Below are 65,748 nucleotides of genomic sequence, written 5' to 3' on the forward strand. Positions count from 1 at the left end.
ATTTTCCAATTCTTGTCATGTTTCCCCATTTTGTTAATTAAGTGTATATCCCCTAAACTCCGTGGAACATCCGGGATATGTTGGAAGCACCCGAACTGTCGCAGTATTCAATCCACATTAAACTACTTGATTGTCGAGAAATTTAGCAGGGTGCATTAATGTGCCACAAGTATAAGTAGATGTAAGCAGATCGGGGGATAATATTCGCAATGTCCGCGAATAAATATGTCAATTAGATGAACTGCACAATTAATAACATCATTATAGTAGCACAAGTCAAATAACATAAATAAAATAATTAAATATAATGAATATTAGTAAAAATTATCCCTCCCCAGCGTTTGTCTCAATCATCTGGCGGTAAATCAGAAGTGTATATTACCTCCTGATACCCAAAGAAAACTCCATCTACGAAAAAAGAAAACTTGTTAGAACAAATTTTCATTAAAAAAAACAAAATTCTTCTTGTAATGGTTAAATTTTATCACCTATCCATGAGTGGAAAAACATATGTTTAGTGAGTCACTGATGTCAAGAATGATATCCTATAAAGTGCCCAGGACTGCAGCAATATCAGGTATCTGTCTATTTCCCCAGCACTACGCTTTTTCGTCCGAAAAATTTCGCGATACAATGTAGCTAGTACTGTTAAGCCCCAACTGTACGAACTAGCTGCGTATAAATCAAACAATAGGGGCAAGCACATCAAGTGAACCTTGTTATTTGCATCTAGCATAAGTACACCTCCTATCATATGCATTATATACGCTTGAGTGACGCACATCACCTCTCGTTCAGTGACAGTACTCGGTAAATACTCGAAATTCGCCTTCAACCATGAAAATCTCAAAGCCGTTAATTTGTCACCACCATCATCGAGCAAGCATCCTAGTAAGTCATAGCAAAGGGTTGTTAGATTAGACAATGTATTGACACTCGTGACCACAATACTGTCGATTGAGAGCCCGGGTTGCAGTGCAACATCTTCAAGAGTGATGGTGTACTTCCCACGCGACAAATGAAATGTGTGGGTCTTCGGAACCGCTCAACTAAAGCCAAAATCAAGTCGTACTTCAAATCAAACATATGGATCATTTCAGTTTATCCGGATCCAAGTGCCTCCAAGTATGCATAAGATGGGGGCCCGACAGATAACCCACACCATTGATGCGACCCCTTAGTACGCGGTGTGGACCTTGAACATATTAAATTACCGCAATATTTAATATGTCCAAACTAAATAAAAAATGATGTCGAACTTTATAATATGACCCGTGGATAACAAATAACAATTTTATTACCACCACATTAATCGTATCTGATGTGTGATTCATTTTTGTAATTAAATAAGTCATTTCAATATCTGCAATGTCAAATAAAAAATTTAATCATGGCCTGAACAAATAACGAAAATGAATTTTGTACCGTTTTGTTATTTTTTGAAGAATTACTAATATTTTTACTCGTAGAAACAAATCAATAACAGCATAAATTGAGATATATTAATGTAAGTCAATGGTTTATTTTTCAAAACCATCTTATTATTTAACATTTGTGAACAACAAATTTTTTATATGTAACAGATATTCAACATTTGTGAATTGTAAAATTTTTAAAACCAATTCAATTCAATTAATTTAATGAAAGATGTAAAAGTCTTTTATAATTTCTCTATTTGAGGTGAAGACAATTAATTTATGACATATTTGATTTTTTTACCACAATAATCCAAAAATATTAAATACCAAAATGGGTCACCGTAAAATTTGAAACAAATAACCCATTTTGATATTTATTTTGTAGCAAATGACCCATTTAGTAATTCACTTATACCAAATGCACTATTTTGATAAATAATCTTACGCAAGATACTATTTGAGTTATTATTTTTATTTTATTTTTAAGATAACAAAGACACCAAACAAATAAATAATAATTACAAATAAAAATTAAAAACATCACATTCTTAGATATAATAATCGTCTTTATACTAGTTAAGTAAAAACAAAATAAAACTCTCCAAAATTTCAACACAATGCGACTATCTACTAACTAAATAAAAGACAAAAAAAAATAATGTTAAAAAAACCACAAATGTACCTGCTCCCTTTCTTCAAAGCACATTCTCTACAAAACAAACTATCAAAAAAAAAAATAAGCTCACACACTTTCTATTATTTTCATCTAAAGTAAAAAACAAATATTAAAAAAAAAACAGAAACATACTTGTCTTGCTTTCAAACACACCATTTCTACAAAACCAAAAACTCAATAAAATCAATATAACCATTTGTAAAATAAATAAATAAAAAAAAAATCATCAATAACTTATAAAACAAGCTTCTTGCTTCCTTCCTTTCTTCCCCGTTCTATCAAAACGCTAATTTTTTTAAACCAAAAACCCCATCATACATATATATATATAAAACAGCTGAAACTCTTGTGACTGAGTGGTCTCGTTGGAGGCAAGACTGATGCCTCTTATCGCCAGTCCTCCATAGCTAGTGCCACCTATTGCCTGCTCTCCACTAGTAGTGCCACCCATCCCCTATCCTTGACCCCATCTGGCATTACAAGTCTCCATAAATTCAATCATATATACATATATTCAACTGAGTTTTTTAAAACTCGGATATTAGTGTCGCCTCTCTCACACTCTCCACTCTTTAAAAATATTGGTTTTTTTTTAAAATATATTATTTTATAATAATATCTTAATGATTAAGTCAGATAAAATTAAGTGTCACCTCCTCTATACCTTCCATTCCCTCAAATATACTATTTTAGTAAATAATGGTATTAGCACACCATTTAGTTACTGAATTTTTATTTTTGAATTATGTAAGTAAAAATACTTTTTCCTAACTTTTACTCTACTTGGAATTGACTTAGAAAAAGTCTATTTCAACAAGGGGTTGGGTGGATGAAGGAAATGCACAAGGAGGTGAAGGAATAGGTAACACAATGTTGGATAAAGTTTAGAAATAAGAATAAGATGCTACCCTAACCTAACCCCTACTTCCCCTCTTTCCATTCCCTTTTTTTTTTTTTTTTACTACTATTATTATTACGTCCTTTTTCCTGTTTTCTTTTCTATTTCTTCAATTTCTTGCTTTGCCTACTGCTTTCTGTTAATATCGAAATTGCCATTACTTAAAACTTTCATTATAGCTTAATATAATATTTGATACCAATTAACACTTTTTTTTAATTTGGTATTTCTACCTTTTTTTGGCCCAATTTTGTACTTGAATTTGGCTTCTTTTTTTTCCTATTTTAGCACTTAAGCTTTTTTACGTAAAATTTGGTGTTTAAATTTATTAAATGTAATACAAATTACGTAAAATATTAACAGTGTTAATTTTTTATTATGCTGCAAAAATATTGTCAATGTTAGAGGAAATTCATGTTAAAGAAAAAGGTATTGAGTCATGCTTAACTAATTAATATTAAATAAGATTTTTTAGAACTCTAAATTAAAAGAAATTTATTGTTTTTAATTGATAAAATAATTAAGTAAATAAATAAAACTAAAAGTAATTGAACATATAAAATAAAAAAATATCATATCATCTGTCACATTAGGAAAAAATGTCAATTTTGGAGATCAAATTAAATCAAAATAAAATTTAAGTATCAAATTAAGAAAAATATCAAATACCAAATGTTATATTAAGCCTTTCATAATCAACGTGATTTATACTGAAACTAGGTTTAGGTAATTGATTTTTGTTATGTATTGATTTTAGAATAAAAATGTAATTGTTGTAAAGTATTTTAAATTTAAAAACCAATCAAAACTGTATTTAATATAAAAATAATTTAATTTAATTTAATCTATTGGGATTCTAGATCAATTCATGAGTCGGGATATTTGTCCAAAATTTAAGAGGGTTTGGATAAAAATATTAAATCCGAAAAATGGGCTTGGGCAAAAAATTAAACCGGTTTAAAATATGAGTTGGGCATGCGTTTGAGCCTTCAAGGCCAAAGCTCGGCTCAACTCGTTTTTAAGTTAGTAATATTTTATATGATGTTATTTGTATATATTATATAATTTATAATACAAAAATTAAATATACTGTATAGTACTTTAATGTTGTTATATATTTGTAACTGCCAACCCAAATGTCCTAAAAGGATTTAGGTCTCCGACCCTTGACCCGGACGGACTCGACACGGAAGAGGCGTATTCACTAAGACAGCTCGCAAGAAGAGTTCGCGGGCACACCTGTAATATCCTGATTTTGGGCCTAGTCGGAATAGTGGTTTCGTGACCACAAAATCCGAGATATAAATAATTATTTTATGATTATTTTAAGGTCTATGATATGATTGCATGATTGTGTGAAAATTTCGTGAAGAAATTTTATGCATAAAATGCTTAATTTGAAATTTGGGACTAAATTGAATAAATTGCAAAACTTGTGTTCTAGAAGTATTTTGCATAAAATTGAATTAGATTATTAATTAGAGGTCCTTAAAGAGTAATTTTACCAATTTCTAAGTCTATGGACAAAATTGGACATGGATGGAATTTTGGAAAGTTTAGTAGTAAGGGCATTTTGGTCATTTAGGGTAAAATGAATTAAAATACACAATTAAAAGCCAATTTTGCTCATCTTCAACCCCATGGCCGAATATAGCAAGGAGAAACCATGGATAGGGTTTTTCAAGCTTCCAAGCTCGATTGTAAGTCCGTTCTAGCCTCTTTTTAATGATTTTTACGTTTTTGGAGTCCCTAGCTCGATTTAGCTTATGCTAGCAATAATTTAACCTAGGGTTTATATTTGGAAAAATACCCATAGGTGAAATTTGTGTATTTTGGTGTTTTATGATAGAATATGAGGTTTTAAATTATGTTAGACAACTTGTGCTACTCGGTTTTAAGTGAAAACGAGCAAAAGGCTTAATCGGTAAAAATACCTAATAGTCATAAGTACATGTTAGAGTGAGAATTTGATGTTGCCATAGAAGGAAAAATGATCAGCATGTCATAAAACATAAGAAAATAGGCTGAATTTTAATTTACGAGCTTTGGGGCAAAAGTGTAAATATGCAAAAGTTTAGGGGCAAAATTGTAATTTTTCCAAAATATGATTTTGGGTCAATTTAAATAATTTGAGTCCTAATTAGACTATATTTTAAATGATAGAGCAAGGAAAACTGAAATTGGGCTAAAATGGGGAAAATACCAAGTTGTGGACGAAATGGTAAAAATAGCCATTTTCAGCATACGAGGTAAGTTCATATGTAAATGTTGGTAACATAGTTATTATTTTAAATGTTTTAATGATTTTTTAAATGATATGATAATTATTATGAAATATTATACTTGTGATAATTGTTTGATAATATGTCAAATTATGTGATATACTTGGAAAATGTGAAATACTACCGAGTATCGGTATCGGCATTCCGTAGAAGATGGTTGAGACACATGATTGGGAAAAAGGTCCCGTTGAACCTCAGGAATGGATTAGGATACAAGTGACATGTCACTGGGATATTTGGGCATCCGAACTCGTTGAGTTGAGTCCGAGTTCACTTATGGATGCGAGCGTCCGAACTCGTTGAGTTGAGTCCGAGTTCGTGAGATGTAACTAGGCATCCGAACTCGTTGAGTTGAGTCCGAGTTCAATTATGGATGCGAACGCCTGAGCTCGTTGAGTTGAGTCCGAGTTCATTTATGGGCGGGTTACATGGTAGCTTGGCTACATATGTGGCACTTATGTGCAAGTTATCCATGTATCCAATTATATTCGATGTGTTCAACGGGTAAAGTTCTACTCAAATAGAGGAATACTCAAGATGAAAGGGACGTATTGGTAAGTGTTGTGAAATGGATACTTTGAACAGGTATGTACTTAACCCTCGGGTTGAAAACTCGATATAACAACAATATGGTAAGATGATAAATGAAAAGGTGATATGAATGTCTTGGTGATGATTATGCAAATGATGTTTTATGTTTGCTTATATGGTTATGTTACTTGCTATTTGCATGTGAGCTTACTAAGCATTTATGCTTACTCCTCCTTTTCATTCCTTGTAGTGTTGACAAGCCAGCTCGAAATCGGAAACGGTCGGAGGCACGCTCACACTATCCATATACCATCTTGGCATAATGGCTTGTATATTTTGAGTATGGCATGTATAGCATTATAATCATTTTGTATATATGGTCTTATGATATGGTTATTGAGTGGTATGGAAATAGAAATGCTTGGTAATGATTAGCCATTGGAATGGCTAATCATGATCATATTTGGTATTATGTATGTCAAATTGCTAGCTAATCCATGGAAACCATGAAATAGGTAAAATTTACCATAAAATAGATTCAGTCAGCAGCAGTGACGTGAGTTTAAAAAATCACTAAAAATAGTAGAAATAGAATTAAATAATGAATACGTTATGGAATCGAATTTTGATGAGTCTATTTTCATATGGAATAAGCAAAATAGGTATATGAGCTATATTTTATGAGATGTTTAAATTTTTGTGAAACAGGGCCAGAGCGATTTCTGGATCCCCTGTTCTGAATTTGGAAATTCACCATAAATTTTACAAAGATAATTAGAAGTCATGCTTTATATGTACAGATTCCTTATTGAGTCTAGTTTTATTAGAGATAAACGGAATAGTCATTGAAGCTCTGTACAGGGAGATATCTGATTCGTAATACACTAAGGTCAGAGTAGTTGAACCCTGAAACAGGGGAGACTTTAACTAATAAACTGTACTAATTGGCCCAACCAAAAATTCTAGAAAAAAATTAGTAGATATATATATGAGTCTAGTTTCAGGAAAAATTTACGGAATTGGATTTCGAGTTTCGTAACTCGAGATATGATTTTTAAAGCGACTGTGATGCAGTTAGCCAGCTTGTCTGGAAATTTTAAAATGAATTGTATGAGCTGTTTAATTAATGAATTAAGTCAGTTAACACCTCGTGTTCGACTCCGGCAACGGTCTCGGGTACGGGGTGTTACAACACCTCACAGGATGGGGTCGTGAACTGTGTTCGTAAGAAGGATTGCGAGCTCTACAAGTAATCCAGACTCATGACCAACGTGTACAGAGCTCACTAAGGATGTCATCCCTATGATCAGAAATGATTGCGTACTACGTAGACACACATCCAACAAGCAAGGGGGTGCGCAGGGAATGTCAGCACCAAAGGCAGGGAACGTTAGTACCGGAGGCCCCAAGGTTGAGACAAAATGGTCGGTCCAGTTATGAGTTGTAAAAATAATGATAGGAGCATGTATAAATACCCTCAACATTCTTCTCAAGGGATACGAGAAAAACATGGCTCAAGAAATGTAAACATTAAAAAAAATATTAAAGATGATTATATTTAAAAGTTTAATAAATAAACAATTTATTAAATGCTAAATTAAAAATAATATATATTTTTAAAAAATAAAATGGACGAGCCTAAAACATGTTTGAATTAACTATTTACAAATATAGACGAGCTTGATCAAAATGTTAGACTCATATTTCGGGTTGAGTTAAGTTAGGCTTGGACAAACATATCATCCATAAGTCTAACTCGAATGAGCTTGATCCAACTATAAACACTTTTAATTAAGATTAGTTGAATTCATCAATTTTTATTTTTATAAATATAATTAGTATATAATATAAAATTAATTTAAATAGTTGCAAATTTTTAACTTTAATTAATAATAAAATTGAATACATTTAAAATAAATCCAAATCGAGTTGAATAAACTGAATATAAATTATAATTTAAATTGATTTTTATTTTTATTTTTTATTTCTATATTAAGTATAGTTGACTAGAAAACTTGGAATACATAATTGAAAATAAAATAAACTGTTTAAACAAATAAAAATGGATTAATTTAATTTAATAATTTTACTATTTCTAACTTATTTATAATTAAACTGAAAAAAATTAATTTAATAAATTCAATCACCTATAAGTATAACATTGATTCTAGCAGGAATATTTGTAAAATGGTATAACCGGAATAAGTAATCAATTGTTTTTTTTTTTTTATAGGAAAGGATTATTATATAAACTAATGAAATAAATTTTTCTAATAATTTAATATTATATCAGTAATTTTATTTTAAATTTTAAATTTTTATTTAAAATTATTTTTTCAAAATAAAATACTGAAATTTAATATAATATTACTGATGTTATATTAAATTATTAAAAATAATAACGTCATTATTTCGTAGAATTGTTTCATGTTATTTTACAGTGGTGGAGATGTCAGTTATAAGTGCCAACTTAGCACTTTTGTCTTTTTTCCTATTCTATTTTAAAATAAAAAAATTAGGGAATTTAAAATAAAAGCCACCAAACTGAAGCAGCAAAGAAGAAAGAAAAAAGAAAAAAAAACAGCAGAAAAAGAAAAGAAAATCAAAAGCCAAAACAACGAAAACCCAGAAATAAAGATTTTGAAATTGCAATGGCGGTACTCAATTATAAGCTTGTTGTGATCTGCACGACGCTCATGGCAGCAGCTGCGGCAGCGGTAATGACTGTTGATGCGAGTGGGGACCACCACCTGCAATACCCGATCCTGGGGTGGATACCGACCAGATCGCCATGCAAGGGCTCCATAGCCGAATGCTTAGCCGGGGAAGAGTTCGAGCTGGATTCGGAGATCAGCCGGCGCATTTTAGCCACCACCAGGTACATCAGCTACGGCGCGCTTCAGAGGAACACCGTTCCTTGTTCCCGCCGTGGCGCTTCCTATTATAATTGCAAGCCTGGTGCTCAGGCTAACCCTTACAACCGTGGGTGCAGCCGTATTACCAGGTGCAGGGGCTGAACTCTTTTCTTTTTAAACATGGTTTGTTATACATGAAAAAAAAAGGATATTGGTTGGTAGTGAATCTGGTAATTTTACTTTGATTTTGCATATCTCTGCAAACGATTATTGTTACTATTTATTTATACTCTTTTTTTCTTGTTCACAAAATCTCTAGTTTTTCTTCTTCTTCTGTTTTCCATTTACTTTTGGTGTTATGGGTAATTGTAAAATTTTATTCAATGGTTAATTAAGACTTGAGATTGTAGTTGAGCATGTATTTTATTCTGATTTATGGGGTTTAGGATTCTGTAATGTGTAACAGTATAAATTATATAAAAACAAAAACAGAGTATATTTTGTTGCTCTGTTCTTGGATGATTAAGGTTTAAGGTTTATCATTAGTGGGTTTTTTTTTTTTTAAATTTGGGGAGAGAATCTATTTATTATAGTTTTGGCTTGTTAGTGAGGGAGGGTGGATGCTTTTGAGTTGTCGATCAATAGGTAAAAGAAAGGGAAAAATAATTTATTGTACCATGAAAGTTTTTAGAGGACATGGGCAAGAAAAATAAAGGTGAAAATGGTTGTTTTTTGGGGGAATCTCTTTTGAAATGAAGATAAATATTCAAGGAAAAATCCATAAATTTGGGTTTTGGAGTATAATCCTGTTGAGTGTGGAAGTCAATTTCTTATTTATACGGCCGATTTAATGATTTGATATACTAGGATTAGGTAAGTTCCTATCCAGATCAAGATGTATCCTACAATAGGATCAACAAGTGTTTCTTGGATAGTGATTCACTTGCATAATGATGCGAACTAATGCAGATGAATTACATACCAACGAACTATACTTCGTTGACCGATTTATAAATAGGAACCGTGTCAGTCGGGTCGAAGTGAATACCATAACTAGTCTCATTTATGTTTCAATGGTTTTATTTTACGATCATCTTTTGATTATTTCAATTGGTTATTCTCATTCATAAACTCAATTGCATGGGATTTGGTACATTGAACTTAAATTCCTTCACATGAAGTAGATGATTGAATGAATAAATGAATTCAATTTTCCAAATATAAAATTTATATATATATATATATATATATATATATATTTTAAATACAATTGTGAATGCCGTTGTTTGCATGGCATTTGTATGTTTATATGGGTTTGTTAATGAAGGATGGCTCCATCGTAGAAGTAGCCTAACATTTAGGCAATGAATCAAATCAAATGCCATTTCAGTGGTCCCTTTGGACTAACACACAAAAGTTATGCTCAAAGGGTCCCCCTCTCATTTCTTGCTTTTATATTGTTTTCTTTTGATTCTCGGTGTGTAAAAAATTGATTCTAAATACCGATTGAGTATTAGTTCAATTGATATTAGTATTATTGTCAATACAGTAGCACATGGATTTAAGTGTGCTTTTAAAGGTTAAGAAGAGACTATGAATATTTTTAGTCATTGTATTAAAAAAATCAATTCTAGTTAAGCTTATTTAAAGGCTTAGGTAGAATAATTAATTTGATTGATTATCGATTATTGATAATTTATAATCGAATGAATTAACTTAACCGACTTAATATTATTTTAATTTAGATAAATTAAAATAAGTTCATTTGATTAAGAATTATTAAAAGTTGATAAACTAAATCCATTATGTATGAATAATTGACTAAAATAATAGGCCTTACCCCAAAAGCTTAGAGTCTATAATTGATAGTGTGATAACAATTTAAAGTATATGAAGGTTACAAGGGAGAAAATGTGAAGTTTAAAACAAAGAACACACCAACTATTACTTTCTTTATTGCATATGGTGTAAAAAATATGAAGTACAAGAAAAAAAAACATTTTTAAATTATTTGAGCTTCCCAAAAGGCTCAATAAAATGATAGGGTGATATATTTATATATGGTAGTTGACTGTGCCAGAGATAACATTAATTTTGATTGAATTATTTTAATAATTGGTGGGGTATATACCCTTCCCATTGCTTGCATTTTTTAGAATAATTACTTTTTTGGTCCTCAAACTTTTATAAAATATTATTTTAGTTTTTCATTTAATTTTTCGTCTATTTTAATCTTTAATTTTGTTTTTTTTTTGTTAAATCACATCAAAATAGATGAAAAAAATAATATTTTTTTAACTTTGTTGATGTGGCTTACACGTGGGTTGCCACGTGTATGACACATCAACATTTAATTAATTTTTATAAATTGTTTAAATTCAAAAAAATATATAATTATTTTTACAAATTAAAAATCATTAAAATTATCAAAAAGTTATATATCTTTCAAATTTAAAAAATAATCAAATGATGTCATGTCATCCATGTAGCAATCCACGTGTATACCACGTTAATAAAGTTAACAAACAATTTTTTCATCCATTTTGAGGTGATTTAACAAAAAATGCAAGTTGGAGGGATAAAATAAACGGAAAATTTAATGAAGAGCTAAAATAATTTTTTTATAAAGTATACCTTTCTTTTTTTTAATGGACCTAAATATGTATTTCTTCAAACATCATCCAGATGGGAAAAAGACCCAGAAAAATTTGATAATCTTCACTTATAACTTCTATCCATAATCCAAGTTGAAATCAGGGTATTCATCCTCAGTGAGTGCTTCTTGAAGGGATAAACATGTAGTCGTGAAATATGTTCCAATTTTATAAATGAGGATCGACTACGTAATTAAGGGATAAAGTGAGTAATCACTATGTGATAATTTATGATTCAATAAACATTTTAAATATAATTTGCAACACTTTTCCTTACCCGGTTTCAAATATGTTATGTTTTGAAAAAGATTTCTCCAAAAACATTAATGGTCTTATCGATACATGTCACAATACGTTACTTTCACTCAAATCATGTTCATAATCACATTTAAAAAAAAATCAACCATTCATCAATTCAATTATTAGTGGATTGTTGTATTTTTATTTTTCGTTTATTTCTCACATGTAATGTACAATATCTATATTATTATCTAAACTTTTGATCGAGTTGGTGTCACGACCCAATTGGGCATCAACTCGATTAAAAATTTATTAGAATGCTCATTCTTAATTAAAATTAGTAATATTATTCGAGAGAATTTTAATATTTTCACTTTAAAAAATCAATAAAACTATGCATACAGTGGGATTCGAACTTGCACCAATTACATTAATAAAATATTTAATTTACTAATCAACTAAAGCTTTATTTTAATATTTATATACATTTTAATTTTATTATGCACACTTTATTATCTCTATCAATTATATATCTATACTACTATCATTTAAACTTCGATTGAATTGGTATCATGAATCAACCGAGCATCAACTCGTTAGGAAATTACGACAATACCATTTTGTAATGAGAATAAGTAACATTATTTGAGGGTATTTTAATCTTTACACTTTAAAAAGAATCAATAAAATATGAATATAGTGGGATTTGAACATACGCTAATTATATTAGTAAAACCTTTAATTTACCAAATAACTAAAGCTTTATATTGATAATTTTATATTTTAATTTTATTATGTACATTTTATTACCTCCATCAATTGTATACATTTGTGATTTCCACACAAATACTCATATGATAGGATTTCTATATTTATAATGTATTTGATTAAGTTGAAATTACAAGTTAACCTAACATCGACTTAAGATTAATGACATCACCATGATAAATAATTTAATCTATATTTTTTTCATTTTAATAATATACATATTTTATGTACTATTATTAATTAGTTTCATACCATGAAATTTATTATTTATCGTATGTTATTTTTAAACATATATTTATATTTTAAATTTGTAATTTTCACACGTATATATATGTATCATCAGATTTCTAGTATTAATTTGTTTTTCTAAAAATATAATTAAGTGACAAATACTATATAGGCTGAACATCGGAATCTTAATAACTATTCACCATCGGCCTACTTACACGTGGCAACTCATGCTTCCTTCATTTCTTTTCTTTTGCTTTTTACTAAAATGATTAAATTTCAGTTTTGGTCCTCTAATATGTTTAAATTTTATATTTAATCTTTATACTTTAATTCTTAACATAAATTAGTCTCTATATATTTATAATGTTATTAATTAGTCTGAATGGTTAATAACATTAACTTTTGGTTAAAACATTACAATATTATATTAATTTAAATACCTTAAGAGTCTTAAAATTAACACGTAATTTCTTATTTCTTTTAGATTATCATCAATCCTAACCCTTTTTTTTTGCAGTTATAGAAAACTGTTAAATTTTAATTTTAGTATTCTGTTATACCTAAATTTGAGATTTAATTACTACATTTTAATTTTGATGTAATTCGATTACTATATTTTTATAATATTATTAATTAGTCCAAATAATTAATATCATCAATTTTTGGATTAAAATCTATATAACTATATATGAAAGATCTTCCTTTTACTTGCACGCGTGACACACTCAAACCATTTTCCTTTTTTTTTCATTTTACTAAAATGGTTAAATTTTAATTTTGGTCCTCTAATATGTCTAAATTTGAGTATTGATATTTATACTTTAAATTTTAACATAATTTTGTCTCTATATTTTATTATGTTATTAATTAGTCCAAATAATTAATATCATTAGCTTTTTGTTAAAACATTACGTGTTTATATATAATTTGAATACTCTAAGAGTCTTAGAGACTGAGACATGGTTTCCTATTCCTTTTAAATTTGCGTTGATCTTATCCCCTTTTTTGTAGTTTTAGAAAAATGATTAAATTTCAATTTCGATCCCTCTATTATGCCTAAATTTGAGATTTAAGTGCTACACTTTAACTTGTAATGTAATTTGGTCCATGTAATTTATAATGCTACTAATTAGTCCAAATAATTAATATCATTAATTTTTTGAGTAAAATATTGTAATATCCCTACCTGTATTCATTGCCGGAATAGGGTATGAAGTATTACTGGAGTTTACGAATTAAATTTTTTTTTAACTCAATATAACCCCTTTATAGATATCTAACCTTCCCTGAAATTTTAAACAAAAAACAATCCACATCAACCAATCCAATTCAACATATTTTCAAGATAAATTCATGCATATTTATAAAATAACGTCATCACATACCCAAAACCAGGTTTGTTAACCATACTAATGGCTAACTTTACATTCATTTCACGTTAACATTTACTTTATTAGCTTATACATGCCATTGATTTCCAAAATAATGTTTCTTTATATACCGAAATCCTGAGGTTGATAGTGTGATGTGTCTCCGACCAAATCCGACCTCCGAGCTCTTAACACTACAAAACAGGGGAAAATAAAACAGAGTAAACTCATGTAACAAGAATTATACTTACCTAATATTTTCAATACAATACAATAAACATTCCTATATCCATTCAATGCATTATTACCCTAACATACACAAACTAAACATTCAAGTTAGTACAATAATTTCCATGTACCAATAATATATACTATGATTGATGAGCTCATCAATACCATGATTTCCATTTCCTTGTTATTTTTCCATATTTATCCCATTGAATTTATCGGAATTTCGATGGATTTTCAGAGGTACACTCTTAGTGTGCAATTCCGGGTCCGTTAATTCATATTCATGTGCGCACATTTCCATTTCAAAGAGCACACTCCCGCGAACCTTATCCTTACAGTGGGATTACTAGTCCAAAGCTAAATCCTAATATAAACTCATAGAGTATTGTCTGGATTACCACCAAAGCTAAATCCTCGCAATGACAATTACTCTAATGAGCTTGGATCTCAATTATTAGTCCAAAGCTAAATTCAGACCCTAATTGGATTACCCGTCAGGCTAAATCCATTTTACACATATTCTTCGGAGGGCTATATCAGATAGGATCACCCGTCCGGCTTGATCCTTTTTACCGTCAATTCATTTTCAGAGATCCATCGAATTTTCCTTTCATTCAACCCGGATTTCTTCCCATTTTATCAAATATATCAATGTTTCATTATTTTTCATACAATGAACATTCAAATCATATTCACATCAATAACAAACAATCTCAAGCAATTTAAGAATATAATTCAAGTTGTACGAACTTACCTTGATACTTGTTTGTAAACAAAAAAAATCTACTAATCCCAAACTTTTTCCTTTCTAGATCTAGCTTCATATTTGAATCTTCTGGATCTAAATAAATAAATTTAATTATCAATTTAATACATTTCATGTTCATATGCAACATTCTCTATAATTCAACTATTATTATTTATAGTTTATTCAAAGCTGTCTATTTGAGTCATACTCACTAAATTATTTATAACTCGAGCTAAGGAACTCCAAATTAAAATCAGTTAATTTTCTCTGAAACTAGACTCATATATAGTCTTACCATAAAAGTTTCAGAATTTTTGGTTTAGCCAATAAGTACAGTTTATTCTTTAAAGTCACCCCTGTTTTGCTGTCTGATAGTTCTGACACTTCTTCACTAAAAATTAATTATCTCTTCATATAGAATTTAGATGATGTTCCCTTTTATTTCTCTTGAAAATTGACTCATTCAGGATTCTAGACATATAAATTTAAGCCCATAATTATTTTTATTCAATTTTTTATGATTTTTCAAAGTCAGAACAGGGGAACTCGAATTCATTCTGACATTGTCTCACAAAATTCATTATATCTCAAAATTTACAAATCCATTGCTTACACTATTTCTTCTATGAGAAATTAGACTCAATAAGCTTTAATTTCATATTTTTTCATCTTATAATTCGATTACTACTATTTATGGTTAGTATATTGCTGCTGTCCAATATTGTTTTAGTGCAAGCTGTTTATTACCATTTTTTCCCTAAACTTTTAATAAATAACAATTTCATCCCTACTCAATTAGTCTCTCAATTGAGCTGATTTTTCTCAATTAACATTTTATTCTATCACCTTAAACTATTTTACAACCTTTAGGAATCAGAATTTTAGCAATAGACTTTAATTCCAAGCATTTTCACAATTAGGTCCTAAAAATCAATTTCTATTGAAATTACCTAATAAAATCATCTCATAAACAAATTAAAGCTTTAATTTGATTCTATTTCATCATAAACTTACAGCACTCAACCATGGTAACTTTCAATTTCATCCATGAAATAAAAAACTAATGAATTTAATAGTAGGACCTAGTTGTAAAAGTCTTAGAAACACAAAAATTACAAGAAAAAGGCAAGGATTAACTCACTTGGTGCAAAAATTATGGAATACCAGCTTAGAAAACCCTCCTACGGCGTTTTTAGCTGCTGGAATTGAAGAGAAATGAAGAGAAATCTAGATATTTCCTATTTAGTCCTAGCTTTTTTTAGTTAAATTTGCAATATTCTAATTTTGCCCTTAATTTATCAATTTTCCTGCTGATTTCATGCCCTTGCCGTCCAGCCCAAATAAATTTTGGGTCTAATTTCCTTTTAAATCCTCTCTCATTAGACTCTTAAGCTATTTAATCATTTTAGCAACTTTTACACCTATTACAATTTAGTCCTTTTCATTTAATTGACTACCCAAACATTAAAATTTTCTAACGAAATTTTTAAAACCACATTACTAACATTTCATAAATATTTATAAAATTATTTTTGACTCGGTTTTACGAGATAGAGGTCCCGATACCTTATTTTACCCAATTTCTTCAATAATTTCTTTTTCTAACTAACCACTAAATCGGTAAAATTTTTCTATCAATATTTTCATACGATTTCCTATCATATCAATTTTCATGCAAAAATATTGAAATAAATTTCTCTTTAAATCGGATTTGTGGTTACGAAACCACTATTCCGATAACTTTGAATTTAGGCCATTACAAATATTACGTGATTATATATAATTTGAATGCCCCAAAGGTCTTAGATATAGATATGTAACTTCCTATTTCTTTTAGGTTTGCCTTGTTGCTTTTTTTTTTTTACATTATAATACAATGATCAAACTTCAGTTTTAGCCTTATACTACACTAAAACTTTAGATTTAATTCTATATACTTTATTTTTTGACATAAATTGATCTTTATACTTTTATAATGTCATTAGTTAATCAAAATATTTAATATTATTAATTATTTCAATCAAAATGTTGACATCAATTTTTCTTAGAAATAATATTTCAACAAGAAAAATTATTTTATCGTGACGAGTTCGAATGAATGTTTTTTAAAATCCATATAAACATTTTCAACGTTATTCTTATTGTTACTTGATTATCAAACAAGTTTTTTAATTTCAAAATGTCACATCAATAAATTTAATAAAAAATTTAATTATAAATCTAAAATCTAAATTTCTAAAACTAAAAGTTGGATTAATCTTCAAATTTATAATTAATAATTTAACAAAAATAAATAATCAACGTCACACGAAAACTTGGGTCAATATATGTTTGTGTTGAAAGTGGTCCAATGAGATAAAAGTTTTGTATGTCCTTTCAGCTCGGAATTCAACAGTCTTACACGCTGTTGTATCAGTTTTAACAGATCAGCCCTTCTGAAGATTTTGGGTTACTGTTGGATTATTTTTACTTAATTATCTTTTTTGGGTATTAATTTAATTTATTTTTAAAAGAAATATTTTTGAAAAATGCAATATAAATATAAATATATTAAATTAAAATTCATTCAACACAATATAAGCATGATTTGTAGTTCAAATTTTGAGCATTTCTTTCTTTATACTTTAAATAAGTTTAAGATTATACTTTAAAAATATAAGTTTTAGTGTCACGAATCGCAGATCAAAGTTCGTGATGAATTTATATAGAATATTCTATAGAGATTAACTGATTAAATGAAGCTTGTTTAACTCATTTAAACTGACTCGATTCGTGGAACTTATAAAAAAAATTATCTACTTAAAGTTTTAGTGGTCCAGTAAAACACTAGTAAAATTAGAGCGACCATAGTTTGTAATCACTTCATCCTTTGTATTCCATTCAAAGTAAGAGAATTTCCCTTTTAAATTTCTTTATTTTTCTTGTAGTCTCTTTGTTCGATTTAAGTTTATTTATCTTTTCAAATTGTTTTCGCTTCGTTTCGGTATCTCAAAGTATTTCCCTTTTAAATTCTCATTATTCAAGAGTTAAAATTAACTTAGATGAATTTAAAGTAAAAATTTTATCTAAAATACATGATTTATCAAACTAAAATTTTAATCCCGTAAGAATAAGAAACTAAAAACCCAAATCCATTTCTACTAAACTTGGAAAGAAAATATTGTGAAAATGAAAACCAATTTGAGTCATTCACATTGAATGATCTTTTGTCCACAAGTTAAAAACTTTGTTATTTAAATCCAGTTGATGTTATTTTTATTAATTTATAATTAATATAATTATTTATATTATAAAAATATTTTTATATTTAAAATTGTGAAAATAATTTAAAATTATTATTTAAAAATTAGTAAAATGAGAGTTATTGGTTTTTTTTATTTATTTAAAAATATTAAGTTTAAACTTTAAAATTTAATAATTCTACAGTTATTTCATTCTACTTTTTAAACTTTAAAATTTAAGAGCAATTTTAATACTGTTATTTTTTAAAATTTTATTGGTACTACATTTTAAAATAAATAAATTTTTTTTAGTAATTATATAACTAGCAAAATATATTTTAATTAATCATAAGAGTTAAATTTTAAAATTTAGAAAATATAAAGAATAAATTCTTAAAAATAAAACACATTGATTAAATTCTAAATTTATAAAATGTAAAAGGGTTTATATAATTTAATTTTTTAAACAATTTAAAATTTTATAAATAATATGTAAAAATTCTAAAATAAAATCAAGAAATGAACATGGGATTCTACAAATCAAAAAGGATAAATTGATTGGTGAACTCGGCCTTCACTTTCTTTTTTCTTGAAAAGGACCCAAATATGTCACCAAAAAAAAAAAAAAAAAGGAAAAAGAGGATCCAGATCGATAGTGTGTAGGTTAGTTGGATGACATCGCATTTTCCTTAGCATGGTAATGTATGGTTGGGTTAGCTTAGCCCCGAAGGACCCTTAATTTCCAAACCTCGGCGTTGACCACTCTAAACGCCCTTATTTTAGTTAACCCACACGTTCCTTCACCGCTTAATCTCCACCGCCCATCTTATTCTGCCCTATAAAACCACCCCCTTTTCCACCCTTTTCATTCACAACTCAACGCCGAAAAAGAACCCAGTCTTTTGATCTCTGCCCCAAAGCAAAAAGTTCTCATCTTTTACAATCACAGCTACTGCTTATTTATTTTCATGGCTCAAGGAGATTCTAACTTCCGGCAAGACATGGTATTTTCATTAAAGCTTTCTTCTCTCTCTCTCTCTCTCTTTATTTGTTCTTTTGTTGGGTTTTTATGTATTTTGGGTTTTCCTTTTTTTTTTTTTTTAAATTGATTTGTTTTTGTATTGTTTTTTATTTGAATTTGAAAGGCTAAAGAGGAAGAAGAACAGAGGCTGAAATACTTGGAATTCGTGCAAGTAGCCGCCGTTCACGCCGCTTTGTGCTTCACCAACCTTTACCTTTACGCTAAGGAAAGATCGGGGCCGTTGAAACCTAGCGTCGAGACCGTTGAGGGAACGGTTAAGTGCGTGGTTGGACCGGTTTATGATAAATACCATGATGTCCCTGTTGAATTCCTTAAATTCGTTGATTCCAAGGTAATATGATCTCTTCGTTTTTATTCAATTTGGTTTCTTTCATTTCATAGGCAATGACTATAAGTAAATTCTGTGTACATGACTTTGAAATTGAAATTCTGGGTTGGTGTTGGGGTAATTGGCATTTGGAAAATGCCTTTCAAAAATGTGATTCAAAACTGGTAATGGTTTAGTTGCAAAATTGTGGGCTTGTTAGTTTTGATTCGAACCTGAAAATCGGATTAATGAGAATCCAAATTCAAATGCCTTGAAATCTATATCCAGAATAACACAAACTAGAGTTGAAGCAATCCAAATTCAAAATGAGTTTAATCCAAAATGATTCAAAAATTTTGTATGTTTTAGTTTAACTAAAATTACTGAAACTATTTTTGCTCAAATCTTTGATTGCCAAGAAAGAAAGGTAGTACCCAAAGATTGATCCTTTGTTTTTATTGCAGGTGGGTGAATCAGTGACCAAGCTTGATCGTCGAGTCCCTCCAGTCATCAAACAGGTCTCAACCGAAGCCATCTCTGCAGCCCAAAAGGCTCCCGAGGTTGCTCGTGGCGTGGCTTCCGAAGTCCACCGTGCTGGAGTGGTGAACACCGCCTCAGGATTAGCAAAATCAGTGTATACCAAGTATGAACCCACAGCAAAACAGCTTTATGCGAAGTATGAACCCAAAGCTGAACAATGTGCGGTTTCAGCTTGGCGTAAACTCAACAAGCTCCCTCTCTTCCCTCAAGTTGCCTCGGTCGTTGTCCCAACAGCTGCTTATTGCAGCGACAAGTATAACGAGACAGTGGTTAGCAGTGCAGAGAAAGGGTACAAGGTTGCCTCCTATTTGCCTTTGGTTCCTACTGAGAAGATCGCTAAGGTGTTTGGTGAACAGACGACTGAAATGGAGCCATTGGTATCTGAGAGTTGATCTGCTTTGAATCTTGTTTACGTTGGCTATGACTTGTGAATATAATCTGGACCTGTTTTATGTTTTTACTTGTGACTGTCTCTTGTGATGGATGGAACAATGGGTTTTAGTTTTCATGTTTGTTTTTGTTGTATTTTAGTTTTATTGAAATAAATTTGTTTTTGATGGGATTGTTTATATTTTATATTCTGGGGTTTGAGTCTGCAAATTTGTTCTTAATTTGATCAATTTAGTTTGACTTGCTTGAATAGATGCTTCCTTTTGATTTGTTTTGAAGCCTCTACACGTATATGTTGTGAAAGTATGTTCTATAATTAAAAATAACGTAGACTCACCCCCTTTAGATGGTACTCGGTGCAATAATCTAAAAAGTGGAGACTATTCTCTCAAATCCCTGCTGTTAAAACGACTAGAGATGCTATTCTTGGGACCAAACACCTTATAAAAAATTAAGCTCTTCGCATGGAGACTGGGGCATGATCATTTTTCACCGACGTGGTCGTCCTGTAATCTGAGGTATTGAGCATACCGATAGAATGCCATACATGCGTTGAGAGACTGAAAGGTTTCTAATGGTATCCTTAAACTAGCCGGTATTGATGACAATTTGCTAAAATTTTGAAGTTACAAAGTGTATTTACTGGTTAGAGAATTTTATGAGATTGTTAGACAGTGAGGCTTTTACAAGTTTTGGTAGTCTTATTACGACGTATATGGAATGTTGGAGCTTAGAAGCAATAAGCTAATAAATGGGAAGTTTACACTCCCACATAAAGGCTCGCGGAAGGGACATCATGGTACGTAATTTGAGTAGAAAAGTGATGCTTCCGCACCAGGCAACAGTTGTTAATTTGTATGCATCTATTAGATTGAAAGTGAAGATCAATGTTAATACTGCTTTCATTGAAAAGGAACAAGGGGCGGAATTGGGTGCTATTGCGAGGGATGACGATGAGCTGGTCATGTCATGGGTGGCTGTGCATGCAAGTGTCACGGGATTATAATTTTAGTTTAGAAAATAGCGCACATTAAACGGTTTCTTTGCTTCAAATCCGCCACTCGAAAAGACAGTGGTTTGAATTGAACGAAAAAGCCACAAGAAAATAATATACAAGAAATGAAGTGGAGGATTCTATTTATAATTGAACTCCTTTAAATCTAACTGTATCTATCCATGGTTTCATGAATCGAGTCAATTTAAATAAGTTAAATGAATCTCATTTAATTAGTTAATGTCTATTAAATGTTTTTTATATATGTTTAAATCCACAATTCGTAACACAAATAAGAAGAGATTTAGGGTGTGATATGATGCCTAAGCTTGAGGGGTACTAAAGATTTAAAGTTTAGAGATATTTGCAATTTTTAAGCTTAAAAATTCTACTCCAAGACTTGTCAATATTAGAAACACTGAATGGGGATGAGTGAAAGAGGATGGAACATGGATGGGGTTACGAATAATAACTAAAAGTTTGGTTTTTAAATATAAGCATTAAATTTTATTTAATATTTATAAATAATTAACCTAAATTCATTTAATTCTACTTATTATTTTTAATTTTAAAAATATATTTTTTATCTAATATTTACTTCATAATATTATAATTTTCAATCTATGATATAAATTTCTTATTATATAAAAGAATTGAAAATAAGTAAAGCTCCAACCTTAAATGCTAAAATTCAATTTTGCTTTGTTTTTTTTGCTTTGAGTAATTTTTTGTTCTTTTATGTTTTTTCTTTTTTTTTTAATTTTCATTTTCTTCAGCTTCTCCTTTTATTTTTCCATTCTCCATCTCTTTTAAAGTAAAAGAAAAAATTAAATTTCTCAAAATGAAAAAAATTAAAGACTAATTGTATAATTAATTTAAAATTTTTATTTCAAATAATGATTTAACGTGTCACATTAATTTATATTAGACTATTAATGACAATTAACATTAAGTGATTAAAATATTATAATACGATAATATAAGTGATTAAAATATAATATTTTAAATATAAATAATTAAAATATAATCTAAGAGAAATAAAAATTACTATTTTTGATACTTTACCTATAATAATATTAATCTCCGATATTTCAATTCCATGACAATGTCACGACGACGACGCCGTAGAAAATGACCAAAAGACTTATAACCCCACTGTCGGGAAGGGTTTTTTTTTTTTTGAATGCGTGCTTGCTTCTTGAATCTTCACTCACTCATTGTTTCACAAACAAGCAAGTCCTTTACAGATCATCTTTCTCTCTCTCATTTTCCACTTGAGCATTTTATTTGCCTTTTTTTTTTCCCTCCGAAGTTTGCTTTTTTTGCAGATCAAGGAAGAAAGTTATGGCAGAAGAAGAAACTGAACTGAGCGACAAGCAAAAGAAAGAGATCGCCAAATGGTTCCTCCTCAATGCTCCCGCAGGCGAAATCCAGTACGTCGCCAAAGGTTTCTCTCTCTCTCTCTCCAATGTCGTTTTGAAGTGTTGCGTTTCCTGTTTCCTTTGCCTTCTTTTCTCTCTCTCTCTCTTTTTTTGTTGTTGTTCAGTTTGATGAATTAGTTCTACTTTCTATCTCGTTTTCTGGATCCACATTCGATTCGTGTCGATCGATTTCTGTTTTAGTGCTTTCTTCTTGATTTTTACTTTTTTTTCTTGCAGATTTAAAATCCGTTTTGAATAATGATGACGTCTACGATGAGGCGGCATCGGAAGCATTTCCTGTTTATAACAAATCTCACATGATTTGCCTCGAAATGCCTGGTAGATTCGGAGATGTCAGTCCTGGAAATCCCTACTATATTCTGTTTCAGTGTTAATAATTTGTAGCTTAGAGTTAGGTTTCTAGTAAAACTAAGTCAATTCAGTTGGATAGTTTTCAGCATTGCTAGTGGCTAAGTGTATTTAAATGTTATAAGTAGGACTGCTAGAAACAGCTTTCGTCTACTTCATGCATATCGTTTTCGTGAGTGACATTTGTTATCGGGAATTGCCTTCCTTTAGTGTGTAGTTTAAGTTGATTACGTGTGAGAAATACAACTCTTCGTAATTGGTTTATTGCGGTAAGGCTAACTTTCCGAATGCTGGAGGTTTATATGGCATTTTACTACCTTGATTGACCACTACCGCAGTGAGTATACATCATTATGTTTAAGACTCTTCATTTTTAAGGTTTCCCAGGTAGGATTTTGGGCTCTTTTTCACATGGTTATGGTCCATAAGTCATCCAATTAACTCAATTTCTCATGTTGGCTTGTTATTCTTATCGAATATGAGAATGGTTTCGATATCCAGTCTGTTAGTTCAGATGCCGATTCCATGTAGTTTGGTTTTAAAACAGAGCTGATTGTCTCAATGCTTTTTTCCAATCGAATTTTAGGTGCTGGTTACATCATATGGGGAGCTTCAGGGTAATGAGTATCTAGACCCCAAGACTGCCCAAGTTGCCATAGTTGACCATGTCAAACAGGTACCTTTCTGCCTTATGCATATTGTGATTGAAAACTATCAATGCCATTTAATAGCAGAGAACCTTTGCTGTGATATCATTTCCTGAACTTGAAGTTTTTAATGTCAAGTGGATTACAGGATGGGAATGACCCTGTGGATGTGAAACTTAGCAATTAATGTGTATGATTTAGTTTAGATGTTTATATCATGTTGTGCTAAATTGGTTCAGGTTTGTACAGAGGTTAGACCTGCCAGTGATGAGGAACTTCCCACTCCATATGTTGAGGAATACCGGTATGATTTTACCACTGTGGTGGCATTATAATATCTATAATTGATTTCTTATGAACTAATTCAAGTATCTCTATCTGAAATCTAATTAGGTGATTAACTTCTCCATAGATCTAATTTAATCCGTGTTTGCTTTCACCAGCTAGCTGAAATTAGCAAAATCCTAAGTTCCTATTGACATCTAGACTTGTCAATTCTGACCCGGACCCAAACCTGACACAACTTGATCTGACTATAGAAAGTCAACACCACTACTCGCTAAACCCAAACCCAAACTGATTCGTGCCCAAAATAACTTAAACAAGTAACCTGAAATGATCCAAACCCATAATGACCCAACCCAAGAAACCAAAGCCTCAGAATGGCCTAACCCAAAATTGCAAAATGAAAAGGACCCAAAATTTTAGAATTGGATTAGACCAGTTTCTGCTTGATCCAATCTAAACCAATCCGACCTGCTCAAAATGATTTGTTTGAGGAAACTATGTCCAATTCCAAGCCTATAGGATATTACCTTTTTGTTACTGTTGGTCCTTTGCCTACTTGTCAGAGATGGGATAAATGTCTTGGAGTCTAAGGTTTCAGGGTTTTAGACTTTTAGTTTTAGATGGGTTTTGACTGACTCCCTTCCTGGATTGATACTTAAGACTGTGCGAGGAACATAAACATGTATTTATTTATTTTATTGCCATTAATAAGTTCAAGAAGTTTACATTATAAGGAAAATTTTCTACCCATTATGGTTTTCATCATCATTGCTGAAACTAGCATGCTTCATGAAGAGAAAAAATCCATAGTTTCTGCTTGTATGGCCTGCTCTTGCTCCCGTTTTGGAACTCATAGAAAACGAATGGCATTAGGGCTCACTTCATCATGTAGTTCTTTAATTACTACTTATAATTAATTCCTATTCTTTGTTTACAGATGTGCTCTGGAAGCAGAAATGCTGAAGTATGTTGGTGAAGCTTATCCAAAAGGTTCTTGTTCAGTTTACTGTATTAATGGAAAAGATGTGGAGGGACCTGGATATGATTTTGAACTTGTTGCAGTGATTTCTGCTGCTAGACTTAGCCCACAGAATTTCTGGTGCGTAAGATCTTTTAGACCACAATGTAGTAGTAGCTTTGCTACAGCAATTGCATATTGTATAATTGACTAACAATTTTTATTACCCATCAGTATTGAATATGTAGGAAAGTATGATTGTTTATATTCTAATAATGGTTTTTGGCATTTTGTAATAGTACTGGAAGTTGGCAGTCGATATGGAAAATTGAGTGCAAAGATGATATTCAAGTTCTGGAATTAAAAGGCAAATTTCAGGTATTACAATATTTCTCATGATTTAGTGCATGGCATATTTTTGTTCTTGTTTCTTTAGCTTCATCATTCGTTCCTCCTATACCTGTCATTTTCCTTTTATTATTTACAAGTGATATTCAAGCTTGTGCCCCTATTTCTTCCTGCATTTCTGATCTGAGCTCACAAAGTTACATAAACCTATAATAAGTCAGTTCTCTATCTTTTCAGGTGGGTGCGCACTATTTTGAAGAGGGAAATGTGCAATTAGATGCAAAACATGAATGTAGAGATTCTACAATGTTTCAGGTTAGTACAAAATAACATGCTTTTTTAACATTGTTTCTGTTTTTCACCACATTATTTTCTCCTTTGGTTCATTCTTCCTTGCAATAGAATTTGAATTCGTTCTTTCTGCTTTTGACTATTTTTATCTCTCATTTAACCATTTTGATATAACATATGAGAATGGTAATTGTCCTGAGCAAATATTCCTATGCGAAAGCTTGTGAAGGATAGAAGTTCTTTAGTCATTATTTACAATGGGAGTTTATGATTTGTTGGCTCAGTGACTCCTAGCCCGTGTGATAACAAAAACGATAATTGGTTTCATATGGTTAATGCTATTTTTAATTTTTCTGTTTGTTTCAGTCCCCTGATGATAGTGCAATTGCCATAGCCAGTTTAATTCGCCACCATGAGACAGAGTACCTGGCATCTCTTGAGGTTGTTTTCAATGTTTGGTTAATTTCAATTCCTTGTGCTTCCTACCGTTATCTACTGACAGTTGAGGTATAACGCAGGCATCCTATTTGAATTTGCCAGATGCCACTTTCAAGGTATGTCTGAGGAAACCTTTGCAATTAAGTTAGGTTATTTACGCCGTTTTCAGATTCATGTTTCAACATTAGATCTGTTATACATTGTGTTTTATTTAACGAATAGTTAATGCTCAGTCATTCTAGCTTACTTCATGTTTCATATTATACATTTGGTGTGCATGTTCCCATTGGTTAAATCCTAATATCATTTTCTGATTTTCGTCAAAAAGTAATATGGCCACGGTGCCCTACTTGGAGTTATGCTAATATTGACAATTCTAGCTTATAATATGCCCATATGGAGCTTTATTAAGTCTCTACTTTAGGAATCCTTGAAAACAGAAACACTGCTCTTAAAACTTCTTATATGCAATGCAGGATCTTCGGAGGAAACTTCCAGTTACTCGGACCTTATTTCCATGGCATAGCACTTCGCAATTCAGCCTGACTAGAGAGATATCAAAAGAGCTTGGAATCGGGAAGTGACTAGATCATACCTGAAGGCATAAAGTGCATTCTTTTATGCATAAAATTGAGTTCTAGGAATACTCATTCAACGGCCTGCCTGTATGGTTTGTGCAGTTTTGAGAGTTTACAACTCTTCTTTGCCTGCCTGTATCCTTTGTTTGGTGTGCAAGTTGTGTTCTCGCCTAAGAGTGAAATATGTTGGTGTGCTATACCGCTTCATTCTTTACAAGCCGTGTGTAGCATTGCTTTGTTATAGTTACTACATTTTCATGTACTAGTGATGTTTGTGGAAATTTTGGGTACAGATATATATGCCTGAAATTGTATGCTCAGGTTCAGTCTTATAGACCCATGGCAAAGTAGTTACATATTAAATTGTAGATTGTATCATTTTGCTATTATCAAGTATTAATTCACTGGCTAAAACAAAACAGTAATAATTCAGTTATAGAATAAAGGTTTAAAAAAATTAAAAAGAATAAAATAAAATAAAGGAAAATGCAAAAAAAAAGAGAGTAGGAAATAAAATGAAGGAAAAATTGCAAGGTATAGGAAATTAAATAAGGAAAATGCAAAAAAAAAAAAAAAGAGAGAGAGAGAGAGAAAAGGAAAAAAATGGAGAATAGAGTAAGATTTAAAAAATGTAAAAAAAAATAAAATAAAATTATTTCCATTGCCGGGAATTGAACCCGGGTCTCCTGGGTGAAAGCCAGATATCCTAACCACTGGACGACAATGGATTGTTGATAAATGGTATCCAAATGTGATACATATTATAAGAGCTGCGCCTAGTTCACCCAGTCGTCGCAGAGACTACCTCGATCGAGCCAACATAAGCCTACAAAACACCATTCGGCCAACCTTTGAATTTTTGGCTTGAGATTCACGTTTCTGGCATTCCAACACTACCAAAGCTCTTTTTATATCTTGTTGCATATCTTCACTTCGAAATTCCGTTACCGTCAAGTGCTTGATTAATTGCCCACGCCATTCCATGGCACGGAAGACCAAGCACATAGCATCCAAACGAAAACGGACCGGTGGTGAGTCGTCACATACTCAACTACCAGCCAATGCCATTTGATAGGCGCTTCCAAACCCCACAATCCGGAGAGCACTTTTACGATTTTTATGCTCAGCTAACAGTGAAGCTAAATCGTGTGATTGACTTTAAATTCCTTCAAGCCTTTGAATTCTCATTCTATTCCCGCCAACGTACTAATGGATGGAGATCAAGCGAGCCTCCTTCCAATGCACAACCCTCGCATCTTCTTCGACCGTTCGGCACAAAGTACTCTACACTCTGAGATCTTGAGTATTGGTGGCTTAATGCCATCCGAACAGGTAGTCATCCTAACCTTGCCTATATCTTCTTGGACATGCTCCGAATTGTTCGCCGTCAAGAACAAGCATTGGTGTTTGGAATGGTTCTTACTCATTTATTTCACCAATTTGCATGGATAAACACCGTAAATAAGATGGGGTACAAAGAATCCAATGACGCTGGGGTTTGGGTTTGACGAGCAACACGAAAACCATGACGCTCCTCCACCTCTCGGAGATGATCTACCACCATCCAACGATGCACCATTCACTCCCGTTGATCCTAAAAAAAAAATTTGGAAATAAAGAAAATTTGCATGTGCATATTGCTTATGAATTTAATATGCAAATCTTAATAAACCAATCATTCATGTTTTGCTCTAATGCTTAGACATTGTTGAATACAAATGTGGAATATTATTGGATTAGTTACCGTTGAATGGAATTTCAAGAATGATTAGTAGTTTGAAAATATGTAAATGATTTAAAATGATTTAAAGGTTTTTTTTTTTCAAAAAGGCTTTATTCTAATAAACGATAAACTATTAAAATAGTCACTTTTATTTATCACATATTACATTTTAATCACTTATATTATCGTTTTGTTATGACATGGCCACTTTGCTGTTAAGATCTGTTACCTTCCAAATAGTAGTCCGATGTGGCAGTGAAAATGTATTTTAAATGCCAACGTGGATGTCTAGTTAGGATGACAAAAGTTAAATTTTTTTATGAAAATAGAATACAAAATTTCAGGATGTCCAACATGAATTATTTGGGTTTTAGGGTAAATTTTATATTCTATTTTCATAAAAAAAATAACTTTTCTCATCTCAGCAGAACATCCACGTTGGTATTTTAAATCTATTTTAACTGTCACGTCGAACTGCCGTTTAGGAGGTAATAGATCTTAATGGCAAAGTGACTATTTTGTAACAAAATGATAATCAAGGGCGAAGCTAGAAATTTTTTTTAGAGGGGGCTGAAATGAAATTTTAATTTTTTAATAATCTAAATTGTTGGAAAATATAGATATCACATATATAATAAAGGTAATTACATGTTATTATTTACTATCATGATTTGTTAGCCCAAATTAAAAGTGATCTAATTTGGTTAAAATTTTATTAGGCTTTAATTATTAAATAAAGTATGTGTCAAATATGTGTAGATACTTTAGTAATTGAGTTCTAATCAAATTCTAATTAATGATGGGCTAATTAGGAATTAGAACTAATATGCCAATGTTATAAATATTAGGGTTATGGTCCCCAAATTATACAGAAGATATCTTTTCTAATATCCCATTCTTAGGAAAGAGCAAATATTTTTTGAATTTCTTGTGTGCTAATTTGGAAGATCAAATTCCCAAGATTCGAAAAACTTCAAGGAATTCATAGACTCAGGTACGCTTCCGCATTTAGTTTTATTCATGATTTATTTTTGATGATTTGACATGATAAATCCTGGTTTATTAAGTTTTATTTTAGATTTATTTTACAATTCCTAATAAATTTTTGGATTTTGATTCTTTAAATAAAGTTTCATGATTTTATAAATATAATATTTGCATATGCTATTCAAAAGATGAAAGTTTGTTTATTTATTTATTTATAATCAATTGATAAAAATTGAATTGTGAGATTTCTTTCTCTTATTTTCATACAATTATTTTATAAATTTTGGTTAAAGTCATTATTAAATTAAAGTTACAACTTACAACTTTTTGTAATTGAAGAATTACAATTGGATTGTATAATTGGTTTTGAAATTTAATTCACTTGATAATGGAATAAATGAATGTTGGTAAGATTTTTTTCGCACTATTTGTTTTAAATTTTGTGTTTATGGTTGAATATATATGAAATTATCATATTTTGTTTTTTCATGATGAATTATATTCACCATTGAATTTAATTCATATATACGAATGATTACTTTTGGTTTTCGTTATAATTATTGTATATAAGTTTTAGTCCTTATGGAACCCGACTAAAATTAAAATATTTGAGATTTTTTTTAAATATGGTGGCTATGAATTTTCATAAATAGTTAGCATATAAAGGCTTTTATATAATTTGGGATTCTTTTTATATTTAGTGGTTATGAATTTTTTTAAGTATGTTTATGTATAAATAAGTTTTATATAATATCTTTAGTCATGAATATAAATTTGAGATTACATAAAATATGTAAGGCAAGTCAGTATTATTTTATATTATTATAATTGTGTGTATATATTATGTGTGTATAAATATTATATGCATATCAATAATTTTGAGGATTAATGAATGATTATAGTTTGTGTGAATTAGTGTTTATAACCATTATTTAATAAGATATCTTTTATAGTTTAATTGGTGAGATATTGTTGTTGTTAATTTTTTTAGTTATGGTTATATATTCAATTTTATGAGTGTTTTGGTGTAAATTCATGTCAACTATATATATTTAAATATTTTGGTTTTAAGTTTGGTTCTATAATATTTGGTTTTGGCATCTTATGGTTCCAAATATTTGGTTAAATTATGATGATATAGTTTATTGTATGAATTGTAGGATATGCCAACTATTATGATTTTGGTTTTTTTTTAGTTTTATTGGCTTGAAAATATTTTCAAGTATTCATGTGAATATTTGTTTAATCGAAATACAATTTTAGATTTACATGATAAATTCACGATAAGTTTTTTATTTGATTATGAATACATGTATATCGTGAATTACTTTGGTGTTTTTATCCATGCCAAAATTATGAATACATGTGCTTGTTAATTATTTGGCTTTGAACTCTAAATTATTTATGTTTAGTTTTGATATATATGATTTTGGAACAAAAAAAAAAAATAGTCAAAATTAAGGTTTTCGGTTTTTATTGCATTATTAAGACAACCTTATTTTGGGTTATTTTAGAGTTTATAAAACAATAAAAAAATAGTTTTGACATTTGACTATTGAGAAATTTTAAATTTGAATATTGGTATATTTATATATATTTTCAAATAACTTAATTGAAGCAAAAAGTCACCAAAGTGATCTTTTTTGTATAATTCTTTTTTTTAAATATAAAAGGTTGTGTGCATGTAACATAAGTTATGTTAATATTGATTGTCCCAAATGAAAGTTAATAATATTACATGTGCAACTATAGTAATAAACGCGTGACAATTATTCGGTTTTACACGTGAACAATAAATTGGCCCAAAGGAAGATTTATGGTTCGCCACATTATTATTGTCAATGTTTGATTATTACACTAATATATCACTTACAAGTTAATATTTTATCCAAAGATGAAATATTAATGGAGTGTCCGATATCTTGAGATGAGGTTTACCTTTATTCAAATTATTTTGGTTTAAATTTGAAGTCTTATATGAAGTTGTTTATGGTTTATGATTTATTCAACTATTGTTATATTTGCCAACATCATTGTATGTTGTTTTGGGATAAATATATACATATATATACTATTATCTTTTAATTTGATTAAAAGATGAAATTAAGAGAAATATTTTGAAATAAATAAATTCAGAATTTGGCTTTAGATTTTAATTAAGGATGTCTAATATTTTAAAAAGATTAGTTGAAACAAAATGCTGCCAAAATGACCTCTTTTGTATAGATTAGTTTATTAGAAATATCAAGATGATTATATATTTTTGTGATCCATGCGTTTATTAATTGACTCAAAGGTAAGTTAATATTTGGCAGAATTTCAACGACATCTGTGGTGATAAATGTGTGACGATTATAAGGTATTTTATGAGAGTAATAAGTTAGTCCAAAGATTAATTAACTGTTTGACATAATTTATTGTCAATGTTTGATTGCTACGATAAGAGTATCGCTTACTATTAATATTACTGTCCAAAGACTTGATATTAATGTTGTGTTTGGTATCTTAAGATGGGATTGACCATTATCCTGAATTTGTTGTTTACTTATGAATATTGATGTGAACTTATTTTTATTTTTGTTCTATATTTAGCTAATTCATCTTCTACTGCCACAATATCTGCTAATATAAATTCTATATCTATGCTTAATGAGACTAATTTCAATGAATGGAAAAGACACTTATGAATATAGATATTGCACTAAGGGAAGAACAACTCGCACCTCTTACTGTGAAAAACACCCCTTATGTTAAAAAGGGATTTTGAGAGGTGGGATTGTTCAAATTGCATGAGTCTAACGATCATGAAGCACAACATTTTAGAAGTATTTAGGGGCATAGAATCTAAAAAGATTACTCAGGCCAAGGTTTCCTTGACGAAATCGAGAAATATTTTGCTAAAAACGATTAGGTTGAAATGACATGACTTCTGACTTCTTTGAAGTTTATAAAGTATAAGGGTCAAAGAAATTCTGAGCGATCTAAAGGCTATGAGTTTTATGATCGCACAATTAGAAATATTTTTGAGATGAGAATTGCAACATTCTTTTAGGATATTGATTTTGGAGGGAGGAATAAAGTTAGAGACATTGTTTTTAAAGAGGAATTGAATTCTAACTCAATTTCTACTATTACTTTTGACGATATTCAGGTTCTCATACCTATCATTGATTAAAAAGTGAATATAGAACCTCAATAAGACAATGTTGAACAACTCCCTATTCAAGATGAAGTAATTGTTCCAGAAGAACAAACTCAACAACCTCAAGAATGAATGCCATTAAAAAAGTCCACTGAAGAAAGGGTTATAATGGTTTTAGTGGAATATTTTGACCTTAAGCTACATCAGATAAATATTAAGTTAATGGTTTCTCAATGGTAACATTGATCATATATTTATATGGTGCAATTAGAAAGCTTTGTGTCTAATGATGCAAAGTTAATGATTTGCAAAGAACTTCATCTATGGGCTTAAGCAAACTTCTTGTCAATAATTACAAAATTTACCAAATGATTATCTCATTCGGTTTAGAGATGAATTTTGTTGAGAATCGTATATACCATAAGTTTAGTGGGAGTAAGGTTCTATATTTGGTTTTATATGTTAATGAATGCTGCTTGTCAATAATAAGCATAGCCTCAATCAATGCCCTAATAATGATTATGAGATTACAAAAATGCATTAGATTTTTTTACATTTTAGCAGTGGAAAGTCTAATGTATGTTCAGGTTTGTATACATTAGAATCTTGTGTACACTATTGGGATGTTAGGCAGATATTTTAAGCAACCTTGGTTTGGACAATTAGATAGCATCCAAGAGGGTTATAAGGTATTTGCAGAGAACAAAAGATTACATTCTCACATATCGGAGATCTAATCAGTTAAAGATCATCAGGTATACAGAACTTTGATTTTGATGGAATATGAATACAAATTTTATCACTAAGGTGCAATTTGTGAAAACAAATTGCAGTCTTTTATTCCAGTAACAACCGGAGTACATTAGAGTCAAAACACATAGACTTTAAGTTCCTTGTTGTTAAAGTAAAAGTTCAGAGTGGCTAGGTGCCTGTAAAGCATATTAGGACAAAGTTCATGATTATGGATCCGCTTAATAAGGAACTACACCTAAGGTTTTATAAGAGCACACTGCTCATATAGGTGTAATGTCATTTAAAGGATATTTGGTTTTAGTGAGAGTTTGTATTTTTAAATGCTTTTATGTTATAGACATATTTTCAGTTATTTCAGTTTAAAGATATTAAGTTTATTTTCTACAGAAATAAGTTTATTTAGTTTATTCACACTCTGATTTTGGTAAGGTTTGATCTAACTAAGGAGGACCAGTTGGAAATAGACATGTTTAGATCATATTGCATATAATTTCCATGCTACACATCCATACTTGATCCATATCATTTGGTTGTATTAATATACATGATTAGGGTGGATTTAGTTACGATATATGTAACAAAAGTCGCCTTGGTTCTATGTTAATAATTAATGGGCGAGATTGTTTGAAATGTCTTTTGGATATGATAGTAAAATTTTGAGCTCATAAGGTTATATAATGACATGTAATTATAGAGTAATTAGTATATATATGTGGTCCAAGTGAGAGATTGTTGGAAAATATGGACATCACATTTATAATAAGGGTAATTACATGTTATTATTTACTATCATGATATGTTAGCCCAAACTAAAAGTGATCTAATTTGGTTAAAATTTTATTGGGCTTTAATTATTAAATAAAGTATGGGTCAAATATGTGTAGATACTCTAGTAATTGAGTTTTAATCAAATTCTAATTAATGATTGGCAAATTAGGAATTAGAACTAATATGCTAATGTTATAAATATTAGGATTATGGTCCCTAAATTACACACAAGATATCTTTTCTAATATCCCATCCTTAGAAAATGACAAATATTCTCTAAATTTATTGTGTGCTAATTTAGAAGATCCAATCCCTAATATTCGAAAAAAATTCAAGGAATTCATGGATTCAGGTATGCTTCCGCATCTAGTTTTATTCTTGATTTATTCTTGATGATCTGACATGATAGATCCCGGTTTATTAAGTTTTATTTTAGATTTATTTTACAATTCTAACATAAATCTTTATAATTTTTAAAGGATTAAATCAATTTTTTATAATTTTAGAGGGCCAAAGTGTAATTTTACCTTTACTAATTCAAAATTCTAAAATTTCTAAATGGCCTAAATAGCAATTTTCCATTTTATGGGGGCCGGGGCCCCTGCTACCCCCCAGATTTGCCTCTAACGATAACGTGACTAAAACGCAACATTTCAAAGATAAATGACTAAAATGTAATTTAAAGCAAACAAAAGTGATTATTTTAATAGTTTACCTTTTAATAAAAAATATTATATATATAAAAAATGTCTAAATTTGTTTTATCGATATTTTGATATAACAATATTTAAAATTAAAATTACAAATAAATCTTTTAATCATTTTAGGAAAAAAATCAATAAAAATTTTATGCACTATGTTTAAGACATATAAATCTCATAAACACATTTTAAAATGATTTTTTTATAAAATTAAAGTGGATTTTTTTATAATCTTATTATAGGTTTTGATCATATCTGCTCTTTTTTTTAATATTTTACCTAGATCTATCCGTAATCCCTCTCCAACCCATAAATAGGAGGATAATATACTTCAGTGCACTCGAATCCATGTCCTCTTATAATGACAACAATACTCATACTAATCGAACTAATATTCAATCGACAAGTATATTTATTTTATCAAAGAATGCAATATGTAAACATTATTAACTCAAACTAATTTCAATTCAAATATTAAATAATTACATTTAAGGTTTTGTTATATAAAATAATAATTAATTCAAATATTTGTATAAAGAGTTACATAAAAGGAGAGAGATTTAAAGCTAGGTTAAGGCCTACTATTTTAGATATTTAATGGTAAATTAAGTATTAATTAGAGTTTTTGTGGGGTTAGGTTCGTCCGAAAAATGTATTTTGGTAAAAAAAATAAGATTTATTTAGAAAATGGATCAAGCCTCAGGTAAGGTTTTCTTGGCCAGGTCTGAATTTGTAAAAAAGAAATATTTTGCTATTTTCCCACTGTATTGCTACTATTTCACTATTATATTATTACAATTTTGTTATTATTATTTGGATATTGTATAATTCTTATTTTATTGTTAATTTTGCTACTATTTTAAATGCATTTGATTGTTAAGTTACACTTAACTTAGTGTTATTTAAGAATAAAAATTCTTTTTACATTTATTTTCAATTTATTGAAAAATATTTATTTTAATATTTTAGTGTATTTGATGTATTATATTTTTAAAATTTTATATAAAAAATTAATATAATCAGACCAGACCAAACCTAGGTTTTAGCATTTTTATTTGAGATGAACTTAAGTAAAAAATTAAGTCCATTTATCGAACCGAATCTAGACCTAATTTTTTGTTAGAACCCGGGCAACCCATTGAGAACTCTAATATTAATACACTGGTAAAAGAACAAAGAGAAGAAAAATAATAGTCTGTTTGGATTTGGAAAGAAATTTAAATTTATAAATGGATAGTTGCTACGTCAAGTATTAATCCACTAGTTTAAATAAATTGAGATTTAGTTTATGTAGTTAAAAATTATATTTTATTTTTTAATTTAAAATTCTAGTTCAATCGTTATTTTTATTGTTAGTTTCTATTAAAATTTATTAATTTAACGTGTTTAGTTTCCATTATTTTTTTTACATAAGGAAACTTAATCAACATGTCAAATTAACAACTTTTAACAAAAAAAATACTTATAATTTTAATGATTAGACTTAAATTTTTAAATCGAAATAGTTGGAGGACTTAATTTCTAAGTTTTTAAGTACGTGGATTAAATTCTAAATTTTGTCAAAATGAAAGGACTAACAACATATTTTCTATATTCAGGAATTTAATTTGGATTTATTGAGTGAAACCCAAATATTATAACTAGGGTTGAGCAAAACTCGATTCTATTCGAAAAAAAATCAAATTTCAAATTAATCGAATCAAGTTATTCGAGTCAACTCAAATAAGTAATTAGAGTTTCGGGTTCAAATCGAGTTGAATTTTACTATTCGAATAACTCGAATAATTCAAACAATAGATTAGTGTGAATATTTTTTTGGACTTTGTCAAGTTTGAAAATTAAAAAATTGATCACTCTCTCAACAAAAATTACAAAATAATTTAAAATAATTTTAAAAATTCAAAATATTTAAAAATTACCAAATTTATATTTTTAAAATTTATAAAAATTTAAAAATTCTAAAAATATTTAAAAATTAAAAATTTTATGGATAAATAAATTTTTGAATTAATTATACTATAACAAGATTTTATAACATGCAGCACTAATAGGTAGTTTAGCAATGCTTTTGAAAAGTACTTTTAAAAATTATTTTAAAAAGTTTAATTTAAAATTTGGGTGTTTAGCATCGTTATCAAAAATAAAATATCCATTTTAAATATATTATTATCAAGTAACAAATATATATTTAAATAATATTTAAATTAATTAATATTATTATATTTTAAAAACAATATAAAAAATTATTATAACTTTTTGTTAATATTTTAATATATAAAATATATAAATTTTAAACATTTTAAACAATAAATATTAATTAATTGTAAAATTTAATTAGAATATATAAAATATATTTTAAATATTTAAATATAACCATTAAATATTCGTAATTAATATTTTAAAAATATTTTTTAATTAATAATTTTATTCTCTCCTATTCAGAAATACTTTTCAAGCTAACAACTAACTTATTTAACACATTTTTTTCCTGAAAGTGTTTTTGAAGTTAAGCACTACTAAACAAGCCAACTCACCGCGTTTCAAATAAATATCTAAGCTCAAACCCTATTCCACCCCGCAGTCGCCGATATTCGTGATAATGGTAAGTCAAAAGTTACTTTCTGGAACTAAATTTCAGCTTTCCTTTTTAGGTTCCGCTGATTCAGGTTTTGGTTATTATTAATTAGTAGTCTTGCATTTTGTAAGTTTGTTTCAAATTCAGCTTCCTCTTCCCTTGTTTCAGACGGAAAAGTTTTCACTCTTATATTTGTAGTTAGTTCTGTTTATTTATTTATGCTATGATTTCTTATTGAATCTTGCAATTTTAAGGACTGTAGTAGTTATAGGAGCTTAAAAATGGGGAAATTTTATAATACCCATTTGGTTAATTTTGATACTTGGATGAACTTCCATATTAGGGGTTTTAGAATTTGGATGATATCCTGTAGATACCCGTTTTTGGTTATTAATTATTCTGTCAATAGTAGTATCGGGAATATTGTTCCTTGCACAATCACTCCATGTTGAGAAAGTTGTGGAGCTAAGCTTAAGAAGGTTAGCAGGATGCTTAGGTTTGCTCCATTGTTGGGATGTATTGGAGGCTCAGATATGGATATTGTTAAGAATCTACTTCTTAACGTTTCTTTGGAGCACTAAGTGTTTTTTTTTTCTCCCATCTCATTGATCAAATTGTGCACTTGCACTTAAGTTTGCAAGTAGCAGTCTCCTTGTTAAAATAAGTTTCATTAGTATAACTTCCACTAAACTACCATTATATCCACTATTTTCATAACTTTTCTCTCATTACCCACTATAGGTAATATGAATGTGATTTCATTCATTTTCATTGAACACGTTGTTGTGAATTAATCCACATCTCTCCTATGTTCCATGAAATATGTCACTTGTTTCATAACTGTTATTTGAGATGAATTCCTTTCCAAGGCCTATAAATAGAGGTTTGAATGTCTTATTTGGGGACTTTTTTTGTATCATTTATCAAACTTTGTAACTTGCTTTCTATAATCAAAACAACCACTCTAACTCTCATCCTTCTCAGTCCCTTATTGTGTCCATAAAACTGCTTGCCATCGCACTTGTTCTCCATAGTCTGCTCCGATCTTCTTCTCCGTCATCTCTCCATGACTCCTCTTTTAGCTAGATTGTAATGTGTCCTCATCTTACTAAAGGAACCCTTTACATTTTGGATGATACCCCAATGTTATGTGTGTAACTGCATTTGCTTTCTTTGCCTCTGGAATGATGCTTCATTAGCCAAATCAGACTTTTTGATGTGCTCCATAAGGCATCAGCTTCAAAGCTATTTTCTTGATGTGTTTTTTTATAAGCGCAACGGTTACCTCTTAGTAACTCTAATCTAGCTTTGTATGGGATGCCTTTTGTTGAAGTGCATTCTCTGACGATACCTTCGGGATTGGTTGCTTATCTGACCAGAGTTGTTTTCCTTTTTCTCCACCCTTTATTATGATTCTTCATATATGTCGCAAATGTTACATGGTGACCGGACATATGTTCTTCGGAACATCGATTCCAGAATCAACTATAACATGCAAATCATCTGCCTTTGGAGTTTGAGCAATGGTTCCGTATTCAGCTAGTGGGAATTGTTTGATGTGCAATTTTAAGTTATATTTCTGCAGCTCATTGATATTGTATGAATGTTCCCTTGCTATTCGGAGAAGCTGGGTAATAGTGTTTAATTATTGCTTTGTGATGCTACTAATGCTACTATAATTTCATTTCTTTGTCACAATCTTTTCAACTTGTCCATATTGTTTGTGTTTCTGCTTCTGTTGGCTCTCAATAATGAACTAATGACACTGGATTTTCCAACAATCAGCATGTTTCAACTTTCAACTACTCATTTTTGCCTAAAACATCATCCTTTTTATTTGCATTGGGCAAATTTGTAGTGCTCTTTTCAGTAGTTGGAAGAAATTTGATAAGAAACAGTTTGGCAGACTTGAAGCATTCCGTTACTTTACGAACTGTTTAAACGGAAAGCTCTGTTGTGCTGCCCTGCTGTTCCGAAGACGGTGGAAGGAAGATTACTAATGGAAAACAGATGCAGTGTTGTCTTGAACTTGTTTGGGCTTTGTTTTGTTGATGTAAAACTTTAGAACAAAAAGTGAATTTGCTTTTTTCAACTTTCTATTGGTTAACTTAAGCTATGAGTACTATGCTGGAACTGCAATTTCCACCTTTGGCAAGATTTAGTGTTCTTTTATTTAATTAATCCCCTCAAATCATGTCAATAACAATTCTATGGCTGTTGGCAAGAATTTGGAATTTGTGAAAGATAATCATCTTATTGTTGATGTGTTCGAGACTTGGTTGGCTTACAAAGAAATGATAGACCCTCAATAATCGACACTCTTGGAAACAAGTGCTTGTTGCACTAATGTCATTCATACCGTTGATATATTTGCTTATTTCAATTGGATAAATTTTGTTTGTGCCGTCCAAAAACCTTAACCCATTCTTGTTAATTCTAAATTTCGAGTATTACATTGACAAATCATATTAAACTTGTGATCTATGTTGGACTTGTCATCTCTCTCAATTCTCAAAACATCCAGAAACCTCCGAACAAACTGTAGTCTCTAATCAAATGTTCACCGAATTGTTTTCCTCCGTCATATTCAAGTTTCAATCCTTTCTTAAGCTAGAGGATTTTAATCAAACTTTAACTTCAACCGAAGTTAACAACGACTCTCTTCACTCAAAATGCTCTTTGTGAGCGTGGACTTCTTCAAATTTTGTAGCATCGATCAAGTACGAAAACATCTTCAAAGATTAACCCTCAACAGGATTTAAGCTTTACATTAAACTCTACTTACGACTAGTCTAGATGATATTTTCATACTCAAACAATGCTCCAATACTTGAAAAAGATCATGGTTATGAAAAACATTAGAATCGAGTGAGTCAAGGTTTTCTTCGATTGAATATAGAGTTAAGTTGAAACCCTTGAACTTAAAAGGAATTGTAGCTTGAATAAATTGGAAGGAAATAATTTGATGGAGGTTTATCAAATACTTCAAATTAAGATTTAGGAAAATGAGTTATGGGTTATGGTTTAAGTTAGTGGGTGGTAAGATTTGATAATTTGTATGAGATTTTGTTAGGAATTTTAGGAAAACAACTTACATTGAGACTTATGGGTATCGGGGTCAAGCTAATTTATGTAAATCATATAAAGATTTGATATTTTAATTTTTAAAAAATCTCTAAAAATAGCTTGTAAGGGCATAACTAAGGGGTAGTAAAACATATTAAGAGATTGTCATGTGTTATTATTAGATTTATTTTTAAATGCATTTAAATTTAAACAACTATCTGTTTAGGTTCATTCTTAATGTGAAAAAATTTATATTTTATTAATTTATATATCTTTGAAGTTTTTAATTTATGTTTGCCATGTGAGAGAGACTTCATTTGTCATTGTTGGATTGACTATTCGTGCCATGTCAGTATAAATTAACGGAGTTAGTACGATGGTATCAACTTGGTTGATGGAATACAAGTTCAGATGTCAACTAGATCTAAAGGAAATTAGGTACCAACTAGGTACAAATGAACAAATCTAAGGGTAAAATATATATTAGAAAAATAATAAGGCAAATTACACTTGTAGTCACCCAACTATAGTTTTTTTTTTGTTACCCAATTATGGAAAGTTACAAACTGATCACCTAATTATAAGAGTGTGCGTTTTTTGGTTTTAACTAAATTAACCAACCGAACCAAATTAGTTTGATTAATCGGTCACCATCAAATTTAATTTGATCTGCGTTAGTTAAAGACTTTTTAAAATTTCGGTTATCAGTTAATTTAGTTCAAAATTGAATAATTAATCAAAATTAATAATATACTATAAGTCCAATATATTAGATAGGTCCAATACATTATATAAGCCCAAAATAAAAAAAATCAATCAATTTTATATATTCCAAGTTTAAAAAGTATTTTGAAATTAAAATTATTTGAAAAATAAAATAAAACTAAAAATAAACCAAAAAGCAAAAAATAAAAATAAGGAGACAAACATGTAATTTCACTTAATTGATAACCTTTGATTTAATTGAATTATTTGAGCGGTTAGTATACTTTTATAAAAATTTAGTATGGTTAACAATTAAGGGTTTTGTTATAAATATCTTATTAAGTAGATGTTTATCATGATAAACATAAATTTTGATGTACTTTAGATTCTAGTAATTATTAGAATTAGATCTCTACTTCTTTTATATTATTTTACTAATAATTTTTTAGTGATTATAATTTCAAATCTTGCTAAACTTGAATTTGATGCCCTAAACATCTCAGGCAAAAATTATTTGTCATGGATGTTAGATGCTGAAATTCACGTAGATACTAAAGGTCTAGGGAATACTATAATAGCAAATAAAGAAGCATCTAACCAAGACAAGGCAAAAGCAATGATTTTTATCCTTCATCATCTACATGAATGATTAAAAGTGGAATATCTCACGGTGAAAGACCCTCTTGAGTTTTGAAAAAATTTGAAAGAAAGATTTGACCATAAGAAAACGGTGATCCTCCCTAAAGCTCGTTATGATTGGATGCACTTACGGTTGTAAGATTTTAAGACTGTAAATGAATATAATTCAGAACTTTTCAAAATTAATTCTCAACTAAAAATATGTGGAGAGAACATAACTGATTAGGATTTGTTAGAGAAAACCTTTTTAACCTTTTATGTTACTAATGTGCTCCGTCAATAGCAATACAGTGAAAAAAGTTTAAAAAATATTCTGAATTAATTTCATGCTTTTTAGTGGCTGAACAAAATAATGAGTTGTTGATGAAAAACTATGGAATTTGTCTTATTGGTACTGCCCACTCCCTGAAGTGAATGTTGCAGTACACAATAAATATGGAAATGAAAAATATAAAGGTTGCGATCATGGTCGTGGTTGTGGACGTAGTTGGAGACATGGTCGAGGACGTACTAGTAACTACTATCATGGTGTTCATAATAGTGATATTTCTAACCACCAGAAAAAGAATAGCAATGGTCAAAATAATCCTTCGGAGGTCAAAATAATCCTATCGTACGTTTGGACATTTAATGAAACTTTATCAAGTATCTATTAAAGGGAAGAAAAATAATATTGAGACAAATTTTATATCAAAAAATGATGAAATTGAGGCAAAAGAGGATGTGATGTAATTCATGGCCTTAATGTTATAACTCACCTTGATATGATAGATTTCTTTGAGAATCATTAGAAAAGTTGGTGTTATTTTAGTATTTTATATTGTTTTTAAATATGTTTCATTTTCTTGCATAAAGAATAAGTTGGTGTTATTATGTTATTGTAAATATGTTCATTTTCTTGATTAAAAAAAGTATGTTTATTTATTTAATTATTTTGCAAGTTATACATATTCAATAACTATTTACAACGTTTTAATGTTATATTTTATTTATTTTTATGAAGAATATGTATGATCAACAAAATTTTGTTCGATCCAAAATCAATAGAGACATATGTCTTGCTGATAGTGCTACAACACATACGATACTCAAAGAAAAAAATATTTTTCTCATTTAACAATAATGATGCTCACATTAATAAAATCTAGGGTAGTTCAAAACTTATTGAAGGCTCCGGAAGAGCAATTATATTATTACCTAAAGGTACAAAATTTGTCATTGATAATGCTTTATTTTCCACTAAGTCTCAAAGAAATTTATTGAGTTTTAAAGATATTCATATTAATGGATATCATATTGAGACTATGAATAAGATAAATATTGAATATATATTACAAATTTTGAATGTGGAATGAAATATGTTTTGGAAAGACTACATGCTTTTTCATCTGATTTATATTATACACATATTAGTGCAATTGAGGCACACATTACTACAAACTAGAAGTTTGTAGAACAACATACTTTTACTATTTGGCATGATCGGTTAGGCCATCTCGTATCTATTATGATGTGAAAAATTATTGAAAGTTAAATTGGGCACCCACTAAAGAACCAGAAGATTCTTGAATTCAAATATTTCTTTTGTGATGCTTGTTCTCAAGGTAGACTAATTATTAGACCATCACTAGCTAAAGTTGGGATTGAATCTCCCGCATTTTTAGAACGTATTCAAGGTGATATATGTGGGCCTATTCATCTACCATGTGGACCATTTAGATATTTTACGGTATTGATAGATGCATCTAGTAGATGGTCACATGTATGTTTATTATCGACTCACAACCTAGCGGTTGCGAGACTACTTGCTCAAATAATTCGATTAAGAGCACAATTTCGAGATTGTGCAATAAAAACTATCCGTCTTGATAGTGTTGGTGAGTTTACATCTCAAGCTTTCAATGATTATTGTATGTCAATTGAGATAAAAGTTGAACATCTTGTAGCTCATATTCACACACAAAATGGTTTAGCTGAATCGTTTATAAAAACTATCCAACTAATAGCTAGGCCATTATTTATGAGAACAAAGCTCCCTATTACAGCTTGAGGATATGCTATTTTACATGCAACAATACTTATGCGCATCAGGCCAACAAGTTATAGTAAATACTCCCCATTGCAATTGACTTTTGGTCAGGAGCTAAATATTTCCCATCTTAGAATTTTTAGATGTACAGCATATGTTCCAATTGCTCCACTACAACGAACAAAGATAAGTCCTCATAGGAGGTTAGGAATATATGTTGGTTATGAATCTCCTTCTATAATTAAGTATGTTGAACCATTAATTAGAGATTTATTTACTGCATGATTCGTTGATTGTCACTTTAATAAAACAATATTCCCAACATTAGAGGGAGAGAGGTAAAATAAATTACATGGAATGAATTATCATTATCTTAATTAGATCCTTGTACAAGTCAATGTGAACAAGAAGTTCAAAGGATCATACATTTGCAAAACATCGCCAATCAATTGCCAGATTCATTTACTGACCTAAAGAGAATTACATAATCTCACATACTAGCTGAAAATACTTCAATACAAATTGATATCCCAATAGGGTAAATTGTTAGTGTAAAAGAAAGTAATCCATGCCTGAAGCGTGGAAAACCGGTTAGTTCCAAAGATAAAAATCCTCGTAAAAAGAAAGGAGCAAATACTCAAGATGATCATATTATGGAGACAAGTTCCAAATAAGGTGCCAAAGATATAACTAATTATAATCATAAAGCCTTAGAAGGGATTCAGGTACCTGAAAATGATGATAACGAAGAGATCTCTATAAGTTATGTTACTTCGAGGAAAAGATGAAGCCGGAAAAATATAACTGTCGACAATAATTTTGCATATAATGTTGCTATTGAAGTAGAAAAAAAAATAATGATCCTAAGCCTAAATCTATTGACGAATGTAGAAATAGAAAAGATTGACCAAAATGGAAAAATGCAATTCAAGTAGAATTAAATTCACTTTCTAAACATGATGTTTTTGGACCTGTAGTCCAAACAACTAAAGGTGTAAAGTCGATAGGATATAAATGGTATTTGTACAAAAACGAAATGAAAAAAATGAAGTTGTAAGATATAAAGCACAACTTGTAGCATAAGGATTTTTGCAAAGGCCCGACATTGATTATGAAGACACATATTCTCCTGTGGTGGATGCAATCACGTTTAGATATCTTATTAGTCTGGCAATACGTGAAAAACTTGACATGCATCTAATGGATGTTGTTACAACCTATTTGTATGGCACACTTGATAGTGAAATTTATATAAAAATCCGTGAAGGATTTAAAATCCCAGAAGGATATAGAGTTTCTTGAGAAAAATTTTCGATTAGATTAAAGAAAAGTTTATATAGATTAAAAACATTTGGACGTATGTGGTATAATCATCTTAGTGAATACTTGTTAAAAAAAGGTTACAAAAATAATCCAATTTGTCCATATGTCTTTATAAAAAGGTTTGGATCAAATTTTGTGATAATTGTTGTTTATGTTGATGATCTAAATATTATCGAAACTCCTAAAGAGCTCCAAAATACAGTAAATTGTTTAAAGAAAAAATCCGAGATAAAAGATCTTGGAAAAATAAAGTTTTGTCTTGGCTTACAGATCGAGCATTTAAAAGATGGAATTCATGTTTATTAATCAACTTATATGGAAAAGATATTAAAGAAATTTTACATGGATACAACACACCCATTAAGTACTCCAATGGTTTTACGATCATTAGATATGAATAAAGATCAATTTCGTCATTGCGAGTGTCGAAACCATTTTTTTGAAAAAGGGTCGACTTGTTTGAAAACAAAAATTAAAACGGGAGTTGCCACCAATCCTTTTTTTGTTTAGGTGTGATCGGATCACCTCGTAATTTAATTGTTTTAAAATGTTTTGTTTTACTAAAACAACGATTTTGGTCTATGAAAATCGAGAAAATGAGTTCGGGAGTCAGTTACCTACAAGGAAGGATTAGCACCCTCGTAACAATTAATGCCTTAATGTCGAAAATTGAAATTTTGAAAAGATTTTAAAAAATACGATCCCTTGTTTATTAATGTTAATTTTACAAAAATGTTTGAATAAATTGAAGCGGATGCTAAAGACCTTCTTATCCTGAAGTAAATAAATGTCACATCCAGCACGTTAGGACACGACAGTTTAAACCCTCGAAAATAAGCTTGCCTTTTGATTTTCAAAGCTCATGCATTTTAATTTTAAAAGGATATTTGATTATTTGAGTTAAACGAGAAAAATCGAAACCTAGTAAGTTAGGGCACGTTTTCTCGAATTTCCAAACACGAAATATTGTCCCCTTTTTTAATGAAGAAAACACGGACTAAATTTTAAAAAGGGTATTTGGTCGTTTGGTCAAACGAAAAATCGAAACCCAGCACGTTAGGGCGCGATTTCTCGAATTTCTAAAACACAAAATATCACCTTTATTAAAGAATCCCTTTTATGAATTAATATATTTTTTTTTAAAACGATGTGCGAATGAAATGTCGTGTTAGCAAAAGATAAATAACGAATATATTAATAAAACAACGCATAAGAATAGCATAATATACACTATTTCTACATTTATAAGAACCATAAAAAAAACAAATAATGACAATGATAATATCAACAATCATATATAAAGAACAATGCCAATATAATGATGGAGATAAAGAAACAATTATAAATTAATATAAGGAGAATATAAAGAGTCAAGATAAAATAAAATTAAGGACATAATTTGTAATAAAATATATAAAAAATAATAATAGTAATAACAATCAAGTGTAAGAGCACATGAAAAACCTAAATAAATGAACTTTAATTATTAAAAGGGTTAAAGAGATAAATAACAAGATGATAAACAAAACAATTTGGTTGGTAATTATGAAAGAATATAAATAAACAAATAAAACTATCAAAAAGTTTAAACAAATAAAAGAAAATAAATAAGAAAATAACAATATTTAATAAAACAAAATAATAATAATAATAATAATGAATAATAAAAATACATTAATAATAATAAAATCAGGAATAATAATAATAACAACAATAATATAAATAATAATATAAAAATAATAGTAATAATAATAATAATGACAGTAATAATAATAATAACAGAAAACAATAGTTATAGTAAAAATAATAACAATAGTAATAATAGATTAATTAATAATGTAATAATAAGTAAATAAACCAAAAGAAAATATGGTTATAATAGTGATAATAATACAAAGTTACTAATATAATAATATAATAATAGTAACAAATAAATAAGCATAAAAATAAAATATAATTATAGTAACAAATATTAAATTAGCTAATAAAATAGCAAAAAGAACAAAAAAGGGACCAATTTGAACTTAAAACAGAAATTCTGGGCAAATTCGAAATAAATAAAAGAGAAAAGGACCAATTTGCATGCAAGAATAACAAGAAGAGACCAAAAGGAAAATTTTCCCTTCATCCAAAACGCACAGCTTCAATATGGACTAAATTGGAAATGAAATAAATTAAAGGGTAAAAATTAAAATTAAAAAAACTTGATTGCAAAACCATGAAAAAGCGGAAGGGCCAAAAGCGCAAATAACCCTTCCGCTTAAAAACACGTGGACCTTCCGGCGGATGGGTCGGGTCGCGGGTCGGCCCCCCCAAAACGACGATGATTTGGGAGTCTGGGGGGCCTAATGAAACGGCGCCATTTAGTGACCCCTATTTAAGCCTCAAAATTTTTAAAATCCTTCATTTTAACCCTCTTCCAAAAAAAAAAAAGAAATTTTGCTCTCCCCTCTTCTCTCTCACCTCCAAACATCCGGCCAAGGTCCGGTCATTGAACCACCGTGGCGGTCGTCGGTCGCCGGTGACGGCGTCGCCGTCCACGGTGGCCGGAGAATGCGAAAAGGGTCCTTTTTTTACCCTTTTTCAAATAGATTTGAGGATAAAGCCCTTCTAGCCCGAAAAATGTAAAAAGGGGGACTTTTTCCTCTCCTTAGAAGGGTTGTAACACCGGAGAGAGGCCCTTCCAACAATGAGAAGACCAAACGACTCAGGTGAGTCTTTTTCTTTCTCTTCCTTTTTTTTTTTATTTTCGTATATCTATATATATAAAAATAAGAGTAAAACAATAGAAATAAAGCAAAATGAACAAGAACTTAAAACGAAAGTCGGAACCTTTGAAACATTGTTATCTATTTTTTATTCTTTTTTTCAAAAAAAAAATCCTCATTATAATCGTTTCTTTGTGGCTTTATAGCTGATTTTCTCACAATATTTTACATTCTTTCTATTATTTACTCTCTTTTTTTCTTACTGTTTTCTTCTACTTTGAGTGTTTGCAGGTGACTGTGGCGGAGTTGGTGTCAGACGGCATGTGCGTGGCAGCAAAAGGTGCGGAGGCAGCTCTTAGGCTAAGGTTTTTTTTTTTTCTGCTAAAAGTTAAAGTTGTGGGCATTTGGGCTGCTAGGGTTTTTTTAATTTTGGGTCTGTTTGTATTGTTTTTGTTTTTGTCTGATTTGGGTTTGTTGGGATTGGGGTTTTATTGATTTTTATTGTTTTAGGCCCAGGCAGAATTTGGGCTGTACAGCGAGGATGGTGAAGAGTTTCTTGGTCCTGAAGTACCATATTTAAGTGTCATAGGGGCATTGGTGTATCTTGCAAACAACACATGACCTAATATAGCTTTCGTTGTAGACTTGTTACCAAGATTTAGTTCTTCTCCAACACGTAGACATTGGAATGATATTAAACATGTATTTAGATATATCAGAGGGACTATTGATATGGGGTTATTTTATTCAAATGATTCAAAATTTCTATTAGTCGGTTATGCTGATGCTAGATACTTATCGGATCTACATGAAAGTCGATCTCAAACAGGATATTTATTTATATGTGGGAGTATTATTATATCATGGCGTTCAACAAAGCAAACATTAGCTGCTGCTTCTTCAAATCATGCAGAAATAATTGCAATGCATGAGGCAAGTCGAGAGTGTGTTTGGCTAAAGTTATTGACCCAACATATCCAGAAGATATGTAATTTGCCTTTACAAGAAAAGATGCCAACTATCTTATATGAAGATAATGCAATATGTATAGCTCAATTGAAGGGTGGTTATATCAAATGTGATAGAACGAAACATATTTCACCAAAACTATTCTTCACTCATGATATTGAGAAAAGATTTGATATAAATGTTCAAAAAATTCGTTCTAGTGAGAATTTAGTAGATCTTTTTACTAAGGCATTGCCAACTTCAACATTTGAAAGACTGCTACACAAGATTGGAATGGGCCGACTCAAAGATGTAATGTTGCCATCAGGGGGAGTCTAAAACAAGTTGTACTCTTTTCCTTTAACTAAGATTTTGTCTCATTGGAGTTTCCTGGTAAAGGTTTTTAACGAGACAGCTTGTAATAGAAGATTGTGTATTCTTTTTCCTTTATTAGGTTTTTTATCTCACAAGGTTTTTCCTAATAAGGTTTTAACGAGGCATGTTATCTACCAATGGACATCTAAGGGAGAGTGTTATGAATATCTTATTTAGTAGATGTCAATCATGATAAATATAAAGTTTTGATGTACTTTAAATTCTAGTAATTATTAGAATTATATCTCTACTTCTTTTATACTTTTTATGCCTGTAAATAGAGACTCTGATGAAGCATTGTAATTATCCCTTCTTTGTTCTTTATTCTCTCTATCTTTCTTTATTTTATAACAAATTTTAAATTTTTAATTGATTAGGTTAATGGTAGTCTGGCCCGAGTATTAACTGTACCGACTGTTTAAACACTCTTACCCAACTGTTCAATTTTCTTCTTTTTTGGTCAATGATCATTAAATGGTTGATGGAAAGATGATTTGAGAGCTTTTAAAATTGGCATAATAGCAACTTTAATCCTCAGTAATTATACATTGTGTCAATTTAGTTTTGATTCAAAAAAATTTAACCTTCATTGTTGTAATTTGGTCTCTTTTTTTTTCCTTTCAATTTTACTTTTCTTTGAGATCATTTACCTAAAAAGCTAAAAAACATATCTATCAACTAAATTAATTAAAATATATACCAAAAAATGGAAACACTCAAAAATCTAATATAATAAGTTTGTATCTTTTCTTATTATTTTGAAATCAACACTCAACGTCACAAATAAATGTAAAATTGTAAAAAAAAAAGAGTAAATTACACCATGTATAAATGTTAAGGTTAATTTTTGAGAATCAAGACTAAATTGATACAATTTATAAATGTTGAGGTTAAAGTTACTATCATGCTATTTTTAAAACCTATCAAGTTATCTTTTCATTGGTAATTTAATGAATAATGACTAAAAGGAAAATTTTGAATAGTTGGGTGACCAAAAAAATTCAAATAGATAAGTGACCATTTAGTAACTTTTCATAGTTAGGAATGAAAAAATATTAATAATTAAGTGATTGCAAGTGTAATTTACCCAAAATATTAATAATATCCTAACTTCATAGTTAATTATGGAAAAATAAAATAATAGGCAAAGTGAAAGAAATAGTGATGATATCTTATTAGGGAATAACTTACATTATGATCCCAAAATTAAGATTTTAGGCATCAATAAATTGTTGTAACATCTTCAAATTTTAAAGACATAAAATTATTATTATACATTCATCCGTAGATAAATTATTTGATGAACCATTCTTACCACATTATTTATGGTGTCATTTTAATTATTTAATAACATTTCAACAAATTCTTTTCCATGTCATTAACATATAATTTTGGTAAATTTTTACCTTGAATTCTAAACCCTAAACCTTGAATCTAAAATCTTAAATCATAAACCCCAAACTCAAAACACAAAAACCCCAAACTCAAACCATTAAACCTTGAAATCGAACCCCAAATTCGTAATCCCAAACCTTTAAACCTTGAACATTAAACCTTAAACTCGAACTTGAATCCTAAACTTTAAATCTTAAACTAAACCTTGAACCACGAGGTTCGAGGTTCAATGTTTAAGATTTAGGGTTCTAAGTTCGACGGTAAAATAATATTACTAAAATTATGTGTTAATTTCATGAAAAAATTACACAAATTATTAATTTTTAAAAATTGGTTACACAAAAATAAAAATATTACCGTAGGAAAAAATATAAAATTAAAATTTATAAAAGAAGAAAATATATTTATTTATAATTTTAAAAAGTAATTTAATTAAAGTTAAATTAAGTTAGAAAAGAATATTGTATAATAATATTTTATTATTTTAAAATTTAATGAAATTACATTATTCTATTTATGCATAAAAACTATATAACTTTGTCTCCATTCAGAACACATGGAAGCAAGTAAGCACCTCGAACATGTTCCTCAGCCTACGATCGTCGATAAACAAAGGTTACCGTCAGCACACTTACCCAGAGACAAAATTCCCAAAAAGGTTATAAAAATAAAATAAATTCAGACATGATATTATTCAACTATAATTATTGTTCTTCCTTTCTTCTTGACTAGTTTTCCTTGCAATCACCATCTTATCATCCTGGAAGTGATTGGGTGCTCCAAGCTCTCTATTAAGGAAAAAGAATGGCTGAAATCAAGGTAGACCCTGTTGACAACCATACTATGGTCATCCCCGAGACTGAAATCTCAGCTCAAAAGCCTCATAGAACTCTGCGAGTTGCCTCACTGGACATTTTCAGAGGCCTTACTGTAGCGGTACACTTCATTTTTTTTTATTACATTAAAAAAAAAGGTAAGGCCTTTCTTTTAACTGAAGATTTGTGGTTTTGTAGCTGATGATTCTAGTAGATGATGCTGGAGGAGAGTGGCCTATGATTGGCCATGCACCATGGCATGGCTGCAACCTTGCTGATTTTGTTATGCCCTTCTTTCTTTTCATTGTTGGCATGGCCATTCCTCTTGCTCTTAAGGTAGGTTTGGTCTTACCTACAGCAATTCAATACCTTCTTTTTTTTCTTCCTTTGAGAGACTTAATAATTATTGCAGATGTGATAGTCTTCAAATTAATTATGGTAATAATACCTTTTGTAGAGAATACCAAGTAAAGGCAAAGCTGTCAAGAAGGTGGTTTTCAGAACTCTAAAGCTCCTCTTTTGGGGTCTGTTATTACAAGGTTGGATTTTTTTTGTTTGAATTTGTGATAGAGACTTTGGGGTTCATTTCCTGTTTTCTTAGGGTATTCACATTCATGGTGTACTATCTATCTATCTATCACATTTTTCTGGGAATCATCTAACAAATGAAAAGAAGGTTTTTGGTGGTATAATTCACTTTATTGGGTTAACAAATTTAGCTTATATTAAGCATATAATATTGCTGCAATCATTATTTCAAATTGAGAAGCTCTTCTCTCTTAATACAATTATGCAAATTCTGTTTGCCCTTGCATCATGTAGGAGGGTTTTCGCATGCTCCTGACAAGCTAACATACGGTGTTGATATGCAAATGATAAGGTTTTGTGGCATTTTGCAGGTACATATGTTTCTGATTTTTATTGCACAATTTAGTACACTTCAAGAATGGCTTTAGGGAGAAATAATTCATTTTTACCTTATTGTAGAGAATTGCTTTTGCATATTTGGTAGTGGCACTTGCTGAGATTTTTCTGAAAGATGCACAATCCAATGATATTGCAGCTGGCTATTGCTCTGTGTTTAGGTTATATTGTTGGCATTGGTGAGTAATTAAGTTCCCATTTATGATCATATTTCTACTGTCAGAACGAATACTAGCTAATTCTCGGTTTCTTAAAATCTGCAGGCTGTTAGGTGCATGCATACTTATACTGTACTTGGCCATGCTTTACGGGACATATGTTCCAGACTGGCAGTTCGCTGTCCATGATAAGGAGAGTGCTGATTATGGGAGGGTTTTCACAGTAAGCCTCGGTTGCCATTAATCTCCTGGTTGGGGCATTCATGCCAAAGGAATTAAAAAACTTATCTGTAGTTACTAAGATTTTGTGTTCCATTTTAGGTAGACTGCAATGTGAGAGGAAAACTCAATCCTCCTTGCAATGCAGTGGGATATATTGACAGGGAAATTTTGGGGATCAATCACATGTACCTAAAACCTGCATGGAGAAGAGCTAAGGTGTGGTTTCTAGATTGAGATCACTAAAATACTTTACAGTGAATAACACAGTTGCAGATCTGAAATCTTTCCTACACTGTTGCAGGCTTGCACCGTGAATTCCCCTTACGAGGGGCCATTCATAAATGATGCTCCATCATGGTGTCATGCACCTTTTGAACCTGAAGGAATTCTAAGGTCCGTTAGTTCAGTATGAATTTTGGGTAGTATTGTTTGTCATCAATATCGTCAACCTAATTAAATCATTCCATATGCTAATTGAAGTTCAATATCTGCTGTGCTGTCTACAATCATTGGAGTTCATTTTGGACATGTGCTTGTACATTTGAAGGTTAGTGTATCGATGCATGGTCCTTGGTTTTCGATTCCAGGGTCTTCGATGAAATTTTTTATTGCAGGGTCATTCCGAAAGACTGAAGCAATGGATCATGATGGGATTTGCTCTCCTCATTCTAGGAATTATTCTGCATTTTACTAATGGTGAGAAACAAGCATCAGACCTCTGTTAAAAAACCTATAAATATTTCATCTATTCATTTATTATTTATTTTTGGATTACAGCAATTCCTTTGAATAAACAGCTATATACATTTAGCTATGTTTGTGTTACATCTGGAGCAGCAGCACTTGTTTTCTCAGCCATATATATTCTGGTACGACTATATCCGTCAGTATTGTAACTTATGGTGATGATATGAAGTAATAAAAAATTTTGGATGGGCAGGTTGATATATGGGGTTTGAAGTACATGTTTGTGCCATTAAAATGGATTGGCATGAATGCAATGCTGGTTTATGTGATGGCAGCTGAAGGGATTTTTGCAGGCTTCATAAATGGATGGTATTATGAGGATCCACATAATACATTGGTGGGGTTCTCTTTGGAATTGAATCATCTTTGATCCTTTTTTTTTTCTTCCATTTTCCCTACTGTTTTTGCTTTCTAATTTTACCAATGGCAACGGGAATGGCAGGTTTATTGGATTGAAAAGCACATATTCATAGGGGTTTGGAATTCAAGAAGGGTAGGGATCCTATTATATGTTATATTTGCAGAGATCCTCTTCTGGGCTATCATTGCTGGCATTTTGCATCGATTTGGAATTTATTGGAAGCTTTGACAGTTCCCTATCTTATTAGGAAAATTATTTGATATGGTAAAATTTTAAACTGTAAAAATATTAAAAGATTATATTATAAGAGTTAAAATATTTCCAAAGATACTGTATCAAGTATTAAAATCTTATGTAATCATGTTAGGCTTTTGTTTTCAATTTTCCCTTTTATTTACACTACATTTTGTTTAAATTATTAAATCAAAATCAACCCAAAGATTGTATTTAGAAGACTCCTTTGAGGATAAGCTCTTCCATACTACGAGTATGGTGCTATCAATTATATAGATAATAATATATTCCACGCACTGGGAACTAGAAAGAGAAAAAAACCCAAGTCTAGACCATTGGTCAATGGAATAAAGGAAAGTCGGCATCTTGCTAGTTGCCCCCCACTTGAAAAGACCCCCCCAAAAGGAGGATTACAACTTGGACACAGCAACCAGCATAGATACCACTTGCCGTTGCAAAACACACCCATCCAACAAATCATAAGGCATAACATTCTGGAAAACAGTAAATTTTATTCCTCAAGCATATCCTTTAACCAATAGTACATAACCATTAAAAACCATACATTATAAATATGACCTAAAAGAGATAAAAAAGACTAAAATAGATAGTTAAGAACTCCTTATATCTAGAATTAAAACTAAGTTTTTAGGTATAACAAAGCCGGTCCGGTATCGGGTGAAGACTCCATTTAGCACTTGATTTCCTTCAAGCCATAGGCAAAGTAGAGGAAGGTTGGATCGGTGGCACCGTCCTTGTAGTATGCAAACACTAGGCTACCATCATCATGCATGCTCTCACCCACAAAACTGCAAACATCATCAACAACATTGAACTCGAATGATAAGAAACAATGGTTTGATTCTAAAATTCGGTTTTAAAATACACAAGTTGCTTACAATTGGAGATCTTTAAGCTTCGACATCAAAAATTTAGTAGCCCCCTCGATGTTCTTCTTGAAAGACTCTTGCTTTTCAGGCTCTAATTTGGGTGTCAAGTTCTTGATGTACCTCTTCATGAAGGTCACAAACTGCTTCTTGTCAAAAGCAGGTTGCTCCTGTAAATCGAAATAATAGTATATAGATTAGATATTGAAAACTTCCAAGTTATAATCGTGAAAAAAAAGAAGAAGAGAGAATTACAGCTAATTTTACCTGAAGTCTGAAAGTGTCGACGATGTCCACAACCTTGACGGCTTGATCGTCAACACCTTCATCATCATCAGCACCTTCTGCAGAAGGGTTAGCCCCAATATCTACATTGACAGCTCCTTGAACAACCCACTAAAAAATCAAATAAAACCAGATCATTTAAAACTATTGTTTCCTTGAAACCCACTTAAGGGCTATGTTGCTAGGACCTTGTTGCCCGTGCCCGACCTTCAAAGATCCTCCAAATACATGAAAAAACTTACACTAAAGTCGGAGTAACATAAAGTACAAGAAAAACACAACACAAAACTGTGAGTTGATAACAATTAAAGATTCTAACCTTTCCCTCGACTTCCCATAGCATTCCATTCTCGATTTCTTTGTATGGGAAAGAGTCCGAGAGAAGCTCATCACCTGAAAATCATCAAGAAGAATCTCAAGTTAAAAATCATGAAATTCTAACAATATTGTTTAAATTGGACAAAAACCAATAGGAAAAGCAACAAATTACATTTAACTCAATACTCCAAATTCAATATATTTTCTTCTAATTTAGGGAAACAAAAAAAAAGTAACCCAGAAAAAGGAATTTCCCAGAAAGCATTGAAAAAATTGAACTAAACCCAGAAAAGGAATTACCCAAAAAACAGTTAAAATCCAAAGCAAAAGAAGAAACAGTAAGCACATAAGCAAAAAGAAAGATCGAAGAATACAAAAACAGAAGGAAAAAAGTTACCTGTGAGAAGATCCTGATAAACCAACATATTCGCTGAAGATTAATTTAATTAGTAACCCTTGTGTCTTTTTGGCCTTAAATTTCGATTTGGAGATTCATTAAAGAGAGAAATCGAGAGAGTACGATGGGGGAAGTTATACGGCAGCGAGAATTTATAGAGAGGGGGATGAGCGATTAGGGGTAATGAGATTACTAAAATAGACATCAAATATTATAATATTATCATTGAGTCCTGTTTAGAGTTTCAACGATGACGATAATTTAGGCCCACGTGAGTCAAACTCAGACACATATAAAACGTTCAGTAGTTAGAAAATAACTCCAACTCAATTACTCTCAATCTAAACTCTTCCTCTTATATTTTATCACAATTTCAAGTCGGTGGTGCTTTTTCTTTTTTGGTCTAATTCAATTTTGATGATATAAAATTGAATTAAATTATAAAAATATTTTAATTTATATTAATTAGAATATAAATTTTATTTTATTAAGTTGATGTCACGATTAATCAGTTCATTACTTCAATTATGAAATTATAAAATATATTTTCTTTTAAAGTATACTTAATATTATTATGATATTTTTTGTTTTTCATATTTTTATATAATCTTTAAATAAAATTACTAAATTCTTTTTTGTCTAATGGCAAGAATAGTATGCTTTAGGCATATCAAAACTTGGTTCGATTCCAAATAATCTTATTCTCCTATCCTAATTTAAAAAACGAAACCATTATATGAACTTGCTTAGTTACTATTTTTTTGTAAAATTTTTTAAGAATTGAAATCAAATTGACAAAATGTCTTGAGGAGAATCGATTCTTTATTGGGAGAAATCTTTTAAAGTGTGGCACTCTAGAGCGCCGACTAATTTGTGAACAAACAAAAATTCGAGGCTAAAACTGAGCATTGACATTTTGGAGACAATACCTCTATTGTTCAAAGGTCCAAGTCGGTGTCCCAAGACGACACTTTAAAAACTTCTCCCAATAAGAAAATTGATTCCCCCAACAAAATGTACAAACGTTAAAAGTTAAATTTGTTATCTTTTTAGATACAAGACCAAATTGATAGAATATTTTAAATGTTGATAATTGTAAAATTTTAAAAATGAGTATCTAAAAAAAAAAAACTACTAATACTTAATTGGCCGATAATATAATTTATATTTATTCTTATTAAATCTTTAGATTCTAAAATTCAGGTTCAATTGTCAACAATGTTAAAATTCTTCTATTAAAGTTACTAGTATGACATTATGAAATAAAAAAAATACTAACTTGGTAGCCCTGTAACTAAAAAATTAACGTTGTAATGAGCTTGAATTTAGCAAAAGAATTTTAACAGCGTACACAATTGAATTTGAATTTTGAAATCTAAAAAATAAAGAGATTAAAATCTTTAAAATGAAAGTAGAACGAATAAAATAAGAAGAGCACATGGACTTGAAGCATATTTTAACCTAAAAAGAAAAAAGAAAACCGTAAAAAGGTAAAATTGGATTAGAGTTTGGGTAAAGTACAATAGTACTTACCCAACTTTTAGTAAATTTATTTTTTAGTCACCTAACTCTTCAATTTTATCTTTTTTGTCACCATCTTGTTAATGGTGGAAACTTTTAAAATTAACATAATAGTAACTTTATCCTTCAATATTTATAAATTATATCAATTTAGTATTGAATATAAAATATCTAACCCTCAATATTTACAAATTGTGTAATTTGGTCTCTTTTTTTTTCTGTTTCACTTTTCTTCGTGACATTAGGTGTTAATTTTAAAATAATAAGGAAATATGAAAATTATTATTTTGGATTTTGAACATTTTCTTTTTGTATATTTGCTTATTTACTCTAATATCATATCACTATTTTGTAATTTTTATAATTAAGTAATAAAAGAATACTAATGGTTGATGATATTGTATAACCTTTATAATTGTGTGACCAAAATATTATTAATAAGTGAATGATTAATAATATAAATCATTGATGAGGAGTATAATTATCAGTGCTTAAAACATATTAATTGCGATTAAACTTGGATTGATGAGGAATAAGAATAAAAAGATGTAAGCCTTTTATTATAAAATTATATAAAAATAATCAAAATCGAATTGTTTATCCGGTTTGATATTTTAAAATAATAACTTTATTTTAAGTTTTGATTATATAAGTTTTTTTACACAATGCTTAGAATTATTTATAATCTATTTTTGTCATTTTTAATAAGAATATTTAGTTAAAATAATGATTATTTCTTTTCTTTTATCGTTACAATATTAAAGAAAAGAAAATATGATAAAATTTAAAATAATGTTATTTAAATGCGAGACTAGAGTTTAACCTGGACAAATAATCATAATTTAACTATTAGAAAAACATGCATAAAATTCATGGTTTATTGCTTGAGAGTGAGAGTCACCAAAATAGAATTTATTGAATTCCTTTTTTTTTTTTTTGGTAAATATCAATAAAACAATCATAAATTAAGGCCAAGAACGGACTCAACGACTTGCTTCAATAATAATTAGGTAATTTCTTCCTGTGGTGCCAACGGTTTTGACTTGTAGCAGGGATTGGATATCAGCAGCAGCTGGTGCAAACTTCCGGTCTAGCTTTGATCTCGGGAGCAATAGGTTGATCCAAGACTTTCCTCTGTTGACAATGGAACAACAATGAATCTGATGGTTGAGTACTAGGAGGAGGAGAGAGTGATGTAAGATGAATAACCTCTCTCGTAGTTCGGATGATTGCAGAGCACCCGATTGTGTTTAATGCCTCCCATTTACAGATAAAAAGACAGATTTCTCAACCAATCAGCGAGTTAGTGTTGGGAAGTGTTCTAGGGACTGGATGAGCGGATTCCCTCTATCCTTCATTGAAGAAGGGGAGGTCTAGACAAGAACTTTCAGTATTCTGAGTCGCACTTCATTGAAGGTGGTTCGGATTTCGGAACTGTCCAATCCTTTTTTTGTTAGGTGAACTCAATGAATGAACAGGAAAAGAGGTGCGAGGTGACCCACCACTATAAGAAAATGAAGGCCATTGCGGTGCGAGGTGACCCACCACTTGTTGCCACTTCCAATCTCCTTCCTTACTAGCTGATCTTTGGGCATTTTGTAGGATTAATGTTGATGATAATTAATAAAAGAAAGGATAAATTAGTCACCTAATTTTTTAAAAAAAATCATTTTTTGCACCAAAAGAAAGAGTTTGTTTTGCAAAATGGACACTCACATTATAAAATTTATTCATTTTGATCACTCCATTAGTAACTTTAATAGGAGTGATCAAAATGAATAAATTTTGTAACATAAGTACCTATTTTGTAATTTTTTTTAGATGTCTAAAATAAGAAATTTTAAAAGTTAAGCCACTATCCATGTAATATACCCTAAAAAACATGGAAAAGAGAAGAAGAGAATATCCATTGAATGGGGGCATATTCCATTGTGAAAACTTTAGTCAGAAGGATAGAAATTTGACTTGGGTTAAACACCAATTTTGAGTCCAAGTGGGTCATACCATGAGTTCTTGTGTTCCTCGCTGATGTTAAGTCTGCTGACTAGATTCGATTCTTATAGTTTAATCCTAATGTTATTTTTTTAAAGTTGTAATCGAATTTCTCTAATATTTTGCTACCTACAAAAATATGGGTAAGGTCTATTTTTAATTAAAATTTTCTCGAATTAGATCCATATAAAATTTGTTCTATCTTGTTTTGATTTTTTAATTATTATTATTTTTATTTTTAATTACGATTATTTAATTTTAAAATTTATAATATATTTTAGTTTTTCTAAATATTTTATATTTTTATTGTAATTTATTAATTTTATTCAAACCTTTTTATTCTCGTGGCGTTGCAATATCGTACACGATTTGGATGGGATTTTTGGCTCTACCAGATAAAAAGTTGCTCCCAAGTATGGAAAGAGAAAGAAAAAAGAAATTTACAGACCAAAACTAGATTTTGTAAAAATCTTTAGTTATACAAATTAAATTAAATTTTAAAATTAACATTATGTTTTAATTAGTGATTGGCTTCTTTAATCCACTAGCCCAAGGCATAAGGGCCAAGTACCTTACCACCCAAGCAAGACTCATCGACCCTAGGGAGGTTGGCAATGGGTTCTTACGCAAGCTTTCTATTGCTCTCTTGGTGTCACAAATTAATTATGCATCAATTCGATTAAAAAATTATAAAATGTTATTTTATAATTAAAATAAATTATCTTATTTAAAAATATTTTAATCCTTTTATTATTTTTAAAAATTAATAAAAAATTTACATTTAAAGAGATTTGAACTTGTATTATTTAATCAATAACCATTAAAATAAATTAGTTTTACCAATAAATCAAAGGTTTATTTTAATATAATATTTACATTTTAATTGTATTATGCATACTTTATTATATTGATAATATTATTGATTGAGTTGAGATTATAAGTAAACTCGATACTAACTCAAGATTGATAACAACACTATGATAAACAATTGTAGTGTATTTAGTATTCAATAATACTATGATGTATTTATGCATTTAAATTTTATTTTACTCACAAATCAATCTATTTTTTTCATTTTAATATTATACATATTTCATGTTTTACTTTTTCAGAGGGTGTACAAAAAAGTAAGCAAAAACCTAAATACTAGTTGAGCACATTCATGGTACCGAGATCCCCATGTTGGGAAATGTGTCAATATGGTAGTAAACATGTAACTTTTTTTTATGTATTTGAATTAAGAATAAATAGATAAAGTTAATGTCACATTTCACTATTATATCTTTTGTGTTTTTCTCTTTAATGTTTTGCATACATAACGAAATTATGACAAGCAAATATTAGTTTATTGGTTGTCTAAGTTCAAACTGATGATAAATGACACTTTAAGAACGTTTACATTGCGAGAAAGACAACTTACTTCAATAGATAATCTAAATGAGTTCGTAATCCTGTAAAAGAATCAAAGTGAGCATTTGATTCAAATACTTAGAAGGATTATTATGTTGTCCACTATTCCAATTAGGTAGATGACTAGTCCTGGCTATCGGACCAATTGATTCAACGGGTAGAGACATAAATGTACTCATTGGAACAATGATACACTGGACTAGATCCAAGTTGAATTAATTCTAAATTCGTTTATGAATTGATTCACTTGTGATGTTCATAATGTGACTTCATAAATCCTGAGTTAGTCACTGACCATGCGAATGTAACTACTGTGCTTTGATATAAACGGAGGCTTATGCTCTAAAAGATGATCGAGTCAATAGCCAATATGTTGGGTACATGACTTGTGTATGGCATGGCTTTACAAGCAATAATGGAATTCATAGCTCGATTTTAGCGATATCTTTTCATTGGCATTATGTGGATTGATAAATATGAAATGTGGTCACGGGTTGCTTATTCCCGAATGAGCAATTTATCACAGTCATTAGTTAGCAGTGATCATATTAATCATTAAGAAGACACAACGATGACAATGAGATAAAATGAGATTGTATTGAGTGAACGAATTTAACTCAAAGGAATCAATGATATCATATGAAGGTAACACACACATGATGAGATCATTGGACAAAGCAGTTGAATGAGTTGCTTTCGTAAAGAGTATACAATAAGGATTTTTCAATCATGGTACTTTTTGTGGGTTGACTCAATGATTAAGTAAATTGCAAATTATCAAAACGATACTTCTGGACATAATTACGATTACTCGAGCCTAATTGTATATGTTCGATTGATCCCTCCACTAGCTCAACATGTAACACCCTTCACCTGTCCCCGTTGTTGAAATTGAGATACGGGATGCTACAATACAAAACGAAACAATTATAAATAATTAACAGACAAAATTTCAATTACTTTAATCAATTCAATCATGAAATATCATTTTAAAACTTTTCATGAGTTTTATATGAGCTTAGATGAGCTCTAGAGTTGACCCGAGGACAAACAATGATCATATTGCAACATTTTCAAAAGATCAAGACAAACATGCAAAACAGGGGTCATATGATAGTGTGTCTAGGCCGTGTAACTCTCTGTAGCTGTGTGGATCAAATTACAAAAAATTTATCAAAAGTCACACAAGTCATATACCCAACATAGCGGTTATGGCCTCGATCATTTTTAGAGTATAAGTCTTTACTTATATCAAAGCACATGAATTGCATACGCATGGTTAGCGACTAACTTAGGATTTAGGTAAATCATACCATGAACATCACAAGTGAATTAGTTCACAAACGAATTCAAAACTAATTCATCTTGGGTCTAGTCCAATGTTTCATTCTACCAATGAATACATCTATGTCTCTACTTGTGGAGTCAACTGCTCAAATAATCAAGACTAGACATCTCCCAAATTGGAATTGTAGACGACATAATAATCCTTCTCAGTATTTGAATCAAATGCTCCCTTTGATTCTTTTATGGGATTACGGGCTCATTTAGTTTATATATTAAAGTAAGTTGTCTTTCTTGCAATGTAAACTTTCTTACAATGCCACTTAATCTTCAAGTTGAACTTAGACAATCAATGAGCTAATATTTTCTTGTCACAATTTCGCCATACATGCAAAATATGAAAGACAAAAAATATAAAATATATAATAGTGAAATGTGAAATTAACTTTATTTATTTATTCATCGTTCAAATAAATAAAAAATAATTGCATGTTTACTACAATATGTGCACATTTCCCAATAGTTGCGTTGACAATGGCACCACCTGGCATGACTGTTGGAAGATGGTTGGCGATTACAGTTCTTCGAAGGTAGAGCAGTAGAAGAATTATACTCCTAGTGAGACTCTATTGGGCAACTTGATTTCAAATTAACTTTTTCAAAAATAATACTATTTTAATAAATTTAATGTTTATCTTGATAGTATTTTATTAATTTAATATTAATGTGAGTTATTAAATTTGATTTAATATTTATCTTGATAGTATTTTATTAATTTAATATTAATCTGAGTAATATCAATTCTAGTTGAGCTCTCTCTAAACTCTCCCTTTATAAAGAGAGCCTTAGGTCATTATTCTCACACATTTGAATTCAAGAAAAGTTTTAGAGAGAAAAATCTCTAAAGAAATTATTTCAAAAAATTTCTAGAGATATTTTTTTTTACAACTTGACCCCAAAAGTTTAGAGAAATTACGAAATTACCCTACTGGTAATTTTTGTGAAAAAATTTTCTGATTCGAAGCGAGCCCACACTCAGTAGACATAAGCTTTAGGATAGCAAAGAAGACTACTCGGTTGAAGCGTTCATCCTAGACGAATCAAAAGGTACGAAATTTGATTAAGTAATTATTACTTTAGATAACACTATCAAGTTCTTATTTTGAAAAAAAATTAAAACTTTGGTTTTCTCTTAAACTTATTTTCTATTTCACTTTTCCAAATCCAATCTCCCAACACCCTAAACTATCAACAAATAAGTACTAAATTAAATTTTGTGGAACTTTGTTGATGACATGGAGCCCAGAGGGCATATAAATTGCCAAGCTTACTAATTGATCTGCGTATTGATTCCCTTTTTGAAACACATTTCCAATATATCATACGCTTTATTATTTATTACATATTGTTTTTAAATGAACATTTGTATTCTAAATATGTAGTTTCCACATGCATACACATATGATAGGTTTTTCTAATGTGAATAATGACTTGAGTTTTCTTTTTGAAGAATGACTCTCGTATTTTGATTGTGTTTGAAGTCGAATTCCAAATGAAGATTAAACTCTTTCAAAAGCTCTTTACAAATACGAACCTTGGTTTAGAAAAACTTTGTCAAAATTTAAGGAGATTTGTTTTATGCAATTTATTGTGCATAAATCAATTTGGTAGTTTTTTTTTATTCTGATTCTAAATTTAAGTAATGCTTATGATTGCTAATCATTGTTGTCATTATAATCGAAGATCTATTAATTTATGGTGTTCATAGGAGAAAAGAAATAAAAAATGAAAAACCCTAGTTTAGGGGGTTTTATTTATCTTGTGCTATTTGCTTTTTATTTGGATTCTAGTTTTCAATCATCATAAGTTCAAGAATAACGAAGAAGATTATTTGATTAAAAATTTGGTTTGATCAACCATCAACTCTAGAGCACCCCTCATTCAAATCGATCATCGATCCAAACTATAGGATGCCACATTTGTTGTCCTGGCAATTGCCTTTAAATTATGATAAACAATCAAATCTGAGTCTTAATTGAGCTCATGAAAGCTCTGTTGACACCCCAAGCACGAAATATGACCAAATTGCAAAATTTTAAAACTTTAAGGCATATGTCGTGATGTCACTTCCTCTATGTCGTGACATCGTCAAAAAAGTATGTCACGTTGTGATCTCAGGCCACTTGATGTCGCAACGTGACTCACTATTGGTCGATGTTGCGACGAGGAAGATTGCTCATCGGGATGAGGACTTTGTTTTTGGTAAGATTTGAGTCATTTGGTACCTATTTCAAAGTTTTTACACAATCTCATTAATTTATGCATAAATGACCAACTTCACCTTCACCAAAACACTACAAACACATACCATTCAAGTGCAAATAACCACAATCAACTTTATATAGACTTATATCACCTATTCAACCATTAAACACATCATTCCAATATCATGACATATATATTAAGCAATTGTCCAAATACCAACTTTCTCAATGTCAAATCACATCTAAACATGCCATTTCATTTGCTACATATGTATCTCAAACCATTTACCAAAGCATACCATTTCATCTAGACATTAACATTTCCAAAACCATACATTAGGTAAGTTTTCAAACTATGTTCAACATTCAAAGTTAACATATACAAAACACCTATATACATGCCACAATTCAGGGCTTAAAATGATCAAAAAGCTATTGGTTCAAAAACGAGATAGTGTGAGCTTGAAGGCGATCTGCTTGACACGTTCCGCAAAGTGACAATCTATAAAGAAAGGGAAAACAATAGGGTAAGCATATCAAATGCTTAGAAAGTTCATAATAAATTTACATAACTTACCTTTACCTTTCAACAAGCTAGACATTTAAACAAATTGGCATTCAATATGGCATCCCTTGGCATACTTTGTAGTAACAAATACATATCATCATATTTAACCAAATAGGTTAGTCCAACATTTACATAACATAATCAATAGGTAAGAATTTACATACAACAATTCATTTTGTAAACATGTACAATCCAATCCATATTTAAACCATCTTAATATTTCTATCTCCATTAAATTAAGGATTTTGCCCAAGAGAACTATAGTAAATCAAACTAAGATACACGGGAACGTTTTGCTTACACAAGTTGACATTGTATCGAAGTTACCAGTCTTGGATAAATCAATGATACGTATAAGCCGAGAATATGCAACAAATTCTAGATCTCGTATAATCATTTAAATCTCTGATAGATTTCGTATTTAACCCTAATGGCATACCATACGTATCCTAATATTTTACTAAGTTCACATGGGCTTCTTTATTATAATCGTATCATTTCAAACCCTATAATAGTGCACGTGTTTTACACAAATCCTATAAACATTTCATATCCATTTTGGTACCTTGTACCTATTCATAATAATCATAGTTTTCATACTATGCAATTTCATCCATTTGATTCCAAATTCATTCATTCTATAATAATCTAAATTATAAATCAAATAAATACAATTCAACATAAAAATCAAACAAAATAGTAAGTTCCATACGAACTTACATGGCAAAACAGCAAACAACCAAGTCTTTAAGGACTAATCGACAATTTTTTCTTTTCCCCGATTATCTTC

At 30.0% G+C, this 65,748-nt stretch overlaps 5 protein-coding genes, 2 long non-coding RNA genes and 2 other non-coding genes across 9 annotated transcripts; 6 read left to right on the forward strand and 3 right to left on the reverse strand.

Moving 5' to 3' along the window:
• The first annotated feature begins 8,271 nt into the window (after positions 1 to 8,271).
• LOC108466094 (protein RALF-like 33) lies at positions 8,272 to 8,972 on the forward strand. The gene has a single exon (XM_017766461.2). It carries the CDS (start codon positions 8,457 to 8,459, stop codon positions 8,820 to 8,822), a length of 366 nt encoding a protein of 121 aa, XP_017621950.2. The 5' UTR covers positions 8,272 to 8,456; the 3' UTR covers positions 8,823 to 8,972.
• Positions 8,973 to 18,719: 9,747 nt separating this feature from the next.
• LOC108474207 (REF/SRPP-like protein At3g05500) lies at positions 18,720 to 20,652 on the forward strand. Its single transcript, XM_017776137.2, has 3 exons — positions 18,720 to 19,127; positions 19,269 to 19,496; positions 19,937 to 20,652. The coding sequence occupies exons 1-3, from the start codon at positions 19,092 to 19,094 to the stop codon at positions 20,402 to 20,404; spliced, it is 732 nt and encodes a 243-aa protein (XP_017631626.1). The 5' UTR covers positions 18,720 to 19,091; the 3' UTR covers positions 20,405 to 20,652.
• A 1,820-nt stretch (positions 20,653 to 22,472) lies between these two features.
• Positions 22,473 to 27,153, forward strand: LOC108470756 (F-actin-capping protein subunit alpha). The gene is made up of 11 exons (XM_053022263.1): positions 22,473 to 22,628; positions 22,725 to 22,843; positions 23,055 to 23,170; positions 23,773 to 23,862; positions 24,073 to 24,137; positions 25,059 to 25,220; positions 25,379 to 25,457; positions 25,665 to 25,742; positions 26,085 to 26,159; positions 26,237 to 26,272; positions 26,633 to 27,153. The coding sequence occupies exons 1-11, from the start codon at positions 22,528 to 22,530 to the stop codon at positions 26,738 to 26,740; spliced, it is 1,029 nt and encodes a 342-aa protein (XP_052878223.1). The 5' UTR covers positions 22,473 to 22,527; the 3' UTR covers positions 26,741 to 27,153.
• Positions 27,154 to 27,390: 237 nt separating this feature from the next.
• On the reverse strand, positions 27,391 to 27,462 carry TRNAE-UUC (transfer RNA glutamic acid (anticodon UUC)). Its single transcript has one exon. It is a non-coding gene; the product is annotated as a tRNA-Glu (tRNA).
• Positions 27,463 to 37,282: 9,820 nt separating this feature from the next.
• Positions 37,283 to 39,631, forward strand: LOC108470951 (uncharacterized). Its single transcript, XR_008273814.1, has 2 exons — positions 37,283 to 37,410; positions 39,242 to 39,631. It is a non-coding gene; the product is annotated as an uncharacterized LOC108470951 (long non-coding RNA).
• Positions 38,563 to 38,763, forward strand: LOC128284609 (small nucleolar RNA snoR127). The gene has a single exon (XR_008275034.1). It is a non-coding gene; the product is annotated as a small nucleolar RNA snoR127 (small nucleolar RNA).
• Positions 39,632 to 51,113: 11,482 nt separating the features above from the next.
• Positions 51,114 to 54,179, forward strand: LOC108474191 (uncharacterized). Its single transcript, XM_017776120.2, has 14 exons — positions 51,114 to 51,229; positions 51,304 to 51,507; positions 51,585 to 51,722; positions 51,844 to 51,925; positions 52,209 to 52,285; positions 52,374 to 52,489; positions 52,574 to 52,691; positions 52,790 to 52,906; positions 52,992 to 53,083; positions 53,171 to 53,237; positions 53,305 to 53,386; positions 53,468 to 53,559; positions 53,631 to 53,774; positions 53,880 to 54,179. Exons 2-14 carry the CDS (start codon positions 51,376 to 51,378, stop codon positions 54,024 to 54,026), a joined length of 1,404 nt encoding a protein of 467 aa, XP_017631609.1. The 5' UTR covers positions 51,114 to 51,229; positions 51,304 to 51,375; the 3' UTR covers positions 54,027 to 54,179.
• A 345-nt stretch (positions 54,180 to 54,524) lies between these two features.
• LOC108474193 (translationally-controlled tumor protein homolog) lies at positions 54,525 to 56,207 on the reverse strand. The gene is made up of 5 exons (XM_017776121.2): positions 55,920 to 56,207; positions 55,524 to 55,597; positions 55,187 to 55,315; positions 54,932 to 55,089; positions 54,525 to 54,841 (listed from the first exon to the last, which is right to left on the reverse strand). The coding sequence occupies exons 1-5, from the start codon at positions 55,945 to 55,947 to the stop codon at positions 54,724 to 54,726; spliced, it is 507 nt and encodes a 168-aa protein (XP_017631610.2). The 5' UTR covers positions 55,948 to 56,207; the 3' UTR covers positions 54,525 to 54,723.
• Positions 56,208 to 58,264: 2,057 nt separating this feature from the next.
• On the reverse strand, positions 58,265 to 59,029 carry LOC128284294 (uncharacterized). Its single transcript, XR_008274682.1, has 2 exons — positions 58,650 to 59,029; positions 58,265 to 58,574 (listed from the first exon to the last, which is right to left on the reverse strand). It is a non-coding gene; the product is annotated as an uncharacterized LOC128284294 (long non-coding RNA).
• Between the last annotated feature and the right edge of the window lie 6,719 nt (positions 59,030 to 65,748).

This window comes from Gossypium arboreum, chromosome 11 (genome assembly GCF_025698485.1).
Source record: "Gossypium arboreum isolate Shixiya-1 chromosome 11, ASM2569848v2, whole genome shotgun sequence".
In the NCBI taxonomy this organism is placed as follows: Eukaryota; Viridiplantae; Streptophyta; class Magnoliopsida; order Malvales; family Malvaceae; genus Gossypium; species Gossypium arboreum.

Excerpts from the sequence above, each read along its gene's own strand:
- LOC108466094 (XM_017766461.2), top strand. The coding sequence starts at position 8,457 with ATGGCGGTACTCAATTATAAGCTTGTTGTGATCTGCACGACGCTCATG.
- LOC108474207 (XM_017776137.2), top strand. The coding sequence starts at position 19,092 with ATGGCTCAAGGAGATTCTAACTTCCGGCAAGACATG. Across the intron at positions 19,128-19,268 it reads CTAACTTCCGGCAAGACATG|GCTAAAGAGGAAGAAGAACA; the intron begins GTATTTTCATTA and ends TGAATTTGAAAG. Across the intron at positions 19,497-19,936 it reads TTAAATTCGTTGATTCCAAG|GTGGGTGAATCAGTGACCAA; the intron begins GTAATATGATCT and ends TTTTTATTGCAG.
- LOC108470756 (XM_053022263.1), top strand. The coding sequence starts at position 22,528 with ATGACCAAAAGACTTATAACCCCACTGTCGGGAAGGGTTTTTTTTTTT. Across the intron at positions 24,138-25,058 it reads CCATATGTTGAGGAATACCG|ATGTGCTCTGGAAGCAGAAA; the intron begins GTATGATTTTAC and ends CTTTGTTTACAG. Across the intron at positions 25,743-26,084 it reads GAGATTCTACAATGTTTCAG|TCCCCTGATGATAGTGCAAT; the intron begins GTTAGTACAAAA and ends TGTTTGTTTCAG.
- LOC108474191 (XM_017776120.2), top strand. The coding sequence starts at position 51,376 with ATGGCTGAAATCAAGGTAGACCCTGTTGACAACCATACTATGGTCATC. Across the intron at positions 52,692-52,789 it reads ATTATGGGAGGGTTTTCACA|GTAGACTGCAATGTGAGAGG; the intron begins GTAAGCCTCGGT and ends GTTCCATTTTAG. Across the intron at positions 52,907-52,991 it reads CTGCATGGAGAAGAGCTAAG|GCTTGCACCGTGAATTCCCC; the intron begins GTGTGGTTTCTA and ends ACACTGTTGCAG.
- LOC108474193 (XM_017776121.2), bottom strand. The coding sequence starts at position 55,947 with ATGTTGGTTTATCAGGATCTTCTCACAG. Across the intron at positions 55,598-55,919 it reads TTATCAGGATCTTCTCACAG|GTGATGAGCTTCTCTCGGAC; the intron begins GTAACTTTTTTC and ends GATGATTTTCAG. Across the intron at positions 54,842-54,931 it reads AAGCTTAAAGATCTCCAATT|TTTTGTGGGTGAGAGCATGC; the intron begins GTAAGCAACTTG and ends TGATGTTTGCAG.